Raw genomic sequence first — 56,117 nt, 5'->3', positions numbered from 1 at the left:
TATTCTATTTTTAGCACTTTAAAGATGTTAATTCTTTTTTTTTAATGTAATAATAATGTATACCATTCCCAAGTGAAGTCAATCACTTGGGAATTCATCATAATCAAAACTACACGGTGCAAACTTTCCTTGTCGTCTACTGTGTGTCACACGACAAGGGAAGATCAGTAAGGGAACTTACAAAATGTCATAATTTGTCACATCTGTACATGGAGAGAATAACTTTGAAGAACAGTTAATGACAAACCGTTTGGTATTTACGAATTAAAAAATAAAAAGACTGAGGGAAAGATACTGAACGGATACAAATGGAAGCTTTGATGCCTTTCTAGACGCAATGGGAACGCAGAACAGGGCATAGGGAGTTATAACTTAAGACCAGTCTAATAAAGCACAAACATATTATCAGTCATATTTATGTGGACAGAACACAGAACCTGAGAAACAGCATATCCCCAGCATTCACACCGATACAGAAAACATTGAAATTGAGGCTTATTTTGAATACAATGTTTCATTTCATCAGTATTTTCACCAGGACACTAAACTAGAAGTAAAAAAAAACAAAAAACAAATCAGACTAGTGAACTGCTCATCCACATGCACACACGCAAACAAAACTCCTGTCAGCCACAATTAACCAGGATTAACTTATGGAAGAAACCTTCTCCTGGAAGTGCATAAAAATCCACCAATACAGTATCTCATGTAATACCTGCCTCAATTATACAGAACAAAACCACAAGTATCATTTTCTTTTTTTGTTTTTTAGCTTATGTTGCAGGTAATTGAAAAAGATGTAGAAAATACACATTACTACTCTTAACGTACAAAAAGTGGATATAAAAATAAGAAATGCGACTCAAACGTAGCAGTTCAATATGTGCAAACATGTCTACCAGAAATAAAACTATCTGAACATCACAACTTGTCAGCTTGGCAGAAGTAAAGGAACATCTTCAGGGGAACAATCTACACCACTAAAACTGGTTAGGTAGTCGACTAGGTCTTGAAACCTCAAAACTATACACATAGCATCATGCACACATCAAGGCAGGACAGGTTGAGTCCATTAACACATGCACAAGTTCTTTTTTCTTTTTTTTTTTTAAACAAGTAAACAAGATGACCTAAACATAGCATCTGTATAACTTCTCAAAGTAGGAATGCATTTAGGAATTGATACTACTCAAATCCAACATCTGGAAAATTCCCTTAAGTCTACAAAAATAATTCATTGCGTTGTGTTTTTTTTCTTATCAGGCAAACTAAAAGTACCCAACTGATTTGTCATGCTTTGTACACCAGAGGGAGGTGCGAGGTCAGGTAAAAAAAAAAAAAAAAAAAAACTGAAGGCGAGTCGCAGAGAATATATTTCAATACTTAAAATCCACTTATCCAAGAAGCAGTTTTTCGAACTCGACCCAGATTATAAATATTTTGGGCAGAGTAAACGAGACAACAGGTCAAGAAATAAGCGTCTGCGACGGCTTCTTTAGGCAGAAAAAATGTGCATTGATTGATGAAGACTTAAAGATGGGAGAAGATCTGCACTGGTGTTTGGCCTAAAACACATCTTTGGATTATGATACGAGAACCAAATAAAGTCACTATGCCCAGAAATCCTAAACAAGTAGCTCTTAAAGCACAGAGTTATTAATTTTTCTTTCAATATATATATATTTTTTTTCATTTTAAGATTTTAGGCCTGTGTAGAAAAGGAATTGTCCTTCCTTAAAATAAAGCAATTTTGACCAACTTGTCCCAAACCACTGAGATTATTTGCATCATCATTTTTCCACAAAGAAAGATCAGAATGCGAGCCCCTCCCCCGAGCCTTCTCCCACCACAGCGGCCATCGCTGTTGATGGAGGATCAGGAGGAGTGCCGCGGTTTCCGGAGGACGTCGCCTGGCAGGAGCTGGTTCCCTGGCTCGAGCAGCCGCCCGCTGGAGAGACGGCGAGGCTGCGGAACAGCAGGTCCATGGAGGGCAGTAGCGGCTTCAGGAGGCTGACGGGGCAGAAGGCGGAGCCCCCGTGAGGGGTGAAGTTTACCTTGTTGGGGTCAGGGCAGGAGGAGATGAGGGCGGGCTTCAGCTGGTGTGACGGGCTACAGAATGAACACAGAAAGGCCGTCAGACACTGGGAACGAAATGATCACACAAAAACGAGGTTTGGTGTCATCGACACACGGGATGAGATTTTAAAAGACTTCACCGTCTATGGACTCCCTAAGGTTCCTCAATCATGACAACAAGTTGCCAAGTTGTAACAGAAGTTTGCACCCTGATATGATTTCACAGTAAAATACAACGGTGAGAATTACACAAAGTCTTGACAACAACAGCTCATCAGCTTTTTACTGAAACTATCCTAGAACTTGTTTGACATTTGAAACGTGGTTCTCAAAGATGTTCTTTGATTTCTTGACCAAACTTATACAAGCACATTCATATTCACAAACTAACAGACGTTCTAATTATAACTTAAAGGTGGATATTTTGTCCCTGATGGAGTAATTATTGATACTGCCAGCAGAGGGCAGCAGCACACCGATTCAGTTTACACCAGAACGGCACCATGGGTGAGAAAGATCAGCTTCGAGGTGGCGAAGACATCTTCTGATAACAATGGAGCAACTGAGAAAACATGTCTCTTGATTATGAGGATTCTGATAGCTTAAAGGGGGGCAGGCTACTTTCTTGTTTTTATTATGTCTTATACATTTGTCATTTGAGGCACGCGTGTGAGACAAGTTTGGAAATGCAGTTCAGATGTGCAGCGTTCAAACCTCGTCTCCTCCCAGACTCGGACTTTCTCGCAGCCTTCTGGAGGCTCCCTCTGGAAGCAGCAGCTCTTGTTGGGCCCCGGGGAGGACGACATCAGCATAGACAGGGAGAGGTCCGCTTCATTCTGGGACGAGAACGGAGACAGGAGACACATCTCCGCGCTGTCCGTCGAACCTGAAGAGAGCGGCGGACAACACAGTGCATTAGAGATTTTACAAGTCAACAGGATGAAGTAAGAGATGAGGAATGATGATGTCGAGATGCTTTTTGAAAAAAAGTTGAACTCAATTGTTTTCAATAAATGAAAGCATCAGTGTTTATGTAAACAGAACATTAATAACATTCAGTATTAATCAAATATTGATTTTCAGTTTTGTTTTTTATAAATTGATATATAAAGCACAAACTAATCAAAGAAATAAAAAACAAGGAGAGCAAAATAAGGGTGCTTGAAGGTCAAACTGTGACCTTTAATAACTGTAAATAGAAAGTGTGCACAGAGGCAGATGACTCAGTCACTTTAGTTTTTCATTCCTGTTCCATTTAAAACGAGCGCTGGGAGTCTGTGAGTGTTCCGCGATTTCATTTGGATTCAGTGATTCAGTGGCGCTGCTGAAATATGACCACTGCTGCTGATTTTTTTTTGAATGAGTTTTGAAATTTTACAAACTTTTGTAAAATTCACACTCCTCTCCACTTTCTCCGTTATCTACGAGCCGGGTTATGACAATAGGGTGCTCGTTGGCCGATAAATATTAATTACCGTACATTCTGGACTGTAAGCCGCTACTTTTGTCACGTTTTGAACACTGCGGCTTTTACAACGATGCAGCTTCTTTATGGATTTTTCTTGGGGGACAATGAGCTTCTGCCGCAAAAACATTTCACCTCGTCACATCGGATCTTAACACACGGAGAAATACATATGATGCAGCTTTCAAGTTAAAGGCGATCGACCTGGCTGTCAAAGAAGGAAATAGAGCAGCTGCACGTAAAGTTGACACTGACAGCGACAACGAAAAAGAGACTGAGGAAGTGAGTGATGAAGTCATTCTGAGGCAGTGAATGGATGGACTTTTTCTTGTGAAATGTATTACGGTAATCTTTTTCATCAGCCGTGTTACAGACACTGTTTGATAAAGGATTTCCAGTAGGCTTCGTATTTGCACATGTTACCGGTAGCCTACGTATTTAATTAAAAGTTAAAACAATGTTTCTGTGTAAATAGCTCTGTTACAACGTGGACACCTGCGGCTTATAATCAAGTGCGGCTTATACATGTATAAATACATTTATTTACTTATTTTTAGCCGGTGCGGCTTATATCCAGGTGCGCTCAATAGTCCAGAATTTACAGTATTTATTTTAATGACAAGAATTTTTAAAAACTAAACTACTAAAACATTGTTCCACATCACCACCGCTGCTACACCTCCAAACAAGGGGAATGTGAAACCGTTCACTTTCTCTTTTGTTTTCAGGTCGTTATTTAGCTAAATAATGGCACAATGTTAAACTATACGTGCATCTTAAAAACAGGGTCTTGAAGGTAATTGCTGGGAGGCACGTGATCCCGTTGAATCTCCATCACAAAAGCATTATCTAAAAACAGCAGGAACGTAAAAAGGGCTTTGTGGAGAAAAGGTCAGAATGCACAGGAAAGTACAATTTGGATCAACATACGAGACCAAGTGGCTGACCTTGGTGCAGCTCGGGAGGAGCGTCCTCAGAGATCGTCGGGGAAGCGGAGATGTAGATGGGAGGGGAGCTGGGTGAGGAGGATGAGGACGAGGAGGACAGCGGCGTGTTTGCAGGGTCACTCTGAGATCCACTGTTGCAGCTCTGTGGAGGTACCGGAGCCCGGTGACCATCTGGAACCTCAAGAAGCTGTCGTGGGGGAGGAAACAGTTTAAGTACCTTCATATTCTATCTCTGTACATCTCTCAGTATGGACGGGTTAACTTCGGTTACCCTGGGCTGAGGATGAGGAGGCTGGCAGATGAACATGCCTTCCAGCTCCTGGTTGAGGCCCTCCACACTGCAGCGCAGTCGAGGGACAAGTGTAGACAGGGGAGAGAGGGGGATGGGAATTGGTTGAGTCTGAGAACAAAAAAAACAAAATATAGAATGAATACATCACTGTTGAAAATCAAACAGTGTCATGTGCAATGTATGTCGTCTGTGGTTTTCATTGTATACTTCTGTTTACTTGCAGGTTATTGTTTTCTTTAACTGGTATTTATAAAAGTGTGCAGGGGAGAATCATGTGCATACAGTTTCCTAACCACCCTCGTCAGTTTTTTCTTTCCTCTTTATTGTGAAACACTCGATCTTAGTTTATTATTTCAAGTACTGAATCGAACGATGACTCACTTCTGGTCGAAGCACAGACTGCTTCAGTTAAAATACCGTTTGGTTCCACGGGAAGGACTGCAAGTAAATAATGTGTTTTCCTAATTACAATCTGATCAGAATCCGTTTTTATTGCCAAGTACATTTACGAGGAGTTTTTATAATTCTTTACGAGAAAGAAAGAAAAACAAAGCTAAAACAACGAGTACTTAAATAACCCGCAGGTCTTAATCAGCTTATATTTGATCATCTTGCCACCACACTGTGGTCTGAAAACACCTCAGCCCAGCAGAGTGCGACACACACACACACACACAGTGCTGAAAAGCAGAACTACACATTTTGCTCCAAAAAGCAGAAGCTGTGATGTAGTGGTCTTCCTGTTGCCTCAGTGCTTGAGTTCACTTAACTTCCTGCATGGTTAAGTTCACTCTGAGGACTGTAATCAGACACACCACACTCCTTATGTGCTGTAAACTCTGCCTTTAAAGTCGGCAAACACGCGCGCGCACACACACAAACATGTTTGTATGCAGTAATCAGAGCGCCGCGTTTGTGTGTCAGGGTGATGCTAGGGTACCTGAGTGGTTCCTAGGCTGCAGCTCCCCTGAGGATAGCCACGCTGGCGATCTTTGTCGTGCCCCCCTGAGACTGCAGGTTTGCTGCTGCGCTGCTGCTGCAGCTGTTGTTTGAGTTTAGAAATCTGCCACAAACAGACAAACAGAGGTTATTGTCAGTCAACCCGCTAGCACGGACACACAGGAAATCATTTAAAAACGTGCAAATGTCAAACACTTAGCCTCCCTTCAGAGGCGCGCAGCAGGCATTTTTAAGCTGTGATGAATTTATCCATTGACACTTCATAAAACAAAGTATAATGAGAAGTGAAGCTATGGTGAAATCTGCCAGAAAGGCAGAGATGAGGTCATTCTGTCTCCTGTTGCTCAATGCTGTCACAAATATTGAGTCAGGCCTTTACTTTACAGCATGTAGATGTATTTAAAAGAACCCTACTTATGAAACCTGGTTTAGTACAAACATGTTGGGGTCAACACACCTCTTGCAGATGCTCAGCACTGCCCCACGACGCTGATCGTTTGTGGCTGCTGCCTCTCCAGCTCTGGGAATCCTCCGACCACGAGCTCGGGGTCTGGGGAAGAAGGAAGTAACCGTCAGTTATTTTGTTAAACCAGCATCATGTCAAGCTCTTTACTGTGTGTGCATGTAATGTCATAAACCCTGACGATGCATTGTGACCAAACAGAAGTGTAACACTTGAAACGTGTCAGTCTCAAAGGACACCAGGGCTTCACACATACTTTGCCAAAAGTCGCACACTTAGGCAATGTTTGTCGTGCTCAAAAGGCTGATGTGCAGCCACATCACATCATCCACACCCACAGAGTCTCTTTTCACACTTGCAGAAGAGCAAAAAGAGCAGTAGAAACTGAAAAACAAAGGGGGTGGGAGGTGGAAGGGGGAGGATGTGGGCACCAGCTAACAGTGGCTAGTGCCTGCAACGAGCAGAGGATGGGTGCAGCCGAAACGGCCTCATCAGCTGACTTCAGAGACTGTTCTCATGGCTGTGGTTCTTACTGTGTGACATATGTGCGAGCAGCAGTCACTCCCTGCGTCTCCTAGCAACTTCTCTCTATCTGCAAGAAAACTGCTAACTAATCTCTCCGAACATGACTGACTCAATCTGCCCTCGTAAAAACACATCTGGAAACAAAACTGTTAAAAAGTAATACATTCTGTTAGAGTCGGCCTGCATTACTGTGTTCACCCTCAGATGCTGACCTGGGTGGATTTGTCCTTGTAACAAACGCTGCTCTGACCCTCGGGTTCTTTGGGCCAGTGTCCCTGCAGGTACGGGCCAATAATGGCGTCAAGAGACACTGTCCGCCTCATGCCAGAGCTCAGCTGCTGCGGTTTGACCTTTCCAGCTGTCACAAACAAACAAAAAAACAATAACATTTAATATGAGATGGGCCAAAAACATCTATAATCCTGCTAACGTTCAACAATTTGTAAGGATGATTTGAGGTAAGGAATGTTTAATCTGGGTATGTCGCAGATTTTTTTTGCTCAGATTTTACATTATTAATTCCTACTTCAGATTTGAAACAACAGTAGTTCTTTAACATTTTAGACAGCAGAATGTGGACGTGGACTTAAAGATTAAATATTGCTACACTGTTTGTTGACTTATCTGGTAAAAAAAAAAAAAGACACGATTCAGTCCTAATGCTTGTCATAACTACCTAAAAGATATCAGAATTTAATGTAAATAGTCTCTGTATTAAAACTTATTTTTCTCTTTTGATACACAGAATTAATATTTGTGCTGAGAATTTGCAATCACAAGTCATGAAGAGCTATGCTAATATTAGATTTCATTATCTAAATAGATTCCATAGTTTAATTGATTCATTATTACTATTAAACGGTTATTGCCAGATTAATCAATATAAATAAGTATTTGTAGCAGATGGTGGGTTGTCTATTAGAAAACTGGAAATGTAAGATTATGTAAAACACTTTTAGCGTCTTATTTAAGTTGTGGACATTAGCAGATTTTAAATGTATATATTTTAAGTGCAGACACATTACATAAAGTCTGACAGGTGTTGGGCTGTACCTGACTTTCCATCTCTGAGGTTTGTTCGAGGCTTGCTGGACAGCTGATACGGAACAGTAGCTTTAAGGGGCTGTGGACCCAAAGCAGCTCCCCGGATCTGTGTCACTCCACCTCGGGCAGACATCTCTCCAGACTTGGGAGTTCACGATGCAGCGATGGATGTCCTGCCTAGTGGAGATCTGGGGGCGCTGTGTGACCAGCTGTAACCCTTCCTCCACTGATGATGATGGTGATGATGACTATTCAAAACCGTTAAAACAAATTCAGTCTTGAACCACTCGGACAAACATTTAGAAAGTTAATTCAAGTATCAGCAACCTTTAGCTCGACGGATGACACGCTGCTAAAAGCTGGAAGTCGTTTCTTCAGCGGCAATCATACTTTTTTTTTTGGTTGGTCTGGCTTGTGTGCGAGTTAGCAGCCTAGCAGGCAAAGTTTCTTTGTGAGGATGTTGAGATATTTCACCCCGTTGTCGAACAAGGAAGCAGCTCCAGCTTCAAAAAGTCACTTCAACGCCAACTCTTGCTTCTCCTAAGGAAACTTTGAGGTGTATTTCATTGAATTCTTTCGGACTGGAGCGCGTTTTGAAGCCCCAGGAAGTTTGGAGGTGGTCAGTGTGATTTTCCACCTCCGCGTTCTTGTTTTAAGGCGACCTCCAAACACTTACTCCTCCACGCACGCTGGTGTGGATTTAATTATGTAGGGAGGCGGGCCCGGTTCTGGATCCCACTTTTGATTGGTCGGTGGTAGCATCGACTTTTATCTGATAGGACCATCCGCCATCAATCCGTCAAACGTCGTACACTGAAGTTTGTTGTCACCGCCCCCAAATTCATATCTCATATTAAATTATTTTTCGCCGTCCAAGTCCTGTTGAAAAAGCACATTTAGGTCTCAGGACTGTACTACATCCATCCTACGTAAAATTAAGAATGTAACTTCATAAAACGTAAAGGTTGATTTTATCTGGTAATCTGGTAATTAGTTCATTTGTACAAACAGGACTGTAAACTCCTTAACTTATTACATTTGTTTAAAACGTCCTGAGCTTCAAGTACACAGTCATTTAAAAAAAAATGTAACAGTGGCATTGTACTGTAATGCAATATAACAAAGAAATTAATTCTAACAGTCTGGACTGCATTACCTCATTCTACCAATAATGTGATATGACAAATATAAAAGCAGAATTAATGTTCACTATGATTAATCACTCAATGCAAGTTCCAACAGTCATCTAAATACTAAATGTAATAGTGCTGCACAAAAATGAAACGAACCCGCTGGATATTACAGCATGAAAATATGTGGTTATCTTTGTGAAACACAGTGGAGTGGATGCAAGATAGTTAATTGTGGAGTATTTGGGATCTGGACTAGCCTAAAAAGTAAACAAAAAACAAACAAAAAAACACAACTGTATGGTTTTCTTCATCCTTACAATATTATATATTATTCATTGGTAGGTAAAAAATGTTCCAGACTTTTATAAAGCTATTACAACCGCCCAGCTGGGTGTGTGTGCACCATTTGGGTGGACTGCGGGGTGTGCATTGTGGAAGATAAATGTCCTAACTCAGACTAAAAGGGAGTGCCAATGATGGTACAAGAAAAGAGGTAGAGATAACGTGGTATGCACTTAAAATAGTAGATTTGAGACCGGTACAAGACTGCCAGTTTAACCTCAGTCCAACCAAACTGACCCTCTTTCTTATAGACTTGACAGACATTAAGATAACATATAGATGTCGTGTGTCAGGCGCACCAACATGGGAATGAATGAGCTTTATCACAGACGGGTGATCTGCTGAACCATGTGACCAGCAGCCTGCTCATCTATCAGGTGCAACTCCACCCAACAATCGGTGTCACTTTGACAAAGCATGCCAAAGACAAAGCCAGATAACTAAACACAACTCTTTTCTCGACCCGTCAGTATCCATTCATTTTACAGCCAAGCAGTAATTGGACAGTATGTCGATCTGGAATGTGTCTCCTCCATAATGCATTTCCAACGTTTACCAAAGGACCTCCAGCTTCTGTTTGTTTAGCTCTTTGTATTTGTCTGTGTTAATGATTGAGTGATGCTAACCTATGACCTCATGTGAGCTATTACAAACCTATTTGTAGAGACGATGTCATGTCCACAAGGTTAACTATAAAAGGGAAGAAATGAACAAAAGTGACTTAGGCGCATGGGGGAATAGAATGTGTTGGGGTTTTAGACCTACAGTAAATAAAATAGCTGTGATGGCAAGTTGTGAAGCATTTAGACCACATTCAACATCGTGTACACTGCTTTAGGTATCATATCAATGTGTTTTCCACCTGAGATAGTCCAAGTGTGTTAGCACACACTCATCTGTACATACAGCTGACGATTATTATGCTGTCCCTATACTAATAATAAGATGTGATTCTGAAAAGCATGATCGAAAACATTTATACCAATCTACCATTTACATGTTGTGACATCTTGATAAGTGAAAACCAGACCAACTGTAGCACATTGTGATTGATCAATCTTATAGGAAGGGGATCCCAAACAAAAAATGTTTGAATTATGTCGATCTAAGTTGAGATATATCAGTGTTGAAAGACACAGACCATGATAATTAGTTGTTAAGCAAGCTAGCATTTGCTAAGTTAACTACACGTAGAGCTGATTCTGAGGGGACCATTTAAAAAAATGTAAAAATCAAAGACACAACTGAAAAGTAGCTTAAGTTAGTTCAATGCATTAGCCTACATAGGGAAAATTTAACATCTACCAAACTTCATGGCAATTCTTACATCTATTCTTAAAATATTTTAGTCTGCGATAAAGTTGGACGAAACGTGTTCACCAAGTAAGTTTAGCTTGTTAGCATAGCATTTGTCAATTTACTATGTACACACTTAGCCCAGCTGAGGAGTGGGAATGTCATTAATTTTGTAGGCATTTTGTCGTAAACAAATTATAAATGGCTTTACTGTAAGTCATGATATTTTGTACAGTGGATAACCTTATACATTAACTGATGAACATGAAAGACAACATTTCAAGGCAATCCAAAACTTTTTGATTTTAATGCTGGACAAAAATGCTAGATGGACGGACTAATATCTTCAAATAATATAAGTAAATAACTTACTTCAACAGCATACCGGCATTTATGTTTCCAAAAAAGGAAAATTTATTGCAATCTTAAATAACACAATGTATTCCAACTCTCAACACTGCATGAGATTGTAATTTACATGATGTTAAATAATAGAATTAAATCGTTTGAGAAATCAATTAAAATATAACAGATTATAAGAAAACAGAAATAAAGAAATTTAAGCCACATACCCCTAGTTTCACATTCACTATTTCTGTCCCATTCAAACTACTCTATCAAGCAAGGTCTGTAGAAAAAGACAATGAAAACATTCATTCTGCATAGTCCCAATGCAAGTTGCATTTGTATGCAATAGATATTATGTCTGTTTTTTATGTTCACATTGACTGTGCAAACCTTGGTGGCTTAACAGGTCTTTTATGTCACATCCTAAACTCTGTATCTACTCTACTTTATGACTGAATGAGGCCCGTACCTAATTCATCCTCTTTGTTAATGTTTAAATAATCTCCATCATAAACCTGTCAGGCCATTCCTTTTAATCTTTCTTATAGTAGTGTATTATAATATGGCAAAACTTTGTTTTTGTTTGCAATAGGTTATAACAGCTCAACCATTCTGCACTGCCAGTTGTATGCAGAAGACAGAATAAGATACACTGACAGACTGATAAGACAGACATATGGACAAGTACATACAGAACAACCCTACAATGAGTTTGCCGGTACATATACATGACTGTAATTGCACAAAACAAGCATTGTGACTTCTGGGAGATCAAACTTGAACCAGTTGGTTGGATTTCAGGAGGCTTAATAATGTCAAGACAATGAAAGACGATGAAACTGACGGAGGCTGACAGGCAGTACAGCAGCTTTTCCTGCATCTTTGTTAAACAGTCCAGACACGAAGATTCCTCTTTTACAAACTCTAAAATTGTGCAAGTTGAGAGTGCAGGGCTCAGAGCGTAAAGGAAATCACAAAAGGACCACTAGAAGGCGCCTACCATAAGTAGTCTTTCTGTATTCATGTTGAATTGTCTCTGCAAGGTGGTTGGCAGTGTTTCTTTGGCGCCCCCTAGCTGGGCGACAGGGCAGGACTGTTCTCAGTACTGATGTTGACCAGGCACTCGCTGGACTTGAGGCTGGAGAGAGACTTGCAGCTAGGGATGGAGGCCAAAGACCCACAGAGGCCCATCATGGAGGGAGTGTAGTCCTTTTCTGGCGAGGTGGGACAGACATGCAAACAGATCAGTTCAGGTCCTTCTTATAAGGGTATGTTACTGTAACTCTGTTAGGTATGGTTTGTAAAAAGTCACCTGTACACCAGGCTCCTCCATTCTGTTTCCCTTCGATCCTCTGGGAGTCTGAATCGAGGCTGATCTCCACCGACAGCAGCTCTGTGCTGGGGAAACTCCTCCTACGGGTCGATAAAGGTTAAGGGTTATGAAAGCTTCATGATAGACCCGAAAATTGTGTTTTATTTAGAAGTTCTGGCTTGACAAAAAGCCATTTAAAAAAAATATTCAATAGTATTCAATTTCAAATAGATATTAGTACTCCATGTATTTGACATGTTTTGGTGTCTATTGTTGAGGGCTGGGGAATGTGAAGTATATAAAGTATATAAAACTGAAGTTTATATTTGAGCTGACAAGAACAACAACAAGAAATTGATGGAGTGTTTTGAAAATTATCTTGAAAAATGTTCATTCACTTCTCATACATAAAGCAAATGTGCAGAGCAATTGTCCCTTTCTCAGTTGTCTTAGAGTTTGCTGAATATGTTGATTAAAACTAACCTGCGGAACAGCTTGATGTCGTCTTGGCTGTTGTAAGGTTGCAGTGTTGGCCACTGGTTGACCAAAGGGATTGAAAGGTCTTTGGCCAGATGGGTGGAGTCACAAGGAATCAAACTAGTTCTGACAAACAAGATCAATAAAGATGTATTAAAAAATGATATCCACGCTCTGGTAGACATACAACAACACTTTTAACTAAACCAATAAAAAGGGTTGAAAACTGGATTTAAGAAGAGGATCTATTCACAACAGGTTCCATTGTGCCCTTCAGTGTATTCGTCCTTTAACTGAGAACTATGAGCATGAAACCTGGACACTGCATTGTGTGTGTGTGTGTGTGTGTGTGTGTGTATCACTCACAGTTGCTCCTGAAGCTCAATCACTATGGCCTCGAGGTCTTTTTTCTCCAGCTGGCTGTGGTTCTGAAGCTCCTCGAGTCGGGCCTTTAGCTTCTTGTTCTCCGTTTCTGTGTTCTTAAGCTGGGACTCACGCAGCCGCACGAGCTCCTCGAGGTAACCCTGAAAACACACATCTACGCTGAGTGAAAGGACGGAGAAATACACTCCTCTGGAACAAATGTAAAACATTATCCATATAGGGTTTGCCTTATTTTTCTCAAATCAACAGAGAATACAAAAACACTCCGTTCCAATCAAATTGGATTTAATTGCCAAGACAATAAAAAAGTACCGGTAACTTATACATTTTGAGAACACAAGCAGGTCTTGATGGACTTTTAAGACTTGGATCTTGAATAAAATTTTTATTTTATAAGAAATCAATCGTTTTAAGGTGAGTGTAAATCGAAGGCTAAAAAGCAGGATATAGCAGAAGTCTACAAGCATTTAAAAGAACAGTAGACCTTGCATTGTACATAATGGGAAATACTTTTTTTTGTTTGTTTGTTTTTGACTGACAGAGAACGAGATAAATGTCTCTTTTATTTTTATGTGTTAAACAACAACATACAGCCAGCAATAGGCACATTCAAAACACATCAAAGATTACATGTACTACATCATGTTGTTGAGGTTCTTAATTTGGCCAGGCCTAGCTGTTTTCTGTGTCAAGTCTAATAGCTTAGTGAAGCTAACACTACGCTGCCTCTAGTTGATATTATGACTATAATATATTGGGTTGGCATCCAACTTCTCTCCTTGCTTTAGGAAAAAAACACATAAGGCCTTGTTTCCCCCAGATGTTTAAGTGATGTCTTTAAACAATCTTATTCTCTATACTGTTTTTTATAATGTCAAAAAGGACGACTGCACACCTTTTGGGCGTTGACGATCTTGAACCTTTGCTCCATCTTGCGACACTTTGCGCTCCAGCTCTCCTCATTGGTGACCAAGGGGATGTAAGGATGGTCTGGTACACTGTCGTCACTTGTGCTGCTGTCAACACTCCGTCTATCATCATCATCACTCAGATAATCATAGCTGAAACAGAAAGCTGACAACTAAAAGTCTTCTCCAAAAAAACTATCACAAAAGACTTCTATCTGATGTGACACAACAATTACCTTCTATGTTTCATGTTTTCAATGGTTTTAAATATTCCACTCTAAATGAAATGAAATATAAACATTTGCTATCTCTGACAAAAAGCACAACCTATGCTAGAAATGTGGCCTTCTATTTGGGGATAACTAGCCAATTTCTTTTTTTTTTTAGCAATTTAAGCTAAATTGAAGACATTTCTGACAATGGAATTTGTAAAAAGACAACACGTCTGTAAGGCTGAGAAATGACTGACAAAGCCTTTTTTCCACATTATTATTTACCTTTGTGTGAATTTCAAGTATGGTGTGAAGTCAATCACAGCAGACGATTTCCCATCAAATGCCTCCCCTTTCAGACAGAAACTGAAGAATAAAACACAGGAAAAAGAATTACACATGAATTTTAAATGATCAGTGTGATGTACAATAATCTCCCTGTGTAAAGTTTTCCTCACCTAAAGTCTATGGCTCCAAGACCTATTAGCATCCCTGTTAGTACCGTGGCTTCCTCTCTTAAAACAATGGCTCCTTCTCCATAGAACCTCCTAAAACACACAGACATTAGCTACAGACAGGATGTTCAGGTATGGATGGTGTGATTGTACTGGACATGCAAATGTTTGGATCTCCTCACCTGGTCGTTCTGCTGTCCCTCAGAGCTGTAGCAATGTATTCAGACAGCCTCTTCTCCATCAGAGCTACTCTCATCCAGGCTCGTCCCTGAAAGAGTCCCCGAATGATCACAGATTCACTTCTGATAACATCATTAAAGACAAATAAGCAGGATGATGCAGGACACATGTTTAGTTTACTTTTCATAACTGTTTCACGGAAATGATTAACTTGAAAACTGCTGACTAATAACTCTGATGCAATTCATTTATTTCAAGCTAAACAATCCAATGTTTGTTGAAAGACTAATCGATATGAAAGACTAGAATGATAGATGTTGTCTGTACCAACTGACAAAATGACGTGTGTGTTTTCCATTACTGTTATTACAATAACTGCAAACAGGACTTGCCTTGGCTCGCGAGGTGCTGATGTTCTCCATGCTCTCGATGCTGCTGATGCAGCTGTTTGGGACTTTAGCACACGCCAGACGGATGTAGTCCCAGAAACTCCTCTGACCATCGAACCAGCTGCCTGAGACTAGAAAGAGGTTGTAAACAGAGATATTGAACGCTGTTTTGGCTGTGGCTCATGTGGTTGAGTCGGCGAATTTCGAGGGTTTGATCCCCAGCTCCTGCAGCAACATGTCCGATGTCTCCTTGGGTAAGATACAGAATTTCTCCAGCTGCTAATGTACATTCTAAAATGTACATTTAAGTATTTGTAACTGTTTGTTTTTTTCACGCCCTCTTCTACATGTGATGGTTTATGTGAACTGTATGGCTTAATTATGTTTTTAACATGACCTGCATTTTATATTCCTGTCAGTGTTTTTTAATGTGGACCCCAGTAGGAATAGCAAATAAACAAATACCTTTAAAGCGATGGCTGAGGATGTGTTCAAGGATGGCTGCGAAGTTGATGAACTCCTCAGATGAATCATCTATGGGCTCGGCTGTGTATTTCTCTAATAGCGTCTTCACGGAAAACCTGTTAATGGGAGAGAGAGAGAGAGAGAGAGAGAGAGAGAGAGAGAGAGAGAGAGAGAGAGAGAGAGAGAGAGAGAGAGAGAGAGAGAGAGAGAGGGAGAGAGAGAGAGAGACAGAAGTTTCAACAAAGAGTTTGGTTGCCAGTAATACAGTCATCATAGGAAAAGCTTAGTAAGAGAGTTCAATGGATCACAGCTGTTTCAGTTGATTGCACAGAAGATGACATGAGAGAGAGAGAGATTCTTTATAAGCCTTTTAGGAAGCTGGTGATAAACGAGATGATTCAGAATGTATAAATCTCTGTGAGGATCATTTCTTGAAAGGACAATTGATGCAATAATAAAAAAAACCCTGTGAATAATCTAAGTTTACCAGGAAAAAGGTTAAAGTACTTTTAATGTTTAAATCTGAAACATGTGTTGCTCCAAGAGCTACATTAAATATATACATTTGAGAGAGCTGTCTTGACATTGGAATGTATGTGAAGTGAATTAGTTAGGGGTTGGTAATGCTCTTTTTAGACAATGTAGGATTACAACTACGTATTGTTTAAATCTGGAGTATATGAAAAGGGATGTTCTTTGACATATACAATGTCAGAGAAGTCACAAGGAGAGCTGTTGACTTGGGTAATAAAAAAGGACATATGTAGATGTTCTTTTTAGTGTTGCTTTGACCAATGCTGTATAAAGATCAGTGTTTGTTAGACAGAGATGTCTCTCTCAGGTTGAACCATGGCAAGCCTGGTTGATACTGTTCTTTTTTGTAATTAAACTTTTTATTTTATAAGCAAGTCAGTGTCAGCGAAGATTTCTTCATCATCTACTTTCAGCTAACAGTCTCATTTTACTCTCAACTGTGTAACACTAAGGCCGGATGTCAGCCAGTTACTGAGAGGAAGAAGTTTAAGGAGAGCTTTCAGGAAGCTCCGGCAACTCCATTTTCTTCTTGTTGGACAGCTCAAACATACGACTTTGTCTCATGTGGTCAATTACCCGTTTTACAAATGGCTGCTACTGTAATGAGTCACTTTGCTAGCATGGCTAGAGTGACATAGCTACATGCTGGGAGACAGATGAGTTGGGTTTACGCTAACAACTCTGACAAAATATCCTCTTCATCTGACATATTAATAAAGAAAACTTAAAGTATAATTATCTTAGCAGTTATTCTCCCTAAGAATAAGAATAGAATAAGAATAAAATTGTACAACCCCGTAGAGCTTTAGTGTACTGATGTAATACTGCTTGATATCTAAACCCTAAATTGAGCACAATCTTTGTTCTTTACCAAATAGAACAAAAAGATGACTTTTACTTATGTCTATAACTTTGTGAACACACCCAACAAGATGAAGCTAGGCAGGTGCTTTTTAATCATGCTAACAATCCCAGTTTAGTCTGTAAACATGCTAAAGTTACAGGTTAAGGTTATAAACGGAGACAAAAGGTCCTGCTACATGACAGCATAAGCCCAGTGATTACATTTCAGCCTGAGGTGAACATTCATGCCTGTGAGGATGACGCTTCTGCATCCTTGTTTGTATGATGCACAGTAACAGACCGACTTGTCCACATTGTATGTCTTTTCTCATAAATGCTCTATAAAAGATTTTTTTTAAACTCATTGCATTGATGACATTATTACATTTATGTGGGCCTCTTTTATCAGATTTGTTTGTGTACCCTTTATTAAATATATACCTTATATATCTTATATATATATACCTTATATATACCTTAAATAATAAGTTGTACAAGTCATACATTTCTTTATAATACTTTTCCTGATTCGATGCTATTCTCTCAACAATCGGTGAGACCCCCCCCCCCCCCCCACACTGAATCTTAAAACCTCTTCAAGCTGTGTTGTTTATTTTGGACTACATTAACCATCTCCTGAATGGACCACTCCTAAATATTTTCATGGAGTCTAAATAATTAAGCAGCTCTATTTGCTGCAAGAACACCTGCCAACTGTAGTTTATCCAGTGCCACAGTGATACGCTGTGGGCTGAAAGGGGCCATATGGGCCATAGAAAGCCTTAGTAAACATGGCCTCTGCAGTAGAAGGAGAGGTTTCATATCTAATTCATATCAGCCATATTTTTCTTGACTCTGGAATCACCGAGTCTGATTTTAGGGGTCGTACTGTTTTGAGTCAAATTTGTCAGTGAATTTTTACAAGCTTGACGAGAGTAGCCGTAAAGACAAGGCCTATCCTAACAAAGGCCAATGAAGCAAGAGACTTCTCTCCCCATTGTTCCAACTAAACAATGTCTCATTGAGAGGCCTTGACTGTGGCCAGATACTGGACAATAATCGGCTGACTATCCTTTAAAACGAGCACAGTCCCCCATTTTTTGACTTTATAACGGACGGCAGGGAGTAGACATCAGCAAGCCTTTTCACTGGTTCATCAAGCAGAAGTTCAGGTTTCTAGGTGTTCTACATTACAAAAAATATAACTCTACTCTCGCTCATAGAGTCCAATTCCAGCTTGACTTTGGCTTGAACATCACTGACACATGGACCCTGGCAAAAAAGGCAGCATATTCAGAGAGAGGTACGAGGTCAGCATTGACAAAAACGGCTTTGCTTTGGAATGAATAATATCAGCCTTATTGCAAGACCTTGGCTAATAAATGTGTTGACTGTAAATGTGCAGGAAGAGAGGACTGTTAAAATGTTCCCATTGATATTCTTTACATCAGGGATCATTTACACTACCATTAATTAGATGACGAGATGTATTTCCCTATCTAGGAGAATACAAGTATGAATCTAATAAAATGAATGACTCAGGTGCAGTTTCAGTTTCATTTTTTTGTAAACCCATGGCATCTTTAAAAACTAGCCACATGCAACCATGTAAACAGTGGTGGAAGATGATCTACGACTTGTCATGAATTGAACCTGCAATAACTTATTTTTCTATCCACTTAGGGGCAGCTGAAACAAGCTACAAACACATCAAATTATTGCCAAAGAAGATGTAAACAAAGGCAGTGTGTTGTTAATCCCTCAGTGTGAGACCTACCCCACAGCAGCAGTTTCAGTCATTCAAGATTACAAAAGAGAAACAATCAATCTTAATTCTGGTGGTTTTGTTTTCTTGTGTACGCCATAAAGCAACATCATATATGATTTCAATTAATTCTATTTCATAACATGCTGTTATGGTCTCATCCAACCCCTGAGTGCAACATCTGACTATTTACAGTACATCCATCAATCCATTATCTATAGCGCTTGTCCCGTCCAAGCTTGCAGGGGGCTGGAGCCAATTCCAGCTGTCATAGGCGGGGTACACCCGGGTCTGGTTGCCAGTCTTTTATATATGGTAGAGACAGACAAACCTTTAAACTGACACTCACATCTAGGGACAGTTCAGCGCGTAACATTTTAGGCTACATAAACACACATGTAAACACACCCTGTAGGCGACTCCCTCTGAATGTGTTCTGCCTATCAAAGGGCATTTATTTGAAAACCATCATTAAAAGAAAAAACACACACACACACACATGCTTGGTGTAGGCTACAGGCCTCAGACTGCTTCCCTGCCCTGAGTCCCTGGGGTGCCAGCAAGTCCTTGCCCCTTGGAAGGTTGTCGTCATAGCAACCACACCATCAGGGGGGTGAAAATAAATCATACAGACAATGATGACACAGCTAAACTCGCACAGAGGCCTGTCTCTGTGTGATGATTATCAGCTTGTGTACGTGGGGGAATTATTCAATAATAAAGGTCGTTAGTGCACAGACAGGCTTAGTGTCCTCACAGGCCCAGTGACGGTACAGAGTTAAAAATAAATAAATAAATAATAGGACTTATCACGAAGATGACATGATGACGTCAAAATGTGTCTGTGTAACAAAATTAAGGGCCAGTGATGTCGTAAAAAAAGAAATATACCAACGTAACTTAAAGTCATGCATCAAGGCTTACTTATCCTGCCTTGAATTATGTTTCAGTAGGAGCCCATGCATGTTTAACACACATGCATGAATACAGTTTCTGCATGCACTGACCTGCACACGGTGATGAGGTTTTTTCGCTCCACCGCGACGTTCCGAGTCGACGCTTTTTTTGAGACATCTCCCATAGCCATCGCTGCCTGCAGACAGCCAGGCTCCATTCAGGAGGAGGCAGCCCTGATATCAAAAGGACCCCTCCCTGTCGGCCACCGTCCCTTCATGCACTGCTTCAGGATGCCCGGGAGAGGAGGATGCTGCCTGCTCGCATCAGAGCAGCTGGCAGCCAGGAGCAGGAGACATCACAAACCGTAACATGCAGTGTGATGAGGGCGTGTGTGTTTTTTTCTTTCTCAATAGTCTACCTTTAAAAAGAAACGGAGGACTGGATTACATCTGCTCTCTTTCTCCGCCCACTTTTTTTTTTTAATTTCACCGTGACGTCATTGGACCGGTTTTCATCACACAGACTGAACATGACGAATCACCCGTGATCTGAGTGACATGTAAACAACTACAGTCATCCTGCTGCATAAAGAAGTCCATCAGCGTTTTTTAAACAGTGTTAAAGGACTCAATTCCCAAAGATCGAGGCAATATTGTGTTTATTTACATAATAAACATGAGGCAATATTGTGTTTATTTACATACAGTAATAAAACACAGCATGATATTAACTGACAGCCAAAAAGGTAAAGATGACGTCACAAAAAAAACCCCCAATGTTCCTATAAAGTAGTACATTAATTTTGTTTTGGGAGGGATTTGGAGAAAAAAAAGGAAATGTTCAATTTTATTATAAAGATAAAGCAAAAGAAACACGAGTTATCTAATTAAAGCATCTTTAGAGAAAATGAAAGTCTGTTAGTAAGAGACATATTTTCAGTATATTGTATGCTATAGGGCGTATAATAGTATGCAAGCTGTTACCTTTCTACTTTTCTCAACAAAAAAAACTTTTGAAGATAAGAAATTGTATAATATGTGTGACATACTCTAATGAACTGAACATCCTTAGTATCTATCCATCAAAGATCTTTTTGCACTATGACAGTAATGAATTTCTTGGTCGACATTAGAGCTTCTCACTAAAGGCTTTACTGTTGCAATAAGGATGATATCATCAACATCATCAGCACAGTCATCATGCTGGCTCACCTCCACCCTCTGTAATTTCCGATCAGCACCCATTTTACTCTCCTCCCTATTTTCCCTTAATCTGTGGATCAGATGTCTGATCAACGATAGGCTACAGTGTCATCTGATGGTGACTGTGGTCTCCAACCTTTTCCTCCCTAATGAGCTGACAGCTGGTCACCACTACCTTTTGGGGGTTGGGGGTTGTGTGGCTTTCTTTGGTCCTGGTATCGAGGAGGAATCACTCATGCATATCTGCTGCTCCATATGTTTGGATGATTCTTATTTCTGTTGTGTAAATACTACAAAAATTGAGTATCTCTTTAATCCAAACTGTGATTTCAAAGTTAACAGATAATAAATCAGTGATTTTTTTACACAAACAAGTATTTTTAATTCAATTATCACAACAATAAAGCTTTTTTATTCATACTTTCAAATAAGATACTGTTCTTTAAATCGGATGTATCATACTTTTTTCAATAGACTGTATCTGTGCTGTAGGTATAAATAAAGGGTTGTCTTCCTTCTTTACTGCCTTAAAGTGATTATCAAGGCTTGATGGTTTTAAACAAAACAAACACAAACAATGGTACTACTGCTGGTGTCAGTTCTGTTTCATCTGAGTTTACATTATTTTTACAGTCTAGGGTTTACATGTGTCAGCTTCTAGTGAGAACATCTTTTTTTCCTGCAATGTTTATATTTTAGCAGCAGGGGGGGCAGAGCATTATCTTTTTTTTCTGGGCCTATACATAAGGACTTGTGAGGAAAAAAATATATATATATACAGACACAAACACACACTATTGTGTATATATACTATAAGTGTAATAATGCATAAAAATACACATTATATAAGTGAACTCCTTCAGACCTCCAGCTTTTTAAATATAGTTGTGCAGAATATGCTCTTCTTTTGTCTAAGTGTACTTTTTTTTAAAAGAGTTTTATATAAATACAGAGGCTTAGCATAATAAGGTCAAAACAACAAACTGAAAATTATTAATTTTATTAATTAAATTAAGTTTGAAAATTGCTTCCTATGTGCATGTAATGCTGAAGTTTAAGTTATCACTGTGTTTCAGCTCTTAAACTGCATTAAATATAGGATTTAATGTATTGTGAAGAAATAATTGAAAAAAGGTTTTTACAAATGAAAGTTTTGTTTTGTTTTTATTCAATTAATCGTCACCAAAACGTCAAGGCATACTGAAAAATATTTATTAAATTACCAGAGACATCTTACACTGTTCATACCCTATAAACACAGATTAGTTTTGTCTTTACCGACACCCAAAACATTTACAGACGCAGTTTCCTGTCTGTTTGTCTTGTGAATATTGGTGACTTGTAGTGCAGGTTTGTCCCTACACAGCAGCTCAGGAGTCTGTGGCTGCGGGCCGAGGTCTGGGTGAAGTATGTGAAATTCTGGATAGTGTTGTGAGGGTTTTCAGGGGCAGAGGTCACACGGAGAAAGGAGCTGGGGTTTGTCTTGTGAAGAGCAAAAGATTTTTCTGTCAGCCCTCGGGCACTGTCAGGCTGAGAAATTGGGCTGAGTAGACAGAAAGGACAAGATGGACACAAACTAAGGTACAGAGAAAGGTCCAAGAGTGAAGACTGTCTAGACAATATGTCTAGACAGTCTTCACTCTTGGATACTTAATTACCAATAGGTGAAGGGTAAACTCCTCCATAAGTTATCTAAAGTTGTAAAATGGAGAATAGAAGCAACAGATTCACATACACTTTCAAACATCAAGTTCTGTCATTAGACTTTACAATCCATCTGCAACTTTTTCACAGATTGTTTTGCGTAATTTTTCTTCCACATTGTATGAATATATACACAAGTACAATTCATGAATACTGGCATAAATAACATCCTGGAAGCTCTAAACTTAATCTATCAGAAAATCGTCCCAATAACTTCACGTTGGATTAAAGTATAACCCAAAATCTTATAGGTGAGATGTTGCAAGACGGCATTGCGTTGGTATCTCTCGATTTTTGATCCCATCCAATAATAAATACAAATAGGTCAGACATAGTTCACCCAATTGGCAAGGGATTAGGTGTCAAGTTTTTTAAGTCTCAAAATTGAGACTGAAGGTTTTATCCAAACACCTCAGAAATCAACCACCAGTTGCTGGGGTTCGGGTCAGCAGGTCAGCCGTTTTGTATTTGCAGATTCAAATCAACAGGTTATACAGATAACCCTGTGTGAAGCCAGAAAAATCTATTTCTGTCATTTGCTTTGGTCTGCAGGAGTTCACTATCACGTTATCTCATCTCAACATTACAATAATAATTACAAGATGGTCTCCAGCTCTTTCAGAGATGAGCAGCTTTCTGGATTGTCCGCCCCAGGGTCGTGTGCTGAAATTGCTCCATGACTTTTGGACTCATCATTCCCCTTGCTAGCTCTGGTGTGTCGTGCGATAACGCCAGACTCCGTTCCCCCTGGCTTCCTTACAACCATCTCTTGTTTGGGGCCATGTCTCTCAGTATCACCAGGCACGTACCTGGGCAGGTTGTTTGGTGGTTGCAGAGAGCCGTGGCGTGGCATTTTCATGCCTGAACCCACACCTGCTGCTGTGGTGAATGATAGATTTCTGGGATTGGCAGCAGACAGGCTGACGCTATAATTGGTAGTGTGGGACATCATGCCACCGTAATAACAGCTGCCTCCACCGCCACTGCTGGTCATCCTCGCTTTTTGTTTTAGGTCCAGGGTCAGGCTGCGCCTTAACCACGCCTTCTTTACCTCCGCCTGCACCTGAGAACAGGAAGACAGAAACGTTTATTTCCCAAATGGTCTGTCAAGAAAATGTAACATATTTTCTACTTTGAATCTAAATGAATGCAATATTACCTCCCCATTGCAGAAACAATAGATAAATGCCACAAAAAAGCCCTGAAAAGACAAACATCAGATTTTGTTAAAAAGATGTTGCCTATAGAACACATCTGTGAATATGTATAGCATCCCAATGCTGAATAAAGTGAATTTGATTCTTTCCTTAGAAATAAATAAACAAATAAACAAACAATGAAAAAATGCTTAATAGCCTTAGCTAAGCATACAGGCTATAGGCTATTTGAGGTAGGAAACTAACTTGGCTTAAATTTCAAGTAGAAAAAAAACTTGCAGAGTGAAAGTAAGTAAATGTTTGTTCTGACCTGTGATGAGTTAAAGAACATCTCATAATGCATCTGCACCTGCCACAGCAGCCCGGTCACCTCAGTGTAAGGCAAAGCCATGAACACCATGTAGTGAACTCCGAACAATGGCATGAGGACTAATGTAGATTTAAGCAGCTTGCTGCAGACAAACATAACAAGACCTTAACATTTATGATGATACATTTGGAGAAATGTAATTTGTATAAATAGGATTTTTGGAGGCTTTATTGAATTACCCATATTGCTGCCGAGGGTCCAATTTACCGGTGTTTGTCTCCCACAGTTTAGAGGCCAGGACACGTATTATATTGACAAATAGGAGGAAATTCACCTGCAGGGGCAGAGACATAGAATAAAATATGCTGTCAAATACACTTAAACTTCTTTTTTTTTAAAGATGTTCTCATTTCTTTGTCTTACAACAATGGCTGCCAAAATTGGAACTTGATAGATCCACGTCAGGTTTCCTGCACTCAAATCCCAACATCTGAAAGCAGAGACAGAAGAGTAAAAGTGTGATACAGGTGTATTATAAGTAGTGGATGGGTAAATGCATCACATGACTCACTGTGTATCTGCTAGCGATGCACGCGCACTGACCCAAATGGACACAAACACGGCTGGAACACCTAGTTCAGTAAAGAGATTTGTTTGGAAATTGTTGGTCAGTTTTGGCTTGATATGTGACAACAGAGTAGCCAGTGTGAAGCTCCTTACCCCAGCCTATGATTGTAAGGGCCCACAAGTAGTTCTTGTCAGAGAGAAAGGCCATGAAGATGAGACTGTGGAGGTACAGCCCCTCCACCAGGATCCAGTAATGATTAGTTGCCAGGAAATACAAGAACAAAGTGACAGCAACTTTACAGCCAGCCTGGGGACAACATGGAAGTGGAGGTAAATCTTAACAAGATGCCATGAAGTGCTGAAACGTGTACAAGATTGATTTTTTTCAAAAAAACAAATTTTGTTCAAATTTTCATAACTTGTGACATTACAAGTTGGATTACAATATAAAAATACTCTCCCCTCCCCTGTTCTCTTCCCCAATGGACTCCACCTCCAGCCTTGAGCAAAACTTTTGCCCAGGTCCGCCATTTTTATTCTTGCTACAGAGGAATGATCCTCAGGGGCGGCCTATTACACTTAAAGAGACGCACACACCAAAATGGAGGTGGTTTCTACAGGGTCACAAACCTGCTCTGGTACTTGATTGACCAAAGCACAGCACAGATGGTTCTTTTATATCACAGGGGGCTCTTTGAAAAGGTAAAAAGGGGTATCATTTGTCCACTTTTAAAAACTAAATTTTTTGCCAAGTACCAGGAAGTTGGAATCTCTCATTTCTGAACAGTCGCTATTACTAGTTAGCTATGCTTTGCATAGATTGTAGAAAATGTGAAAATACAGCAAACTGCTTAAATAAATAAACCCATCCACAAGGGTAGCTTACATTAGCTCAACAGTTAGTACTGTATATGTAAAAGTGAAGTTGACTGAATAGGAGTACAAAATTCAAGTTAAACCACTGCTAATGTTGTTTTAGCACTTTGGTGTTTGTAAGAAGTACACCCAAAGTAGCCTTTTAAACCTTTAACTTTCAGTGCCAGCTCCTTTTTTTTCGTATTAACTTTTTTTTTTTAATAGGGCAAGGCTGTAGTTTCCACCCCCTGTTTCCAGTATTAACAATACAGTTATGGACAATGCTTATGAATGTTCCAAATGAATACCATCTGGGGCTTCTGTGCAGTGTAGTCATGGTCAGCGTTACTGTCATCAGATATGTTGTAGAGCACAGCGTCCTTCACGAATATGCTGACAGCTCGACAGATGAAGGAGGTGAAGAGGTGAATGTGGATGTAATTGCGAGTGCAATGGAGACGCCTGAAGTGTGCAAGAGAGAGAAAAAGAGAAAAAAGAGATTGGGATCTTAAAGTAGAATTCAATCATTTTTATTTTAAAACTGAGGTTATTCTAATAATTATATGAACAGTTGGCATACCATGAATCTTCTTATGTTCCTATACATATTCCTTTTTCAACAATTGAAGAATTTTGGAAACTTTTATCATGAAGTTTCTTACTTGAAATAGCAGAGGATTGAGACTGCCACCAACAGTGATGCTAGGGAAATGGAGTAGCCAACAGTGTACATGAGATGTAACCTCTCAAACACCTTCTGAAGCAGAAAAAAAACAACTTTGAGTATGCACATGGGCATGTGCACAGAGAAAAGAAATATGATGTATGAGATGTTTTTTTTCTTCATAACTTAAAACTGAAAGTTTCTAACAGTTTTATACCGAACACACAAATTCAGCCAAACCAGTTAAACAAACTGTACACTCATCCCATCTAGCACACAAGTGTGTACCTCTTCTTGTCTCCTGTGGTTGGAGGTCAAGTATGTGGTGCACTCGGTGTAGTTAGCCCATGTGTGGTTGATACTGGGCACCTGCTCCCAGTTTCCTGAAGTATCACACTGGCGATAGGCCCGGCCTGGGTTACAGGAGAAACAGACACAGTTACAGCATTAGTAAAAGAGGCTGCCGTCAGTAGTTAATATAGAGGAATCAGGACAAAGCTTCTGTTGTATTTATTTACGTGTGTTAGTGAAGAACAAACTCTCCTACCTCTTGGGTCAAAGTCGTAGATGTAGTCTGGACACAGCACTGACACCAGCTGACCCGCTCTGCTCCGAGGCCAGCAGATGATCCCGTCCCACTCTGGGTTGCATTCACCTTCTTCACCAATAAGGGAAAATAGATGTAAGGTAAAGACATACAGTAGTTTGGGCTTTTTTACTGACTTGTGTGCACTATAAGCAAACACAGGTCCATGGACCCAAGGAGTGTGAAGGACGTAATAGGCTGTCATTGCAAACACATTCTCTGTAAGAAGAAAAGGTGCTAAAGTGAGATTTATTTTTTCTAATTCTGCTTGTTAGATTTAATTTTCCCTTAAAACAGCAGCATAGTGCCCAGTGTTAGCCTGCTTGTGATGGAAAAATATAGATTATTATTAGAAATTATTTTTACCACATGCATGAGAAGAGTTCAATACCAGAAATTCTCCAGCTCCCTTAGAAATGTTCAAATGTGTCGCTTACAGTGCAATGGAAAATATAAGTGAGTGGAACTTTTGTTTACATTTCATTTCTCTGCTTTTTTTGGTCATAAAGAGGTATCGGTATTAACTTCAGTCTATTTTATAACCAACTAAAATCTGCTCATAGTAACTCTATGTGCCGTTACTCAAGTGTATAAACTCATTATTATAAGTTATTTAAAACCCAATCATGCGTGTGGACATGATTGTCAGTGTGGATGAGCAAAATACTGAAAAAAAAGGTAAAATGAAGAATGACCACAGTTAAACTTGGGCTTGTACAATATATGTGTGAGTTGTTTCCTGTGCCCTTCCCTACTAGTCTTCAGACTAGGACATTGTGACATTAAATTCCTCCTCAAATAGACCATTGAAGCAACTACTTAACAGTTTCTGCGTCATAATCTGAATGAGAAATGTCCCACTATTGTCTGACCCTGAATTCATCTGTGCAATCTTACAGATACAGGTCTGCAGGATATTGAATGGATGTTGAATCTGATGCCACATAAATAGCTGATGTAATAAATTCTACTTTTAATTATATAATTTGACATGAGCTTATTGACTTATGTGTTGTGGCTTATCAGGGTTGTAGATAAGTTTTCTCATGCGAGAGACAGATATGAAATGAATAAGAGGATCCAAATCAGCAGACAAACCTTTAAACAGGGCCATTTGTGCCTTGATGCTTCTTTCACAATTGGCGCGAGCACCAATCAAAACGTAGATCTGCTCTTCTCGTGTGATGACATCATCTGAGTCTATCTGTCATAGGAAGAAAGAGAGACAAAAATTAATTATGCAAATGATGCACTTTTCTATGAAATGGATTCGGTAACCCTTTTAGTGTTAAGGCCAAAATGTACTGCATGAGATGGACATTTTAATGAAGCTTTCTTATATTGTATGTCCAATTAAGGCGACTAAAGTCCTCTACAGAATTGCTTTAAACATTCTTACTGATGTAAGACTCATTAGTTAATCAAATATATTTGCTTTAATTTAACTTTTGAATTGAAGTGAACAGAGCATTGAAGAAGCTTCTATATTTCCATTTGAAAACATTTCACTCCTTCAGAAGTCTCTTTCTAACTGAGGCGCTCTGTCAACTGCAAACACTGTCAGGGATCTGATGTGCTGCCTTCAGGTGTTGTGAAATAGTTGTGTTAGTTTGCGGTATGTCATGATCCTTTGCCAAACCCCTTTTCTTCTCCAACAAGGGAAGCCTCTGCTGTCCACATTGAGGACTTGTCTTCACCAGCATGGCCTTGCTAGTAAGAGCTTCAGTCTCCACAATTGGCTTTGTGTTCACGGATGCATTTCACAACACAGCAGCAAAACTAGCAACTAGAGAACTCGTGTGAGGATTGTTTGACAGATGAAGGAGATCAGACAGAGACAAGATGAGGCAGAAATAGAGAAGGAAATAAAAACAAATGCAAACAAAAGTTTGGTGAAGGTGAGAAATATTCAACAGAGGTAAGATTTGCCTGTTGTTAGAAATATACTCAAATGATTTATGGCTTTTTAAAGGTTTATAGTTTAGGGTATTTATGCCTTTATTTAGAAATACGACAGTGGTCAAAACCCCGGACCCAGAATGCCCAAGTGGAGGACAACAGCCTCTGCCTGTCAGATGGCACACCAACCACCAGGCCACAGACCCTTCAATGTTGTTTTGTCATCAAATGTTGATGTACTTGAATACATCAGTTTTATGCTCCTATATATTTTACAGCTCTGCTAAAGGTTGCAAGTAAATGTTCTACTTTTTCACCACCACATCTGACTGCAGTTAGATCTCATATGAAAAATATTTACACAAGTTTTGTACCAACTGGTTGGTGTGAAACCTGTTACAGTCATAAGAAAGAGACTACAGCAACACTAGCAGCTCTTCAATGTTCAAGGGAAAATATCACAGTAAGAGATTTAAGAAGACAAAAGAGATAAAAGAGAGAAAATGATTCCCACACATGTGGACACACGTCGGCTGTGTTTGTGTCTGGCTCTTTGTCTACAACCATTAAAAGATTGTTTTATCTATTGATATAGATATTGATTGATAAAAAATTAGGCTAGCGCAGGAGGGTTTCATGCTGACAGACAGAGTGTTAGCAAAACAATTAGATTTAGACATCTCTGCTCTGTCTGTCACAAAATTGACTCCCTCAGGCCTCTACGTAAAAGTTATGTTCAGGCTGAATGAGCAGCAGGTTGTAAGTCTGCCAGAAGACGACGCTCTGAATCGACCGAGGAGAAGAATAAGAGAGGGTCAGTGGGGGGAATGAGGGAGAGTTGTACTGCTGTAGGTCAAAGGTTAGAGGTGTACACGCTTATTGGGGTTTGTGAGGTGAAAGCGGACCACAGGTGACTCCTGATGGTGGAGATTATATTTTGGCTTCCCTGATGCTGATTTGCTTGTTTGATGATTTGAAGGTTTTGGTGGTTGATCTTTACAGGTTGTTGTCTCAATTATGGATAAGTCTGGTGCATAGTATAACAACATTTCTTCATGTCTCTTATAACACTGTTATTTTCAGGGGAACATACTTTGGCTCTTTATGTGTGAGAAGAAAAAACATTTGGCTGTTGAAGGCTTGAAACCTTTTGCAAAGAAAACGATCTTTTTGGTCGCAAGGACTTCCCAATATCCCATGATTTGTCTGCTATATTTATGGATACTAATTATATTGTTTTCAGAATCAGAAATACTTTATCAATTCCATGGGAAGATTCTGTATTTTCTTAGAAACATTTAGTTTATCATGGACTGTCTAGCAGTACTGACTGTCTCACAGAACCTTCCTCTGGTTGTGAAAAAGCATTATACTTTGCATAATTATGGCTTCATTGTCATCTGGCTTAGCTTTCACATCTTGGAATAAACTTCCTAATAGATTTAATATGTAAACCATCCTTATTCCTCAGCAGGCCTGCAGAGTATTGTATGTTCCCTCTGGTTTTTGAATGGCGAGCATGTTTCACAATGCATGAGATAAATCAACGTCTGAAATTCTAACTATCAAAGAGAGTCACAAGCACTAGTAAATGTCTATTGGCCCAAGTGCAGCAGAACCGGAGTGTTATTTCTGACTCAGGTTGATATTATAGTGTCAGATATGACGCCACTGTGTGAAAAGTTTAAATTTGGAATGTAAAAAGCATCCTTTGTTGAGCAGAAGAGAACCAGAAAGAACTCTCTACTATGGCTTGATTTAAACTTGAGTTTGCACAAATGTATTTTAGAAAAAAATGTTCATGCATGGCTCATAATCATGCTGACATTTAGATTATTTAGGTCTTAATCTGAAGGAAAGCAAAATTAAACTATTTTACCCTTAGATTAGAACAATGACACTTTAAATGGCTGGTAAACAATTTCTATTTAACAAAGTTGAGATACTAAATAATCAATAACTCAATCAAACAAATACCAAAATAAGAGGAAGGGACTTACCAGCGCAGTTACTATCATTACACTGTGAAAAAGAGCCAGAACAGCAATCCCCTGTGCAGACAACATGATGTCTCTTTTACTGTCGACCTAAACAGGACATTTTATGATGACGATGGTCCTCATGGTCCAATTTAAGGAACTCGTATCCCAGAGTAAAGATCTATTCTTCTGCAGTGTCCCATCAGACATTCAAGATGCTTGGTCTTCGGATCCTTTAAAAACACCTCTCTCCTTCTTTCTCCTTGAGGCTGAGTGGACATCACAGATAAGGGACCATGAAGAAGTTGGTCTGCTTGGAAGAGAGAGAGAGGAGAAAATGTGAGAACATCTGACACTTTCACACTTGTTTGTCTTTCTGACATAGGCTGCACTTGATTGGCTGTGGCTGATATCTCATTTAACTCTTTGCGTTCCCTTGTTTACATTTCTTCTTTACCCAGTTTTCCCTGTTATACTGTATACATTTATCATCCTGATATTTAGCGCATTCAGTATGTTCTTGCTTTTTTAATCCAGAAAGCAGATTAAGTAATATGCTTATCATGATTATTTCCGATCATCAAAAATAGAAGCAGAATGATTTAATTAATTCTGTTCCCATGCCAAAAAAACTCAGTTTCAGTTCCCACGCTGGGAAAAAAAAGACAGACCTGACACATAGTTTCTGCATGTTAAAAATTTTCATTTTGACTGCATTTTTGCTGTTATTTTTAAGACCAGAACATGTGTGCTTTTCTGCAATGGTTCATTTAAGTAGTTACAGGTTACCATGGTTCAGGAAATATGTTTTCAAATTCAGTAGGCCTACCACTCACAATATACAGAAAATCATTCAAAAGATTGGAAAGGATAAATACAGATGCATTTAAAGTACAAGTATCTCAGCAGACAGTATACTTTGATTACAGACATAATTGAGCTGAGCCTATGATCTGTAAATGTTTGACATTAAAATCAATGTGACCCTTATGTTTTAATTCTTGTTCCAGCTCCTATTAATCAAATAGTCATCTTAAATGCATCAACAGTTGTTGGATTCACCAATTTAATTAGAAGCACAAGCTAAACACAAGATACTTTAATAATGAAAGGGCTAATAAAGTTTGACCATGTCAGTAAATATACAGAATAATCATAATCATAAACAAGAGAAACAAATAAAACAAAAACAATATTAGCAGGGGCAGGTACAATAATACTTCTACGATTATATCTACTTTAATGACCACTACCAAACAATAATTTAAATATCTGTAAAATATATTTGGTTATGTGCTTCAGCTAAAACCATTCCAATACCTAAAATACAACTATGGTTGAATTTATTACATTTTCTTCTATAAATAACGTACATCGAGATTATGTTTGACGGATGCACACTGTACAGATTCATGTCTAGGTGGCGTAAATGAGCTTTTATTTTGAATGTCCAACTTCTGACGTCATAACAACCAGGAAGTGCCGCTTCACAACAAGGACAGGAGCAGCTGCATGTTCTTCTAACTTGTCGAAACAGTAAGACAGTTTGATTTATTTGTCGACACAAATACTAATGTTTAGTTTGCATGTTAATTTATATGGCTCTCCTCCACGGGGAGGTTTAAAGTCGGCTCTTAAACTTGGGTAACACTCTTGTTGGTTGTGTATGAAGGGCATGGCGGGGGCTGTTGTGCTGAGGGCTCTCCGGTCCCTGCGCCCCCACTCACTGACAGCGGTCTCAGTAAGGTTTCCGTCCCTGGTGGAGCCCGTCTTCCCGCTGGCCTCGTGTGTGCAGGATCCACCGTGGAGGTCCTCTTCTGTCAGGTGGCTGCAGCTGCACTGCGCCCTGTGTGCAGGACACAACAAATGGTCGAAGGTGAAACACATCAAGGGACCTAAAGATGAGGCCAGGGGCAAGATGTTTATGAAGTTTGGTATGATGATTAAGATAGCTGTGAAAGGTGAGACTAATCAAAGAAGTCACTAGTTTTAATGATAGCTGGAGAGTGTTCTTTTTAATAACTTACATGTTAGTGTAATTTGCAGAGGGAGGATCCAACCCCGAGATGAATATAAACTTAGCCCACATATTGGAGCAGTGCAGAGGAAAGAACATGCCTAAAGCAACCATAGAGGCTTCAATCAAGAGTGCGGTAGGTGGACACAACACTGTTCAGTACTGATGGGTGCAAAATTCATTTTGAAAAAAAAAAAAAAAAGAACATTCAATGTCTTTGCCAGGTTTCTTCCACCACAGAAATCCATTAAGCAGGTTCATAGATCAGGCTGATTCTGATTCATATACAGAATATACAGTCTGTGTACAGAATGATTCTGTACACAGACTGTTTGCAAAACGTTGCTGGTATGACATCTCGCAGGAAACTTATTTATGGCTTTCTCTGGTGTTGCAGGAAAAAGCAAAACCAGCAACCCAGCACATATTTGAAGCCCGGGGGCCTGGTGGGTTTCTGCTGCTCATCGAGGTGCTGACTGACAACAACTCACGCAGCCAACAAGATATGAGACGCCTACTTACTAAGAATGGGTAGGGGCAACAGTGGGAAAATGTCATGACAGGTGTTTCAATGTCGATGCTCACAGCTCAAGAAAGCCCTGATCAAGCATTGACTGCATAAATAAACATGCTTTTCAGAAAGGTTGACATTTCTGTTTTATAAATCCTTTTTATGATTGTTCTCATGAAATCTTCTTATATCTTGAGATCCTGGATGTTTTCTTTTTTAGGTGATGAAAGTTGTAATCATCTTTGATTAAAACAAAGAAAAGGCTTGAAATATTTCACATCATGTCTAATAAATCTAGAATATATAACAGTTTCACTTTATGAATAAAATAAAACATTTACTTTTTCACAATATCCTAATTATTGATAGATAGTCATAATGCTTCAGTCAAATAGTAGCTGCTATCCAGATGCACTCTGGGAAATTCAGTATAAAGCAAGTGAGTTTAAATGAGTTTGTTTTGCATTATATAAACGATAATGAAGGATAAGTTTCTCTCACAGAGATGTCATTCTTCTCTCGCCCACAGGGGGATGCTGTCAGACGGAGCCCGCCACAACTTCAACAAGAGAGGGGTGGTGGTTGTGCCGGGACAGAACCTGTCGATGGAGCGAGCCTTGGAGCTGGCCATTGAAGCTGGAGCTGAGGATGTTAAAGAGACTGAGGATGAAGAGGAACAGCTACTCCTGCAGGTCAGAGATGAAAAGGTCTCATGTCTAAGCAGAGCTAAGCAGCCAGTCAAAGGGAATGACTCCACACAAACAAATAACAGCAGCACTCACGAAATGTATTGGCATTTAGATTTCTGACTGCACAAACCTACAAAACAACACCACATTACGGCCCATCTGTGTGTTCGGTTATAAAAAATAAAATGTTTACAGGTCTTAAATCTGCTAACACCCTTCAGAGACTATTTACTTACCCTCCTCCTCCTCCTCCTCCTCCTCCTCCTCCTCCTCCTCCTCCTCCTCCTCCTCCTCCTCCTCCTCCTCCTCCTCCTCCTCCTCCTCCTCCTCAATACATCCCTGTTGCAGTTCAGTTGCTGAATGGCCTCGCTTCATGTGTTTATCCTAACATTTGATTTGGGGAAACTGTTAACTTACATTTTCTAGAGTAAACACAACAAAGATTAATAAGCAATGAGATGAAGTTTCAGTCCTGCCCTGTTTGAATAATTGTATATGTCACTCTCTCTTTAGTTTATTTGTGACGTGGCAGACTTGAAGAAAGTGCGGGCCTCTTTGGTGGAGCTGGGGCTGAAAATCACATCTGCAGGGTTGGAGTTTGTTCCCCGCACCCTCACGTCTCTGGACCAGGACCAGTTGGATGCGGCTTCAACACTAATAGAGGCTTTAACTGACTGCCCAGATGTAGTTCGAGTCTGGGACAATATCCAAGCTGATAGCTGAGGTCACACTTCCTGGACAATGGGTGGACTCTGAATCAACATTTAATGTTGCAGAGAAAGGATAAACTCCTCATGTGTCTTGATGATCACTATCAGCTTGAGAATATTTGTGTACTTGTCATTTTTGTTTCTTCACTGTTGCAAAAAAAAAAAAAAAGGAAAAATGTCTGCGATAAAGTATTTTAATGGAAGTTAATCATTTGTTGGCATCTTAAATGAAAAAGCCTGGCACATCTGCCCTGCTGCATTGTCCTTAAGTTCCTTGATTTAAGGACTGTTTACTAAGTTGCCCCTCTAAGTTGAAGCAGGGTGAAAACCTTCCAGGTTTTTATTTCGGTGTTGGTATCAAGTTTTTATGTAACATGCACACATAAGCCTTTATTTGGAACATGATTAGCTTCACAGTATTTTCAAGGTCATACCAAATGTCTTACATATCAGTATTAAAACAGGCTTAAGGTGAGCACTTAGAAACATTTCAAGATCTTGATTTCATTCCCCATATTACCTAGTGTTGCAAAAGCATGAACAAATACATTATAGAAAGGCTTAGCTTACCTCCTTAATGCTGGCTATAGCATCATGGCATGTCATGGTCTGGTCCGTCAAAGTGAGCAGCCTCAAGGACACAAGAAAAATGAATAAGTAACAATGGGAACACCAGCATTATTACGTCAAGCTTATGAGATAAACTGAGACCACTAGAAGTGAAACTGTAAATCACCTGTTATAGAGGGGTAATGAGGTACATATTGTATTTAGGCATGTCTGCTTATGGCCTCCATACATGGCAAAATGAAAAAATGGGCATTTATGATATTCTTAGAAAACAAAATCGAAATGACTGAAGGTTACATCTAATGGGCATGTTGAGACAATGTCATCACAAGTCACGCTGTCATATTACTGTGGTGCCAACATTGCAGTCAATACAATGCCACATTAACGGTATGCATGCAACATATTGAACGGATACTGTACATTTAGACTGTTGATTCTATTTGTCACACCCTGTTGTCATGTATGTCACAGCCTGAACTATATTTTAGAACCTGTCTCACCAAACTATGTTATCAGGGAAGTCCAGTGAAATGGCTTTGAGCCCATTGGCTCTGTTTATCAATGCTGGTCATTGATCTTTTGGTCGGTTCCTCTCACCAATATCATGGCATTGATTGGTTCCCAGTATTGGCAAGTGTTGCACGGCAACATGCAAGCTGCAGGCCAGTTCATTGCCCTGTGCCACAGCAGAGAGTTCAACATTGACATCTGAATGAAAGATGTGCATTTGTTAAGTCTAAATATGAACCATGGAGGAGGAGATTGAATGTTTTTCCACAAAAGATGTCCTGAAGAATGGATATTTGATCCATGGCTTCCTAGAAATTGAGGCGGTGAAGGAGCTTTCATTCTGATTTTGAATCAGGTACGTTGATTTTTTTTTCTTCAAAAAGCAAGTTGAATATTTCACAGAAACTGCTGTCTTCCATTTGTAGTAACTCTTTGAGTTAAAAATTGTGATCTAGTTATTGGGAGGGGCACGGCTAGATTGACATTCTGGGAAATCAGAGCAGCGTGGAATTTTATATGGGAGGGTACAAAATATTAAACGTCACTGGGATTTCCCACACCAAAAAGTAACAAGGTTGGTTGTAAAGGAGTCCAGGATGAGAGAAGGCTACATAATGACTGCAGTAAAGTGGCGAACAACGATACTGATTGGAAATAGACCAAACCTTTTGGCTAAAACATGAATACAAACATGTTTCTATGATCAACTGTAGACCAGCAGAGGTCCATGTCTGACTCAGACCTTAGGAAGAGCGAAGGACCAGCCAGCGTGGGTCCTGAATGCCGTTCTCCAACTCCCAGGATGGAGCTGCTCAGCCCCTCCAAGGTGAAGGACCGCTCTCAGAATGTCACAGAGAAGGTCACACAGGTACGGGGGTCGAGATGCTCAGTATCTACTTTATTGGGAGCTAGGAAGTCCCATTTTAAAGCTCCAAATCAACATATGTTTTTCACTTAATTTAAAATGATGTACAGCACTTTGGTCCGTCTTGGCTGTTATAAATATGCTTTATAAATAAAGTTGACTTGACTAGTATTTCACTACAGAATGCTCTGAAACCTTTACTGTCCGAGAGGTTCAGTATGCAACAATGAGCAATAGTTAAGCGCGACTTGATTAAAAAAAACCCTTTAAGGCATACGGTCAGATTTCTGTTAATTATCCAGCAAGTGGAAAAATCACTAGATGGTTTGGTGGCTGGATGTTTCCCTTCTGGGCATGAAGAGCGAAGTTACATTCAAACAAAGTTCAATTTTGACCTACTGGAGCCCTCAGGCACGTCATTCTGCATTGCTGCGTTTGTGGAATGGTTTGTATAGACATGAAATGGGTGCAAGTAAAGTGATTGACATTTACATGGAATATTAACAATAACAATGTATACATAAAGCTGGACTACAAACTGGACTAATACTATCAAGAGTGTCACAGACAGAGGTGGAAAAATGTGGAGGAGGACCCAAGTGCAGAAAAAACACAAGATTTATTCAAACAAAAGAAAAAAAAAACTTACTTAATAAATCCAAAATTCCAAAAAACAAGTACAGAAAAAAAAGAGTAAATCCAGTGAGCAAACGATAGGCTAAGACTAGCACTCATGATAGACTACAGAGTGTAACAGAGACAGAGACTAAATAGACATGAGGTAATTAGACACAGGTGAGACTAATGACACAGGTGAGGACAATCAGGGCAATCACACAGGATGGAAACACAAGGAACAAAGAACACAAGACCAGAACACGTAAAAAGTAAATCCCATCACTGACAGCACCACCTAAACCAGATATTACAAAATAAAACAGGAAACACTAAAGACTAGACTTAAAACACAACAGGAAATAAACTTACAGGCAACATAGGAGGACACAGGGAAACACACTGAAGACTAAATTAAACACAAGACTGAAACATTAAAACACACAAGGGAAACAATCAGCACTAGCAAACATACAGAACACGAAGGAAAAAATGAAAACTAAAACAAGATGAAACACAGAACCAAACCATGACAAAGAGGTTCCCAATTTAGTTGTTTTCATCTAATCAAGTAGATTTGGTCAATCTGTGATTTTTTACTTTTTTTATTTTTACTTAAAAGTTTGCAGAAAATATTTTGAAAATTGGGCTATAGAGGACTGCACATGAACTCAGTTGTGTAATTGTGACACCCAATTCAACAGTACAACAACAGTGTCCTGAACATACTAAGACCTTGGACAGATGACTGCGGCACACTGTTGTTTGGACTCTGTATTGAGCTTCAGGAAATACTTGAACACTTCAGGACAATATGTCTTCTAGAAAGGTCTGTTGATTGCTTGAAGATGGAGTGGTCGTTTCTCAAAATATGTTGTTGAGTTTTAGAAAAAAGTGCACATTTTTAATAATGTTTTTTTTTTTTTTTAAAAAGGCAGCAGTTCATATTAAAAGCTCAGATTTCAAAGTGGAATGATTACTGTAAGTCAATGTTCATTGAGAGAATCACTGTATATTGATGAACTCTTTATGCTTAGGTACTTTCTTTGGAGTCTGATGTACTCCCCGAATACAAACTCCAGGTGCCTGAGACAACATGGTGGATCTTGCTTCACTACAGCCCGTTCAAGGCATTTTGGGACTGGATTATTCTCCTTCTGGTCCTCTACACAGCGGTTTTCACCCCTTACTCGGCTGCCTTTCTCTTGGATGAACACGGCGACTTGCGTCAAAGGAGTTGTGGCTATACATGTAACCCTCTGAATGTGGCGGACCTTATGGTAGACGTGCTTTTTATTGTGGATATTGTCATCAACCTTCGTACAACGTATGTTGACCATAATGACGAGGTGGTCACACAGCCAAGCAGGATAGCCAAGCACTATATCAAAGGCTGGTTCCCTATTGATCTGTTTGCAGCAATCCCTTTTGACCTTCTCATTTTAGGATCTGGCTCTGATGAGGTAAGGAACAAAAATAGTTTTAATGTCGTCAAATGTTTAATTGAGTACTTTAGTAGAAGTTTAGTTTGATAACTGATAAACCTTTTCCCTACCTAACATCCTCTTCCTTGTTTTTCCTTGACCCCAAAGATGGCAACCCTTACAAGCTTGCTGAAAACAGCCCGATTGTTGCGATTGGTCCGTGTGGCAAGAAAGTTGGATAGATATTCTGAATTTGGGGCTGCTGTTCTCTTCTTGCTTATGTGCACCTTTGTACTCATTGCCCACTGGCTTGCCTGTATTTGGTATGCCATTGGCTTTGTGGAGAGGCCATACACAGAGACTGGCTGGCTTGACAACCTGGCTGAACAAGTTGGAAAGTTATACAATGACAGTGATTCCACCTCGGGTCCATCAGTCAAAGACAAGTATGTCACTGCTCTTTACTTCACCTTGAGCAGTCTGACAAGTGTTGGCTTTGGTAATGTCTCTCCGAACACCAACTCAGAGAAGATCTTCTCAATCTGCGTCATGGTAATCGGCTGTGAGTTTCAAAAACCCTAATTATTTCTTTCAGTCCTTTAAAATACAGAACATGAACTAGCCCTGTTTCATGTTAAAACAATGTTGCAATTGAACCCCAAAGCCTTATCATCGATGTCCTCACTGCTTCTTCTGACCCAGCTCTCATGTATGCCAGCATATTTGGGAATGTAGCAGCTATCATCCAGCGACTGTACTCTGGAACAACTCGCTACCACACCCAGATGCTGAGAGTCAAAGAGTTCATTCGATTCCACCAAATCCCGAGTAGCCTACGCCAACGGCTGGAGGAATACTTTCAGCATGGGTGGTCCTACACAAATGGCATTGACATGAATGCTGTAAGTAAAAAGGTTTTTAGTACTTCTCAGCTCTACTTTAACCGGTAACTAATGTTGATCAGAATCTCTGTGTATCTAACTATTCAATTGTCTTATCTCACATTTAGGTTTTGAAGGGATTTCCAGAGTCTTTGCAGGCAGACATTTGTCTTCATTTGAACAGATCTCTGCTACAGAATAACAAGGCTTTTCATGGAGGCAGTCAGGCTTGTCTGCGTGCCTTGGGAATGAGGTTCAAGACAGTCCATGCTCCTCCAGGAGATACTCTGATACACTATGGAGATATCCTGGACTCACTCTTCTTTATCTCTCGTGGTTCCATTCAGGTCATCAGAGATGATGTTGTCGTTGCCTTATTAGGTAAAGATATCCAGCCAAGAATGACTTGGTTGTAGTCAAATATGTACCCAAATATGCTAAACACCATTTCCGGATATATTGAAGTAAAATAAATGATCATTGATCTTTCAGAAACAAATGACATATTTGGGGAGTCTATCCATTTGTATGATGAGCCAGGGAAGTCCAACTCAGATGTCTACACCATCACTTACTGTGACTTGCATCGTATACTGAGGGACGACCTGCTAGAAGTCCTGGACATCTACCCAAGTTTTGCAGACAACTTCTGGAGGAACCTGGAGATTACATTTGACCTGAGAGATGTATGTTGGCTTAAATATGCACACTGGTGCTCGCGGCATGAGGAGAATAAATGGTTAGCTGTAAGACCGATAGAGTGCTGTCCTTTTATGGATATTCTGCTTATTTTAGTACCATTAGCATAAACTCTTATGTTGAGTTAAGTGCCTTGATTTTGCAGCCATTAAAATACTTTCACTGAATCACAATATCCCTTGCAAGTGTAATTACACATCTCTCTTTCATCTTGTACTCTTGTTATTGTTTTTCTTTGGCTTTTGGCCACTGTTAAACTGGGAGCCAGCCAAAAGTTCTAAGCTTGAATATCAACTATTGATTTTGTAAAGCCAGGAAAACTGTGTACCGTAAATTCCGGACTATAAGCCGCTACTTTTTTCTCACACTTCGAGCACTGCGGCTTCTACTCCGGTGCGGCTAATGCATGGATTTTTTATGGGGGACTATGAGCTTCTGCCGCAAAAACATTTGACTTCGTCACGTCGGATCTTAATATCAGTCATTTTGCGCTTCATGCACGCACCCTCATGATGGAAAACACACGGAGAAATACATATGATGTAGCTTTCAAGTTAAAGGCGATCGACCTGGCTGTCAAAGAAGCTAACAGAGCTGCTGCACGTTAAGATGACACTGACAGCGACAACAGAGACTGAGGAAGTGAGTAATGAAGTCATTCTGAGGCAGTGAATGGATGGACTTTTTCTTGTGAAATATATTACGGTCATCTTTTTCATCAGCCGTGTTACAGACACCGTCGGCTAGGCTTCGTATTGTAACGGTTCATGTTGTAAAGTCAGTAGTTGATAATGTGTTCATAATTCCGATTATGTGGAGAGTCAGTGAATGCACCAGCGAGAACGTGTTGAGTGGCTGTATGAGAGAACGCTGGGGGAGAGAGTTGGATTGTTATGGCAAGTTATGTGTTGCTCTCTGCTGTAAACGGCGTGGTCACGGCCGACAGTGATCGGGTTATTAAAAGTTATTATTTGAACGCTCTCGTCGTCCTTTAACGTCCGTACGGACGCTACAGTATTTGCGGATGTTACCGGTAGCCTACGTCTGTGTAAATAGCTCTTGTTATAGCGTGGACACCTGCGGCTTATAATCAAGTGCGGCTTATATATGTACAAATACATTTATTTACTTATTTTTAGCCGGTGCGGCTTATATCCAGGTGCGCTCAATAGTACGGAATTTACGGTATGTTATACTAATTTTTGTTTTGTTCATCAGGCCGAACAAGTTCCACCAATAATAACGACTGATGATTCTGGTGATGACTGCAAGTATCATCACAAGCCAAGACAGAGAATCCACACCATGGACTACCGAATTAAGCCAGGTGCGATATCCTGCACACATTTTTTTTTCATATTATCTAGTATTTCACAGAAGTCCCTTCACAATAATATTAGTATTGCCTTTGGAAATGATCAGTTTAGACTCAAGTCCTTGAACATGTCTATGCTAGTAGTCTAAAATAACATTGTCACAGGCATTGTCAATCTTAACTGGACAATTGGAAATAGTGCACAGGATACTATCGTAATGTTTAACAGCTGGTCAGTTTCAACTATGTTATAGTGCTAACAAAACAAGATACCCAGTTCAGCCATCATCAGCTGAAACCCATAATAAACGGTTTAAGTAGGAAGTAATATTGGTACTTCTTAATAATGAGACATTATTTGAATTAATTGTTACTATAGTATGAAGACTTTGAATGTCGTCCATGTTCATGCTATTCCTTTAATGGACTGAGGATTAATTTAAAAGCTTCTGTTAAAGAAACATGAAGAGAAACCCTGAATAGGGAAATTACCTAAGAGTAACAGAATTCTTTCCTGTGAACAGATGGAATTGATCATGAAGACTCCTACCCCCTTCAGTCCTACCATTGTCATCATCACTCAACTTCCCAAGGCCACTGGGAAGATCATTGTAGCTGTGGATCCCAATATTCCCAGTCAAGTGAAGAACTGGCTAAGCCTCTTGCTCAAAGTGCCAGAGTAGAGCTTTATCCTTCAGCAAATCCTAGACAGGACTACTCCCCCTCTGTAGTGCAGCTTCTACCCCCTAGTGGCAGCACAGTGGGCAGGGAAGCAATGATGGATCAAGGCCAAAAAGGTAGATAAATAAATTAAATTAAATCTTTCCAGAAGCCTTATTAGACTTATTTGATCAATATTTTGAGGTTTAATGCATGCTAGTCTTGCATAATGGACTGAGGCTCCAAGGTAATCATGTTGTTGTAGAGTTGAATGCATTATTATCTGAAAACTGTACTGCACCCAAGAGTTTGAAATTCCTTTAATAGTAATTTTTCAATAAAGCTTATAGATATTCACCACTTGTTGCCTTTACATTTTCCTCAGTTTCATCTTTCAATGTGCCGGAAACGTATCAATACTGGCCAGACCAACAGTCAGAACAGTTTCCCAGTCGTTCCTGGCGATCTTCCTCAGTACGCAACTCATACCATCCACCACCTTTTACAGAAGAACGGTCCAGTGAGCTGGAGTCACGACTTGAGATTTTACATTCACAGCTCAACCGGTGAGTTTAATAATGCCTTAAGTGTTTTTTTGTTCTTCTGATCCAAGTAAAAGCAGACACTATTGAGGGAAATAGAGTTTCTGGTTATTTCATATGTCAGAAAGGTTCAAATTTGAAATGTACAACCAGAAATAATACTGATGAGGTTTTTTGATGCAAACGTTTATCAATTCCCCTTTAAAATAGTTAGCTGTTTTCATGTGGCCACTCTGTCGCCTTTTTGACAACCCTTCCCAATTACTATTCTGTGCCAGACCTCTGATAACATTTTGACAAGTCTCAAGGTAAATAAACAGATGCAAATACAGTACATTGAAATTTAGGACTGCAAAAGTACAAAGACGGCCTCTTAGGTAAATAGGTGCAGTGGGGAAACTAAATGTGTCTTCAGGTGAAAACATTTTGAGCATAAACTGTTTTGGGATAAGGGATCGGAAAAAAAAGCAAGACCAATGTTTGAGAACCATGCTTGACTGTTGGTTAATTCTGAAAAACTGGTTCCTGAAAAGTGTTACTGATACAAACAATCAGCCTCTGCCATTTTGATTCCCTCCTTATACACCAGATTGGAGACCCGTATGACAGCAGACATCAATGTTATACTCCAGCTTCTCCAAAGGCAGATAGCTCCTGTACCTCCTGCCTACAGCACGGTATCATCTAGTACCTTGTCTGCAGACTCACCTAGTTTGTATGGGACTGGGACACCAGTGATGAACAGCACGTACCCCGTTTCCCCCATTCAGATGGACGGTCTAGCAGCCACACAGGTATACAATTGCATGCTAATACATTGAAACTTGCAAAGATAGGATTGTCAGACACTGTGTAAGCGAATAGCCTTTTCTTTCTAGCGTTTTACATTTGATCTCTTTACTGTAGAGCTCTACACAGACTGACCTTAAATTCAACAAGAAGTCCCAGGAGTCATTGTCCAGCGGAATCCATATGACGTTGGCGTCCAACGACACAATGTTCATGACCATCACCCCAGAAACTGAGACCGATACAGGACTCCCCCAGCCATCAGTCAAATCCCCCCAAATGGAAACCCCTGGGCTCTGTGGCAAACTCCGCTACCCATCACTGCCAGGAAACCTGGACATTACATCAGGACTGGCAGAGATCCAGAAACACCTCTCTGACCCTGTGCTGCCTATCACCTGAACACCATCAGAAAATAGTTTTTGAGTAAGCCAGTTTGGCTTAGAAGCAGTGCTACTTTAAGACTTTTTGAAGGAGTCCTATAATCAGTGATTGATGAACAAATGTCACAACATTCAGTGAAAAACAAAGATTACTATTTCATAGTGACAACCCAAGATTACACTACCTCTGCTACAAAGATGTCATTCTTTTTAAGAATGTGCTTGAGTAAGATTTAACAAGGATCACATTTCATTTTTATCTCCTAGTCTTTTATGCCTTATGTCTATCCTTTAATTGCATGGATAGGACAAGAAGAATATGTAAATTTTAAGAGTTCCATATTCTGTATTACGACTTATCCTGATCCTGATTAAAATGTGTATATTGTTTGTCCTGGCTGTCAAGTACAAGGTTTGACCTGTACTGAAAATTTGAGGCCAAAACCAAAATTGTTATTTGAGAGTTAAGAAATAGTTAAAACTTTTAAAAATATGTATATATTTTTTGCTTCTTTTTCCTACTTTGACAAGAACATTTAAAATGCTTAACAATAAATAAAAGCAAAAGCTTGAAATCATGAATTAGCATGGCTTAAAAAAATCCCCTGCTCACATTAGTCAAAGCAAATTAAGAAGCATATATCTAAGTTTGGTCTCATTAAGCATCCCCAAAAACTTAAGTGAAAATAAACGTTTATTTCAATCAGAAAACCTGGATCATAAAACATTTTGCTGCTTAGACCCTTTTCCCTGTTGGCTGAGCTTTTTTCATTGACATCTGGTTCTGCACACAAAGATTGCACAGTGTTGCAACGATCTAAACTATTATATTGTTATTGAGTCAAAATCAGAGGAAATTATTTACCAATTGGTAACATCCAAAATACTATCCTACTATCCATAGGTGTCCCTTATTTGTTCTCAGGGCTTAGAAAGTAATACTAAATGAAGGCTCTCATCTTTTTATGAGATCTAAAAAAAACCTTGAAAATAGATCATTAACTTTCTGCAGTTAAATTCTGGAGCTGAAAAACAGATAACCATGTAGTGTCAACTCTTACCAAATGGAGTATCATTCCTCCTGGTCATTGTTAACCTATGTTATGTTACTCATTTCATCTTAGCCATGCCCAAATTAAACTCAATCACAAGAAATAACACAATATTTTAAATTTAGATTGATGTAGATTTCTGTTAGCCAACTTTTGAGTGTCATTATTTTAAACAAAAGACCCTGTAATACTAATTGGTAGTTTGAAGACCATTGTGGGTTTGGGTTCCCATAAAATGCTGGCTGTTTCTATCTTTCAATGCTTGCTAAGCTAAAATAAACTCAGTGTCTGCTGGCTATAGCATGACACTTTCATACAAACATGAACGGTAACAATCATGTTTGTATGAAAAGCTGGCAGGATAACGCGCATACTTTCCTTACAGTAACATTTTTCATTGGGCTCTATTAAATTGATTTTAGATAATTGTAACCATGATATGAAAATTCACTCATTTAAATAAAAATAGATGTGATAATCTTGTCAGTGCTACTTGGTGCATGTAATAGGGACACCTTATAAAAATCACTGCAAACATATCTCTGGCATGTCTGAACTGTAAATATTGACTGCATAGGTTACACTAGGACCTGATCTAGCCCCTGAAAAAGGATATATGAACATGTAGTTTTTTTTAGTTTAGTTTCAGCAAATATCACTTTATGACTCCATACTGAAACATGTGTAAGTATCAGAAATGACACTTTATAACAACACGTTTGACAGCATTTGTAAATCGCTGTAAGTCAGTTGAAGGGGAAAATGTGGGATGATGTACTCCAGGCAGTATTTTCTCAGTATTTTACATTCAAACTATCATTTTTAACTGTGAATCTGGACTACACATTGTTATCATGATGTTGTTCATGTAAGTCAATGAGAAGTTATTTTAACAGTTGTTAAACTATGAGAAACTGTTTAACTCTGAAACAAATAAAACGTTGATACGAATATGAACAAAATCTTGCTCTGTCCTTTTTGAATTATTTTCAACTAACTTATATAAGCAGTTAAATTTAACAAGGCATGTTTTTCAGTCACCCCCTCGACTGCTGCTCAGACTAAGGATAACAGGCAGTTGTTGGAGCAGATAGCGATCCAGTTGGGCTGGGTAGAGGCAAATGAACATTATCGATCCTTCCTTCACCCGGGTAAACCACTATAGGAGCCTCAGTGGCCTGAGGGGTGCACTGGATGTCCCAGATTTGAGTCTGGCGATCCTCCGCTAGACAAAGATGGGGGTATTAGGTTTGAATCGATTTATCTTATTAAAGCAGGAAGAAAGAAGTCACTAAACACGACATGTCCTTAGCAACAAGACTTCCTACCAATGATCTAGTGCTATGAGAGCTCTGCCTCCTGGGCCCTGACTGGTAATTCCAAAGGAAAGGGGCCTGATAACTGAAGGCTCTACCTTAAAGACTGTAGGTACCGCGAACAGGCCTGCATTCTGGTAGCTTAATGTTCTTGAAGGGTAATTTGTTTTTTCACTGTATGTTCCTGCAACTGCCTGGCACCTGAGAGTATAGGTTGGCTGTGCACGGGGTACCCTGTTGGTCATTTACTGTAGGTAGTGGTTATGTATATAATTACAGGAGGCCTTCCTCAATCACTACATAAAGCCCGTGCATGTGTATACCGGTAGTTTATATATTTTGAAAACAAACAACTCTTGTGGTATACCGTAATTAAAAACAACAACCCGGTGGTTGCATAATCATATTTAATGTAAGAACAGCTCTCCCTTGTGCTTATTGTAAGTTACTACAACCAAGTTCTTCAAATCAATTTATAGTAAGAGCCAACTCTTCACAACAAAAAATAAATGTATTTGCCATTTTTTCGAAGTTACCAAACTAACAGACTCTGAAATTAGCATTGATGCTGATGGAGCAACCCATATTCAACCTCAATGAAGAAGAAATTCTGAGTAGCCATTATCTCAAATCCTTTTTTCTCTTAATGTGGGCCGAATTTGGATCTTTAAAAGACTTACATCTGCAATTTAATATTAAAATACTGAATATTGAGAAGTTTACAGCATAAAATCCTGAATAAGCAGTAACATTTACCAGCCTTTTCAGCCTGAAACCCAATGAGTTTGGGTCAGTCATACTTTAAAATGATAAATCAGTTAGGAAAACTCTCTGACACCTAATTTACCTGCAGTGTGAAGGACATCGCCACATACTTTGTTTTTTTTCCACTTGATGACACCAACAACACATTCATTTGTCCAGTCATAACAAAAGGTTGAATAATGACCTTTTAAATCATATTGTTTTTTAACTCTGATGACATTTATATGAGCCAAATCAATTCAGGGCTCAACGTTAGCTTAATCTTCGTATTGTTTATTGGGTTCATTTGCAGAATTCCAATTTCAGGATTAGGTGGAGAGGCTGCATGTCGCAACCAACCACCCCCCCAAACTCTTCATTTTAGTGCACAGCAGAACCAACAAAGAGAAAACCCAGGACTAAACATAAGTGCTCTCTTTACAGTGTACTGTGTTAACATGGCTTTAGTAGCTTTTGTAATGACTAAATCCAAGACGGGATAGACATATTTACATACATTTGTGTATTCTGTATGAACGTATGGCTCTTGCCTTTGTGACACAAAACATTTATCTATAAAAATGGACAGCATGATTCGACATAGGATGTCAGGTGTAAATAAACTAATGGTTCACACTTTATGTCTTTCAGCACTCCATCTATGTTAACCAGAGATCCTGGTGTCAGATCGAGAGTTCAGCTTTGGACAGAGCAGTGTAAACACAGAGAACAGCGCTGTGAATGATTGTCCTCATGATCCATTGATAGTGTCATGTGATTTGTGGGTCTGCTCTTTTACATAGGCACATTATTTGTCATTGTCACTATCATAAAATAGATTGATATCTACGTCTGAACATATGCAGGTGTTGCCACAGGTGTTTGACGCTTCATTTGAGGATACAAGACGGAGCAGGACCTCGGTGTAATACATCCCCACAAAATCTCAAGAACAGGTACAGTATGTGCTGAAAATGTAAATCTTATTAGCTGTTGACATCTAGTTTATAAAAAAAATTACCATCACACTGGCATTTATTTCAACTTTCCTCAAAAGTGTATATTGTTTTTTTTGTTTTTTGTATGTCTCTCATGCTCTGAAATAGTGTGTTTATATTTAACAGGTCTTAATCTTCTTCTTCGCCAAGCCAAACCATGATACATCTCCGCTTCAAGCACCAGTCCAACAATTCAGTCACGCCATTCTACAAGGAATTCAATTTTGATATTTGTAATGGCATTGAGGGGGGGAGATCTGCTTGGGCAATTTGTACAGGTCTGTGCTTTGTTTTTGGGTTTCCTGCAACTGTTGCCATCCTCTGGGAGATGTTTAAGACCCACAGGAGAGGAGCACCCTTCACACCCAATGATTTTTTCACGCTGAACCTCTCCATCATGGATGTTGTCTTCTTGGCCTTCCTTCCACCTGGATTGTTAAATCATTTTGTCTTGCATAGGCCGTTGTTTGAATCCATTTGGAATGGTGTTTATGCCTTGAACACATGTGGAAGACCTCTCCTGATGGCGTGTACCTGTCTGGATTGTTACCTGGCTGTGGTTCATCCAATCACCTACCACAAGCTCAAAAGTCTGACTCCCAGGGTTGTGATGACTGGCATTGTTTGGACATTGACATTTGCCAATGGGATTTTATATTTCTATTCATTTTTCTGGTATTACTCCACGCTTCCCACAGTGCCATTTATAACAGCTCTTGTAATAATTGGAATCTGTGACTCTTTTATCTTTTATACTCTCGCTAGGTCCGACCCTGGCAGAAAAAACATCCACCCACAGAAGCAAAGAGCCATTCAGACCCTCACAAACAGCCTAGTGATGGCCGTCTTGACATACCTTCCTCCAGTTTTTCTGGTCATCATTGGGAGGCCTCTGATCAGCGATGACAGGACCTTCATATGTCATATTGGTATTCCAATGAGCGTTTGTTCTACTTTAGGATCCACCATCATGCCTTTACTCCACCTACATAATCATGGGAAACTGGATGGTTTCAGGCTTGGATGGTGCAGGAAATCTTAAAGCATGCCACTTTTTATTTTATTTTTTCAACAACTCAGGGAAACGTGTACATAATGTTTAATACCTGCATATTGTTCTGAGTTCTTCTTCACTCTGATAAAGTGTGTGTGCGTGCATCCATGCACGTGCATGTTTGCATAACTGGCTGATCTATAGTTCCATCATCTGCACAGACACGACAGATGGAAAGGAGCTAGTTACTTAAATCTGGTTAAAAAGCATCTTTTTTTCATGTCTGAGACTAATTTTATTTTCCGAATTGTCCCTGATTCTAATAAACTAATTAAACAAATTAAAAAAACAACAACAATAAAATGAGCAAAAAAAGAACTTAAGCCTTAGTTGTCATACTGGCTCAGGCTGTTACCTTGTAATTATTCTTTTTTTGATTAGGGAAGTTTTTATGGGGTCCATTTATCTTTTTGTTTTGATTCATCGTGGATTTTGTTCATTTAAGGATACTAGTCCTCGTATGCTGTATTTCAATTTTCTCTTTTACGTTATCTGTGTGCAACATCAATGCTTTGATGAAAACATATTCCCTTATTAAAAACCTGTACTATTAAAACATTAAGTATGTGTTGAAGACTCTTTATACATAAATGACTATTGATTTTTACTAAGTAAAAAGAGTGAATAGTTGGGTGCTTTAAAATATAAAACTAATCACAATTTTTCTTGAGAGATAGATAGATAGATAGATAGATAGATAGATAGATAGATAGATAGATAGATAGATAGATAGATAGATAGATAGATAGATAGATAGATAGATAGATAGATAGATAGATAGATAGATAGATAGATAGATAGATAGATAGATAGATAGATAGATAGATAGATACTTTATTGATCCCGAGGGAAATTCAGGTTCAGGATCAACTTATCTGGAACTTTTACAGTTGAATTACCAGTTACAAGTCAGGGTCAATGTATAGAAGTTCAAGACATTCAACTCAAATTACTCCCTTTTAGTTAAACGCATTTGCTGGCAAATCATAGGTTGAGTTTAACAGCTTCAGAATTCCATCCAAGCATTAATTCAATATTGTGTACGTTAAATTCATTGGATAAAATGTGGGGTCACGTTATCCACGCATAAAAAAAATTCAGTTGAAACTTAAATCCATGTGGGTGTTTGTGGCAATTTTGAAGATATTTCTCATCAGTTGTTCGTATTAGTCCAGGAGCCAGGTCCAGGGGGATAACAACCACTCCTAACTCGGAACCGTGTGGTCCTGGGGGGCCGAAAACCCCTTTTGGAAAAAGGCTTCAGTCAAGATAATGTAATGTCACAAATGATCTTGTTAAAATTGCATCAATAGCCATACAAGTATGATATTTGACACAGAGTGTCCTGAAATATAAAGGAAAGTAGTAAAATGTTGATTCTGGTACTTTCTGCCATAACATTTGAAGTTATTTCACTAAAACTCACAAAAAGACAATAAAAACAGCTTCCGTGGCACAAACTCTTATGGAATATTATACGATTTAAGCATTCATTGTTAATATCACTGTCTTAAATTTTATTTAAAAAACTGCCCTAATTTACAAGCTTTGATTTGTGCCCAAGATAGGCTTTTTTTCCCTGTACATTTTACTTTCAGTGGACCAAAATACTTCACGATACCTCATAGAGGGAACCGAATTAGCAGTTCAGGTGGGGGCACTTAACAGTTTGATATGTTCTGTACCTGGTGCTATCAAGTGAACTTCACAGTACAAATAAAAATGCTTTAGAAGGAATCTGGGAAAAAAAGTATGTTTTAAATTAACTGATGTATACAGGGAGACAACAGTAACAACTGCGTGTCGGTAAGCTTTATCTTTGCTTTATCTAATTGTGCTGACCAAACTGATCAGAGCTCAGTGGGACTGAAACTGTCCCCATCAAATGATTTGATCATTTACTTAGACAGGTCTGGGGGGGGGGGGGGGGGGGGGGGGGGGTTGTTGACCTGTCTGGGACAGGTCAACTACCACGGCAGTTGGTCATGTGGTGAAGTCATTTCCCAAATTACAATTCCCCAAAGTATCTTATTATGATATAGTTTTACACAAAGTCAACCACCAGTAGTTGTGAAAATGATTATACATAACTTATTATGAATATCCCAAGGCATTGATCGTACTGTATTTGAAGGATGTTAAAATGTTCTCCCTACTAAATTTTACTTTTTTGTACAGTTTTGCACTAAAACTCCTCCTGGGTAGAGAGGAGTGTTTTTAGATGTTAAGTAGTTTTGATCCCAGCTCCTAAAGTCACATGTTGAGTTGGAGAAGTGATTAAACACAAACGAATTCTTCCATTTGAATGGCAAGTAAGGATTTAAATATACAGCGGGTACGGGAAGTATTCAGACCCCTTTATATTTTTCACTCTTTGTTTCATTGCAGCCATTTGCTAAAATCAAAAAAATACATTTTATTTCTCATTAAGGTACAACACCCCTTCTTGACAGAGAAAAACCCCAAAATATAGATTTTTTTGCAAAATTATTAAAAAAGAAAAACTGAAATATCACATGGTCATAATTATTCAGACCCTTTGCTCAGTATTGAGTAGAAGCACCCTTTTGAGCTAGTACAGCCATGAGTTTTCTTGGGAATGATGCAACAAGTTTTTCACACCTGGACTCGGGGATCCTCTGCCATTCTTCCTTGCAGATCCTCTCCAGTTCTGTCAGGTTGGATGGTGAACGTTGGTGGACAGCCATTTTCCCCCTCCAAAACGAAGGGCTGGAACAGAATGTCAACGATGCAAAGGCTTAAAAATTATGACATTACAATGTACATTTGAATTAAGACAACACAGCAGAACAAAATAAAGAACAAACTGTTTGTACGAAATCCAAGAAGATGCGTACATGTGTTAAATAATTGCCTTAGGCTTAGTGATAAAGCTAATAAAATAAAATTAAACTAGCTAATTAAACTGTTACTAATATGAATTAGCTCAAGAAATGATTCACCTCATGAAATAAGATTTTAATCAGTTACAACCCTTGCTGTAAAGTCAGAAGAGATTGACTGAGAGTGCAGTGTGTACATTAGTTTTACTTATATAAACATCTTTGGCTGTCACTCAAAGAGTGTTCGCCTCCATTGCTCTGCGACCTCTTTTTTTTCCTATATGATTTGCAAAAGTGCAACCGACCCCAAGGTATATATTTGACTGACGTATTTGCAGCAATCCTGCCTTGTATTTCAATGCAGCAAGACACGTTGGCACCTCTGAGAAACAATCCTACAACACCTGCTACACAGAAGGTACAAAACATTTTTTAAGGACATTTCCATGATCCAACTTGTGAAAAAAAATCCTAACAAAAATCTTTAACAAACCTTTTTGAGGAGAAATTACACATATTTTGATAGTACTGTAAGTTTCTTCAAAAATTATTTTTTTTAATTTAATTTTAAATTGAATTGAATTGAATTTTAAATTTAATTAAATTAAATTTTCTTTACAGTATTGTTCTTTAGCTCGCAAGGTTTTAACATATTTGTGCTCGTTTCCTACACTAAATATATTTTTATCTCTCAGGTCTTGGGCCAGTGCTCTACTCAACAATGTTCTCTGAAATAGTTCTGCGCTCTGAGCATAAGCCCAACTTCTCAGCACCAGGAGTTCTCGCACAAGAATTTGATTTTGGGCTATGTGAAGGCATTGAAGGGGGGAGATATCTTTGGGGTGTTTTTGCAGTTCTGTGCTTTTCTTTTGGATTTCCCGCAACTGTTGCCATCCTCTGGGAGATGTTTAAGACCCACAGGAGAGGAGCACCCTTCACACCAAATGAATTTTTCATGCTGAACCTCTCCATCATGGATGTTGTCTTCTTGGCCTTCCTTCCACCTGGATTGTTAAATCATTTCATCTTTCACAGTAGAGAGTTTGAAGGGTTTTGGAATTTCACATATACCTTGAACACATGTGGAAGACCTCTCCTGATGGCGTGTACCTGTCTGGATTGTTACCTGGCTGTGGTTCATCCAATCACCTACCACAAGCTCAAAAGTCTGACTCCCAGGGTTGTGATGGCTGGCATTGTTTGGACTCTCACTGTGGCTAATGGAATTTTGTATATGCATTTTTACCATTTATACTACACCACACTTCCCACAGTGCCATTTATAACAGCTCTTGTAATAATTGGAATCTGTGATTCTTTTATTTTTTATACTCTAGCTAGGTCTGACTTTGGCAGAAAAAACATCCACCCACAGAAGCAAAGAGCCATTCAGACCCTCACAAACAGCCTAGTGATGGCCGTCTTGACATACCTTCCTCCAGTTTTTCTGGTCATCATTGGGAGGCCTCTGATCAGCGATGACAGGACCTTCATATGTCATATTGGTATTCCAATGACAATTTGTTCTACTTTAGGATCCACCATCATGCCTTTACTCCACCTACATAATCATGGGAAACTGGATGTTTTCAGGCTTGGATGGTGGAGATAGTTTTGATTCTTATTTCTTTGCTACTTTCTCCTACTTACAAAATTGAAGAAGCTGAAAATATGTTTGAAAAGGTTCTATTTCTTTTGATGATTTAAAATAAATTCTTAAACGAGCTTAGATCACAGCCCACCTCATTTCTTTCACTTTTTGTTCTGCTTTGTGGTTCATTTATTAGAAGTATGTAACAAAGTAGCTTTACAAACTATCTGTTGTCTTAAAACGCAACATGTTTTAACTTTAGAACGCTTGAATTGATCTGGATATTTTAATTTGTACTGAATAGAGGAATGTCTTTAAATGATTTACTCACAATAAAGCGTTTGACCTCTGTGTATGAATGCTCATTTGAAACCAAAGTTACTTTGTTGCCAAGAATAGATGATTACTGATCAGCTGTGTTTGTAACAGTTGCAATTATTGTTTACTTTTAATATGAAGAAACTAAGGACTAAGTTGTATTTAAGTTTGGTTTTGAAATTATATTTATATCATTTTATTGGATACAAATGAAATAAATTACCTCGCTGGCTGCACGCTAATAAAGAGAATTGTGAAAAACTTTTTCTGCCACGCTGTCGACACTCGCTGAATCGCTGTCTATCAAAATCTCGCGAGCAGTCCAACGTAACATAAAAATCAACTTCAAAATAAAAGTCACTTGTATCCAATAAAATGATCAACTTAAATATACAAATATGATTTCAAAACCAAACTTAAATACAACTAAGTCCTTAGTTTCTTCATATTAAAAGTAAACAATAATTGCAACTGTTACAAACTGTCTGAAGTGGTTCAAGGTGTCCTTGGACAACCTTGTCAACATTTTAGCCAGGAAAAACTGAAAAAAGGTAAACAAAAAGGGTGACATATATCATCATAATTTATTATCCTTAGAGTACATATAAAAATCTGCTGTTGTCACTATATTTACTAATTGATTTGACAAAAGTGATTGAAAGTCCAATAAAACTGATAAAAAGTGATGTTGTTACTGACAAACTCATCAACAACTTTTTTCTATGATAGATTTCCATGTTCTCTCGTGTACATGTACAGTGATCATGTTACAAATGTAAATGAAGAAGGCAGACAGATCATCTGTCATGACAGCTGTGACGCAGGTGTGCAGACCTTAAAAAAACGACTTTTACATACGATGGTAACAAACAAAACATATTTAAATTTTCCAACATATTTCTAAAATGACATTGATTTGAGTTATTTTGCAGCAATTGCAGTGGTTGCTAGGGGAAAAATACACCCAACACACTCACATGCCACACATGATAAATGTGTTTTTCCTATTAAGAATGTAAAGAAAAATATCAGTAAAATGATCTAAATTACATTTTTTGGTGGCTTACATAACAAGTCCTGCTACAGTGGACTGTTACAATGAACAACAGAGGTTCTTCAAATACCCCAGATTACCCAGATAGAGCAGTGGCATGATTGCACTCCCAGCGGTTGGGGTAACCAGGATAGGTATAGCTAATAAACAATCATACTCTTTTTCATCACTTAGTATCAGAGCACCAAGAATGTATACCAACACAGGAGGGACGTAGGAGATGACGGTCATGACCATGCTGTTTGTGATGATCTGGAAAGCCTTCTTCTTCCTGTGGTGGAGGCCCTTTCCTGCTCGATTGGATTTCTTCAGAGTCCAGAGGATGCAGACATCTGAGATAACAATGACAGGCAATGCTATGACATACACAAACATGGCCCAGGCACTGTGGTTTAACTCATCGACAACTGTGGACGTGATCCCTTGAGCAACTGTGATGGTCCAAACAGCAGTGACCATGAGTACCCGAGGCGTCAAGCTCTTCTTTCTGCTATAGGTGAGAGGATGAACCACAGCCACGTAACAATCCAGACAGATACAGGCTGTCAGAAGCGGTCGTCCAGCCAAGTTCAAGGCATACAGAAAATTGCTTAACATTTGGACGGACCATATGTCCCACAGAAAGAAGTTGCACAACCCGAATGGGACAAAAAACAAAAAGACCACGTCCATAATGGTGAGATTGAGCATGAAGAAATTGTTAGGGGTCATGGAGGTTCCTGATCTGTGTTTTTTCAAAAGTTCCCAGAGAACAGCTCCACATGCAGGACATCCAATCAATGAGAACAGTGCACTGAGAGAAGCCCAAACGATGATACCGTCCACCATGTCACCACAGTGTCCAAACGTATCCTCTGAGGGCTCACTGTAGTTCAAAGTCAGATTTTGAGATCGAGGAAGCACATGGGGAAACATGTCTGACCGGCAAGGCAAGGTCAGTTTAGGAAAGAAAATAAAAAATCACTGAAATGATTGAAACTTAAAATATGTTCAAGTGAAAGTAATTCAAATTAAATTAAATTAAGGAAAAATATAAAAAGAACTAAAAGTTAGAGTGCAGAGTGAAAGATTAAAACCTTTATTAAATTGTTTAGTTAAAGGCAGCTGTAAACAGGTGAGTCTTCAATCTGGATTTAAAAGAGCTGAGAGTTTCAGTGATGCTTTTATACATTTAAGATGTTCAGTAATGGCAAAAACCTGAAAGAAAAACAAAAAAGAAGAAGCAAATCCAAACCATTAGTGTTCTTTCTAATTTCACAAATTGTTTTCTTTTTCATTCTTTATTCTTACCTTCAGTCCATGATCTTGTTTTTGGAGAAGACTCTGTGA

General features: G+C 39.1%; 6 protein-coding genes and 1 long non-coding RNA gene across 9 annotated transcripts; 2 read left to right on the top strand and 5 right to left on the bottom strand.

The window, feature by feature from the left end:
- Positions 1-400: 400 nt before the first annotated feature.
- LOC306842178 (protein FAM117A-like) lies at positions 401-8,497 on the bottom strand. The gene is made up of 9 exons (XM_079372290.1): positions 8,100-8,497; positions 7,782-8,020; positions 6,941-7,086; positions 6,198-6,290; positions 5,721-5,843; positions 4,760-4,888; positions 4,489-4,675; positions 2,791-2,962; positions 401-2,109 (listed from the first exon to the last, which is right to left on the bottom strand). Exons 2-9 carry the CDS (start codon positions 7,903-7,905, stop codon positions 1,812-1,814), a joined length of 1,272 nt encoding a protein of 423 aa, XP_079228416.1. The 5' UTR covers positions 7,906-8,020; positions 8,100-8,497; the 3' UTR covers positions 401-1,811.
- A 2,433-nt stretch (positions 8,498-10,930) lies between these two features.
- LOC306842177 (RUN domain-containing protein 3A-like) lies at positions 10,931-20,184 on the bottom strand. The gene is made up of 11 exons (XM_079372289.1): positions 19,823-20,184; positions 15,674-15,789; positions 15,212-15,339; positions 14,822-14,907; positions 14,643-14,732; positions 14,470-14,550; positions 13,960-14,125; positions 13,047-13,204; positions 12,687-12,806; positions 12,204-12,304; positions 10,931-12,105 (listed from the first exon to the last, which is right to left on the bottom strand). Exons 1-11 carry the CDS (start codon positions 19,927-19,929, stop codon positions 11,963-11,965), a joined length of 1,296 nt encoding a protein of 431 aa, XP_079228415.1. The 5' UTR covers positions 19,930-20,184; the 3' UTR covers positions 10,931-11,962.
- A 2,323-nt stretch (positions 20,185-22,507) lies between these two features.
- pth3r (parathyroid hormone 3 receptor) lies at positions 22,508-31,000 on the bottom strand. Of its 2 annotated transcripts, none has more exons than XM_079372283.1 (13): positions 30,657-31,000; positions 27,856-27,961; positions 26,719-26,829; positions 26,460-26,584; positions 26,170-26,264; positions 25,816-25,969; positions 24,806-24,959; positions 24,657-24,717; positions 24,509-24,575; positions 24,325-24,419; positions 24,086-24,227; positions 23,778-23,819; positions 22,508-23,681 (listed from the first exon to the last, which is right to left on the bottom strand). In XM_079372283.1, the coding sequence occupies exons 1-13, from the start codon at positions 30,720-30,722 to the stop codon at positions 23,214-23,216; spliced, it is 1,686 nt and encodes a 561-aa protein (XP_079228409.1). In that variant the 5' UTR covers positions 30,723-31,000; the 3' UTR covers positions 22,508-23,213. The 2 variants fall into 2 exon arrangements, with proteins under 2 accessions (XP_079228409.1, XP_079228410.1); XM_079372284.1 differs by having other exon boundaries at positions 26,170-26,261.
- A 522-nt stretch (positions 31,001-31,522) lies between these two features.
- taco1 (translational activator of mitochondrially encoded cytochrome c oxidase I) lies at positions 31,523-42,167 on the top strand. 2 transcript variants are annotated; one of them, XR_013781682.1, is made up of 7 exons: positions 31,523-32,171; positions 32,308-32,596; positions 32,682-32,788; positions 33,050-33,183; positions 33,693-33,855; positions 34,366-34,650; positions 42,153-42,167. XR_013781682.1 is itself a non-coding variant. In XM_079372293.1 (6 exons), exons 2-6 carry the CDS (start codon positions 32,311-32,313, stop codon positions 34,573-34,575), a joined length of 900 nt encoding a protein of 299 aa, XP_079228419.1. In that variant the 5' UTR covers positions 31,523-32,171; positions 32,308-32,310; the 3' UTR covers positions 34,576-34,761. The 2 variants fall into 2 exon arrangements, 1 of the variants encoding a protein (XP_079228419.1); XM_079372293.1 differs by lacking the exon at positions 42,153-42,167 and having other exon boundaries at positions 34,366-34,761.
- Positions 36,373-45,678, top strand: kcnh6b (potassium voltage-gated channel, subfamily H (eag-related), member 6b; the record flags this gene model as incomplete). Its single annotated transcript, XM_079372281.1, has 11 exons — positions 36,373-36,513; positions 38,163-38,588; positions 38,718-39,111; positions 39,252-39,451; positions 39,559-39,811; positions 39,923-40,116; positions 41,348-41,456; positions 41,969-42,241; positions 42,490-42,670; positions 43,236-43,440; positions 43,553-45,678. 11 exons carry the CDS (start codon positions 36,373-36,375, stop codon positions 43,835-43,837), a joined length of 2,661 nt encoding a protein of 886 aa, XP_079228407.1. The 3' UTR covers positions 43,838-45,678.
- Positions 45,679-49,956: 4,278 nt separating this feature from the next.
- On the bottom strand, positions 49,957-53,920 carry LOC306842154. The gene is made up of 3 exons (XR_013781679.1): positions 53,258-53,920; positions 51,605-51,712; positions 49,957-50,226 (listed from the first exon to the last, which is right to left on the bottom strand). It is a non-coding gene; the product is annotated as an uncharacterized lncRNA (long non-coding RNA).
- A 907-nt stretch (positions 53,921-54,827) lies between these two features.
- On the bottom strand, positions 54,828-55,703 carry LOC306842245 (C-C chemokine receptor type 3-like; the record flags this gene model as incomplete). The annotated part of the gene is made up of 1 exon (XM_079372371.1): positions 54,828-55,703. The coding sequence occupies one exon, from the start codon at positions 55,701-55,703 to the stop codon at positions 54,828-54,830; it is 876 nt and encodes a 291-aa protein (XP_079228497.1).
- Positions 55,704-56,117: the final 414 nt, after the last annotated feature.

This window comes from Symphodus melops (genome assembly GCF_947650265.1).
Source record: "Symphodus melops genome assembly, chromosome: 21".
Classification (NCBI taxonomy): domain Eukaryota; kingdom Metazoa; phylum Chordata; class Actinopteri; order Labriformes; family Labridae; genus Symphodus; species Symphodus melops.
The sequence above is the reverse complement of the archived record's forward strand: the minus strand, read 5'-3'. Positions and strand labels throughout refer to the sequence as shown.

Coding starts and splice junctions, on each gene's coding strand:
- LOC306842178 (XM_079372290.1), bottom strand. CDS start 7,905: ATGTCTGCCCGAGGTGGAGTGACACAGATCCGGGGAGCTGCTTTGGGT. Junction 7,087..7,781: donor CCTCAGAGATGGAAAGTCAG/GTACAGCCCAAC, acceptor TGTTTGTGACAG/CTGGAAAGGTCAAACCGCAG. Junction 5,844..6,197: donor GTGCTGAGCATCTGCAAGAG/GTGTGTTGACCC, acceptor TGTTTGTGGCAG/ATTTCTAAACTCAAACAACA.
- LOC306842177 (XM_079372289.1), bottom strand. CDS start 19,929: ATGGAGCCTGGCTGTCTGCAGGCAGCGATGGCTATGGGAGATGTCTCA. Junction 15,790..19,822: donor AACCTCATCACCGTGTGCAG/GTCAGTGCATGC, acceptor TCCCATTAACAG/GTTTTCCGTGAAGACGCTAT. Junction 15,340..15,673: donor CCTCAGCCATCGCTTTAAAG/GTATTTGTTTAT, acceptor ACCTCTTTCTAG/TCTCAGGCAGCTGGTTCGAT.
- pth3r (XM_079372283.1), bottom strand. CDS start 30,722: ATGTTGTCTGCACAGGGGATTGCTGTTCTGGCTCTTTTTCACAGTGTA. Junction 24,718..24,805: donor CCTTACAATCATAGGCTGGG/GTAAGGAGCTTC, acceptor TTACTGAACTAG/GTGTTCCAGCCGTGTTTGTG. Junction 24,576..24,656: donor GCATCGCTAGCAGATACACA/GTGAGTCATGTG, acceptor CTCTGCTTTCAG/ATGTTGGGATTTGAGTGCAG.
- taco1 (XM_079372293.1), top strand. CDS start 32,311: ATGGCGGGGGCTGTTGTGCTGAGGGCTCTCCGGTCCCTGCGCCCCCAC. Junction 32,597..32,681: donor GATTAAGATAGCTGTGAAAG/GTGAGACTAATC, acceptor TGTAATTTGCAG/AGGGAGGATCCAACCCCGAG. Junction 33,184..33,692: donor CGCCTACTTACTAAGAATGG/GTAGGGGCAACA, acceptor TCTCGCCCACAG/GGGGATGCTGTCAGACGGAG.